General features: G+C 33.2%; 2 protein-coding genes across 3 annotated transcripts; one reads left to right on the plus strand and one right to left on the minus strand.

Annotated features, from left to right (window-relative positions):
* The first annotated feature begins 11773 nt into the window (after window positions 1-11773).
* Window positions 11774-40287, plus strand: LOC147391110 (mitogen-activated protein kinase homolog MMK2). Of its 2 annotated transcripts, XM_086457207.1 has the most exons (6): window positions 11777-12142; window positions 13116-13245; window positions 31155-31292; window positions 32730-33062; window positions 39662-39845; window positions 39968-40287. In XM_086457207.1, exons 1-6 carry the CDS (start codon window positions 11979-11981, stop codon window positions 40138-40140), a joined length of 1122 nt encoding a protein of 373 aa, XP_086313333.1. In that variant the 5' UTR covers window positions 11777-11978; the 3' UTR covers window positions 40141-40287. The 2 variants fall into 2 exon arrangements, with proteins under 2 accessions (XP_086313334.1, XP_086313333.1); XM_086457208.1 differs by lacking the exon at window positions 31155-31292 and having other exon boundaries at window positions 11774-12142.
* A 2752-nt stretch (window positions 40288-43039) lies between these two features.
* LOC147391111 (putative polygalacturonase) lies at window positions 43040-49051 on the minus strand. The gene is made up of 6 exons (XM_086458995.1): window positions 48902-49051; window positions 48446-48778; window positions 46719-46839; window positions 45813-45987; window positions 44929-45005; window positions 43040-43869 (listed from the first exon to the last, which is right to left on the minus strand). The coding sequence occupies exons 1-6, from the start codon at window positions 48938-48940 to the stop codon at window positions 43175-43177; spliced, it is 1440 nt and encodes a 479-aa protein (XP_086315121.1). The 5' UTR covers window positions 48941-49051; the 3' UTR covers window positions 43040-43174.
* Between the last annotated feature and the right edge of the window lie 23038 nt (window positions 49052-72089).

Raw genomic sequence — 72089 nt, forward strand, 5'->3', positions numbered from 1 at the left:
CTTTATTATTGAGTTTGCTATCCTTCCAGCATAAATATGTAAAATGGAAGTGCACATTTTTAAAATCATCACTACACAATGGCACACATGTGCATTCGTATTGCATTTGTATTAGTCAAGGAGAATTTTTCAAAATTTAAGGATCTAACAGTTTTAGTCTAAGGAGAGGTTATCCTTAAGGATCTGGACGTTTCGACAAATTGTCGAATCAGGCTGTAAAATGAGTTGTCATTAGCTTTGGCATTCGGATGTCACACTATCTACCACAATAGATTGCGCATCTAGTTTGCTTCCACCCTCTGCCAAAGAAGGGCATCTGTAGACATCCCATTTTTGCATTTGCCTAATTGGACAATTCGTCACCCGGTTGTTGTGGATTCCTAATGATGAGTATAAAAGAACTTGAAGGTTTGTTAGTACTGCTTGATTCCTTCTGTTTCTATTCTTTTCATCCCCCTACTCGTCACGACTCGACATTGAAGTTTACGCAAGCTTAGCATAACAACATTTTATGCCCGACTTAGTAAGCATGTACGCTTAGGTTCGATACACAGTTCGATAACTTAGAGACCTCGCTACGTTAGGAAAATATGACTTTGAGACTTAGAAATAATCACACAAAGACTGAAAGAAACCTCACGCCAAGATTTGTAAAAATCATAAAATATTAATAAAATGATAAAAATACCCCTCGTAAATTTTAGACCTTTGAAAAATCTCGAAAGTACCTCCATTGCACTCAGAATGTGATTTCGAGTCTAACGGGACCCAAATCGATCAAAACAAATAAATTTGTAAAAATCTATAAAAAAAAATCACAAAAATACCCCTTATAAATTTTAGACCTCCAAAAAATCTCAAAAGTACCTCCATTGCACTCAGAATGTGATCTCAAGTCTAACGGGACCCAAATCGACGAAAATAGAGAAATTTGTAAAATTCTATAAAAAATTATCGAAATGACGAAAATACCCCTCATAAATTTTGGACCTCTAAAAAATCTCAAAAGTACTTCCATTGCACTCAGAATGTGATTTCGAGTTTAACGAAACCCAAATCAATAAAAACAGATAAATTCAAGAAAAATCATCAAGAATCATAAAAATGACCAAAATGCCCCTCAACATCCAACTCTAACATAGAGACCCTAATCCCTAGGAAAATAAAATTCAAATTGAAAATTAAACTAAAATTTAACCAAGATCCAATTAAAATTCAAAATTTAAAGTCAACTTAAAATCATAAATCAAATTAAATTTTGATTAAAATACAAAATAAAAATTAAGTTTAAATTAAAAATCAAGAAATCAATTAAAATACAAAATCAAAATCTAATTGAAAATTAAGTTAAAAATCATTCAACCAATTAAAATTAAAATTAAAACCGATCAACAAACTAAAGATGTAATCAACCAATAAAATCCATTCGATCAAATTGAAAGCAAAATCCAATCAACCGATCAATTAAAATTTAAAATCAATTTAAATTTCAAATTAAAATTCAAATTAATCAACCCGTTCAACATTTAAATTAAAAATCAAATTCAAATAATTAAAACTCAAATTGAAATTCAAAAAGAATCAAATTAAGATAATATTGATCAATGGAACCAGAAAAAAAAGACCAATCAAATTTTGAAACTCAATAGACCAATCAAGTAAAATATAGCGAGGGACGACTGAAGTACGAGTAGCGTGGCTATCCCCCATTCATAAAAAAATAATATAATGATAATAATAATAAAATAAAATAAAAATAAAAAGAATGTGGGCACGTTTTCTTCCCTCTTCTTTTTCTCTAACATTTTCTTCCCCAATGCATTCCTCTAGCCCACTTCGTCTCCAACCGTTCCCACCTCCCTCATAACCACCCATGATCTCTCCCATCTCTCCCTCTCTTATGTTTAGTGGTAGAACCACCATAAAAGAAAAAAAAAGGAGCAACTACTTGGGGGGGACGTTTTGATTAGGAGGCTTTTGGATCCAAAAAAAAAAAAAATAGCAACCAATGCAGCCCTTCTCCATCTCTAAAAACGTCCAAAGACAATAGTTCTTCCCTAACGTTCTGTCATCTCTCCCTCACCTCTCTTGACATCTTCTTCTTCCTTTTTTGAGGCTAAAATTTGACCCCCAACCTTGTTGCAATGCCCTTGCTGTCTAGCTACTATTTCAACTCACTACAACCCACGTTCTAGTCCCCATACCTTTCTTCTTTTGGTTGCACCAATAGTACCCCTCCACATCATCATCTTCATTGCTGCAACAGCTCTCTCAGTTTCATTTTTCTTCTCTACTAGTTGCTGCATCAACGCCTTAGCCCCCTCATTTATCTCTCTGCCTGCATCAGACTTTCTTCTTCCTCTGTTGTTGCCTAATACGTTAGCCAAGTCTTCCTACCAGGCTTCTTTGATTTATTACATGACTCTCTCTGTTTGCTCTCGTTTACTCACATCTCCACAGTCATAGTGCGTACAGGTCTTTGTGTCATATCTGAAGGAGTTGACTTACGTTGCCTTGTTCAATACGTAAGATTATTTTGGCTCTTCTTTTATTTTTTGTTCTTGCTCTCTTATTATTTTTTTATGGCATTTTTTTTAATGTATTGGTAGAATCAATTTTTTTTTAAATATTTCTTTTTTGATATTTTATGTTGTCATATATTGTAGTATATCTATTGCCTTAGAATTTTTTTGTGTGTTTTTATGTTTTCTTTTATATTTATTTGTGCATGCCAATAAAAGTAGAGGAGATTTGCTCCCTTTGCATAGTATTTTTATGTTTTATTGTTTATTTATTTTCGCACATTGATAGGGTTAATTTTTTTTTTAGGTATGTTTCCATGTTTTTGTTTGTTCTTACATATCAATAGCGTAGGAGAATGTGCATATTTTTAATTTTTTTTATGTTTTATTCCTTTTTACGTATCAATAAGAGTAGGAGAATATTCTTTAATGTATTTAAATTAATTCACTGATTTTTGGGTATATGTAGCACTAATGGCAATCTTCAAGTTTCTGAAATATTAGTGGATCGATTCACCCATATTTTATTTTTTATTATTTTTTACTAATAGATTGATTGAATCAATTCACATATATAAAATTGGTGGACCGGCTCATTGGGTATTAATATCTATCAAGTCGATTCGTCAATTTTTGATGTTATTGGGCCAACTCATTAATGTTGATATTAATCAATTCATAAACTTTTTTGTGTACACGAAAAATTAAGAATTGACTTTCCCCAATAAAAAATCAACGAGTTGACTCATTGATTTTTGTGTGCATTGGAAATTTTAAATCAAAATTTTCTAAGAAATGGACACGTGAGTCGACTCATTAATTTTTTTTGTGCATTGAAAATTCCAAATCGAAATTTTTTATGAAATTAGGCATGTGAGTTAACTCACTGATTTTAATACACGTGGCATTTCAAAAATCGAATTTCTTTTTGGTTAAAAAACATGTGAGTCAACTCACTGATTTTAATGCACGTGGCGATTCAAAAAATCAAGATTTCTTTGATTAATAATTTGTAAGTTAACTCACTGATTTTAATACACATGACAATAAAAAAAATCAAGATTTCTTTGATAAAAATTTTTGTGGGTTAATTCACTGATTTTAATACACGTGACAATTCAAAAAATCAAGATTTCTTTGATTAATAATTTGAGGCTTAACTCATTGATTTTAATACAAGAGACAATGCAAAAATCGAAATTTTTTTATTAAAAACATGTGAGTCGACTCATTGATTTTAATGCACGTGACGATTCAAAATCAAATTTCTTTAATAAAAAATGTATGGGTCAACTCACTAATTTAGTGCATGTGAAGATTTAAAAATCGAATTTCTTTGATAAAATATTGTCAATGAGCGAATTCACTAATTTTGTATACGTGGCATTAAAAATCGATTTCATATTATTCAAAATATGACCAAATTGATCCATTAATTTTTTGTGCAATGTAAGCCTTATTAAATCATGGGATTCCTTTATGCAAAATTCGAGAATCCATGTAGTTATTTAAGTCGTAAGATTCGTTTAGTAAACTCGATGATGATTGGACCCTAGTTTGACATTTAGTCTTTGAATGTTGACCGTAGGATATTTTTGGATCGCAATTGAGACTGATCATCTTGATCAGGTGGGTTCGGTGCTTAACACCTTCCAAAACCCATAATCTGAACCCTTATCCATTATGCGTGGACCAACCCAATCCATTTTGGAGTTATCTATGGTTCCTAAACCTAAACTAGGTGGCGACTCCCTATTCTTTAAAAATCCTGATTGGTGTAATCGGACCCCTATTCGTTATTTAACGGATAAAAGTGGCGTCGAGGCGATTTTACCACTTGACTTGACGATCCGTCACCCAGTTGTTTTGGATTCCAAATGATGAGTGCAAAGAACTTGAAAGAGTGTGAGAGGTCTTCTTCCAATTTCCCTTTGTCTTCTAGTTCCACTTTCTTTTTTCTCCTTGCCACGCGACATATAATTACGCACGCTTATGATCGCTACGCCATATACTCAATTTAGTAAGCATGTACGCTTAGGTTCGCTACACATTTCTTTTTTTCAATGAACGTATAATGTAAAGGTGGTCATACATGAGTAAGAATGTATAATAAGAATCACATGCACGCTGATAGGCATAGACGAAGATGACTAGTCAGTGATCACTAACAATCTAAAGTAGTCAAACACCTTGACAAGTCGAGAAGAGACCTACCTATTATGATCACGTTAAATGCCCAACCTGAGCCAGATAAACGGTCAATCAAGTATGGTAAGTTGCAGTGTCTACCTATTATGGTCACGTTAAATGGCCAACCTGAGCTAGATAAACGATCACTCAAGTGTGGTAAGTTGCAGTGTCACAAAATAAAAAACTAACGATACGATTCCACATCAGAAACATTGAAAAATGATATCCCGATTGAGAGCTCTCCAGACATAAAATCCCAACTGTCTAATTCCACTATCCCACTATTGTGTATTATGTATTTGTTGCATTATTTTGAATTGTAAAATGAAAAACATGTTTATTATTTCAAGTTTATCAATTAGAGTTGTATAAAAAGAAAATGTTATAGTATGAGTACTGTTGATTGATGTAATGTGAATTTTAATTGTTTAATTGCTCATCCATGACTATATGTTCTAGTTAATCATAGTTTATCTTGTAAAACTTTGCCTGTATTGAAATGATTGAGAATGCTTACTTATTCATGCTAGAAGAGGTTATTAGTCAGAATTATTTATTTACTTACTGGGTAATTCATGTTACTCACCTTTTTCTTCTATGTTTTTTTAGTTTCAGATTCAATACTTGAAATGATAGATGTAGAGCACACTAGTGAGGATTATCTGGTGGGTCAGATAGACGATCAAAGTCCATTACTTGATGAGAATTGGGGTTATACCTCCTAGCGATGTTAGTTCATCCAAGTTATATTATAGATTTTGGTTGAACGTTAGGATTTTTGTTGAAGAAAGAGATTTCTGTAAATTTCAGTATATTACTTACTACTTCTACACTCTGATTTACCTTATATTAGTAGATATATATAGACTCCCATTGTTTATTTATTTATATATATATATATATATATACATGGTATTATTGATATCGTTTATCAGGTGAAACATGTATTTGAATGCCTTAGAATGCTAACATAAATAGAGGAAATCATGCCAAAATTTCAAGGCGTCACTTAGTGCCTCGAAATCTGACATAGGATTTTATGTTAATGTCTAGGGGGTAACATAAATAAAACTTTAAACTCAATTTAGCAAGTACTTACACTTAGATTCACTATACATTTTGATTACCAAGCGACCTCGTCATGTTAAGAAAATGGGACCTCGAGACTTAGAAATAATCACATTGCGATACAAATAAGTCATCTATCAAAATTTATAAAAATTAACAAAATGACAAAAATATCGCGGGTCCCACACCTTTAAAAAATCTTAAAAATACTTTCATTACTCTCAGAATGTGATTTCGAATCTAACGAGACTAAAATTAGTGAAAACGGAGAAGATTACGAAGAATTACAAACATGACCAAAATATCCCTTGACGTTCGACTTTTACTTTGAAACTCGATTCTTAGGAAAATATGATTGAAAATAAATTTTCGACAATAGTCACGCATATCAATAAAACCTAAAGACCCTGATGCTTAGGAAAATAAAATGACAATTTTCATGCTTGGAATGACACTTTTTCGCTACAAAAAATTATAAATTTCACATGAAATGAAGATTTCCATTATATGGAATGACACCCATCACCACATAAATGATAAATTTTACCTTGTGGAATGACAACCCTCGATTGATAAAATGATGAAATTTAAGTTGCGATCAGAAAATCAAAACTAAATTTCAAAACCAAAATTAAAATTAAAATTTTAAAAATTAATCCTAACCCATAAAAATTGAAGCAATAAATTCAAACTTCGAGAATTTAAAATTAGAAACTAAGTATTGACCTTTATTATCGGATTTTAAACTTTTACTCATTACACCCCAAATTAAAGTACAAAACATGAAGTGGAGGTGGGGTGCTTATTATTTTAAGTTTATTAATTAGAGTTGTATAAAAAGAAAATGTTATAGTATGAGTATTTTTTATTGATGTAATGTGAATTTTAACTAATTAGTTACTTATCCTTAGCTATATGTATCAGTTAATCGTAGTTTATCTTGTAAAACTTTGCATATATTGAAATGATTCAGAATGCTTACTCGTTCATGTTAGGAGAGGTTATTAGTTGGAATTGTTTGTTTATCTACTGAACTCATGTTATTCACACTTTCCTTCTCTGTTTTTTTAGTTTTAGGTTTAGTACTTAACGAGACAGGTGTAAAACATTCTAGTGAGGATTATTTTGTGGGTAAGATAAACGATCAGAATCCATTACCTGGTAAGCATTGGGGTTATACCTCCTACCGACGTTAGTTCGTCCAGATTGTATTATAGATTTTGGTTGAGCGTTAGGATTTTTGTAAGAAAAAAGAGATTTTTGTAAATTCTTATATATTACTTATTTCTTCCGCACTCTGATCTACCTTACGTTAGTATATGTATATAGACTTTCACTGCTTGTTTATTTATGTATATATATACAAGGTATTGTTGATATCGTTTTTAAGTGAAATAGGTATTTGAATGCTTTGGAATACTAACATAAACAAAGGAAACCATGTCGAAATTTTGAGATACCACCTAGTTCCTCGAAATCTAACATGGAATTTTGAATTAGTATTTCGGGGACGTCACAACCAATTCATGTGTATGGCCACACATCATCTTGCTATGAGCATGCATATTGATTTTTGTTCCAATAATGGATCATTCATGGGTTTATGGTCATCGAAATTCATAAGTCTTTAAACACCAAAATAAATTTTTTTTTTTTGAATCTTTTTAAGAAGCAAGGTTCAGATTTTCGTAGAGAACACAATATCCAAAAATTTTCATCAAATTTTACCCCAAGCTAATTCACTGATTTTATTTTGATTAAGTGTTCATTGGCCTTATCGGATTTTAAAAAAAAAAAGCCAATGATAAATTAATTCACCAATTTTTATAACATGTTTGTTGACCAAATTGATTTATTTTTTAAGGAATCAACTAACTGATTTCAAAGTGCTTGGGGTCAATTTAATTTGAAAATATTTTCATAAGCAAGGACGTAGGGCCAACTCATGGATTTTAAGGAGGTTTTGGAGTCAATTTAGTATGAATTTTTTTTATAAGATTGGATTGAATCGACCCATAAACTCACATGAATGATGGTGTTAATCATTTTTAAGGAGGGTGCATATTATCTTGCCATGTTGGATGTAAATTAGGCCTTTTCAAATTATTTCATTTTTCTAAAGTACGAAATTTAAGGAAATTTTGAGTTTTTTTTTTTGTATCGAAAATTGAAGTCATAAGGTGTGATTGGCCGATTTGACATAAAATGATGATAATTGGGCTTGAGTCCCTTGGGCCTTGACTTTGACTTAGACACCTCTCATTTTGACTTTACAACTTTAGCTTGGCCTTAGTCTCTCACCGTTGACCATATGATAGTCTTGAATCGTAGTAGAGACCGATCACCTTGATCGGACATGTTAGATGCTTAACATATTCTGAAACCTGTAACTCGACCCCTTTCCTATTTCTCTTACCCGTGGATTGACATAATTCCATGTTGGAGTTATTTTATGATTCCTAAACCTAAACTAAGCGACGACTCCCAATACCCAGAAAATCTTCCAATTTAAATACTTTTTATTTTATTGTAAAAAGTATCAAGTCACTTTCACTTACATTTCACTATATAAGGGGATGGTGAGTTAGGCCATGTAACATTCATCTTTGTCTTGATTGGTACTTGTGTAGGCATCATAAATGAAGAGATTTGGCGAATATGAGAGCTAGAATTGCATTAGATTTCGACTCGTTATAATTGGGATGTCAGACCGAGCTCACAAATCAACTAGTTCTCTAGATCATACTGATTTGATGTGACACGTAGTTTTAAATCTGATTTACGTTTCTGTCGTTCGGACCAACCTAGTTGGAACTTTCAATCCTTGGGCTCACAAGCCTGTTCGGTTAATACTGTCTCGTTGACTACAAGGCGAATTTAGCTGGGATCACGCCCTCCTTACTAACCGTTTTGAACCTCATTCAGGTATTAAATCTAGTCTTGGTAGATACTCTTTTGACTTATGGTGATTCTCTGATATTGGTAGTTTCAATTCTATATTTTACCTTTAGACCCCACTCAATCTTTGGTGACACGTGCCCTTATCATAAAGTATGGTGAAAATGATCTTCACAAACCTACTCCTTTACCGTTGAAGAAGACTGTATGGATTCCGAATGGTCATACTAGTATTAGTTCACCTTCTACTTGCTAGGTGGAACAATCTCATTAATAGCCTTCATATAAGGACAAAGGAAACATATTATTGGTTCCTACCATAACTTCCATCTTTAAATCCCATGACGTAAATGTTTCATCTAACTGGTTGAAGAGCTGCAAAGCAATGACATGGGTGTGTCATGTCATTATTCGAACATCCCATGCATGCATATGAATCATATATATTATCATCCAAAATTATCCTACGTGGGATACTGGGATACATTCCAATCAAACTATTATAATTTGGATACTAAACTTAGTTTATAAACTTTACAATTGTAATGAAACATATTCTATTGGCACTCATTTTGTTTCAATCACCCTATGATATATTACATTGTTTATATGAAAATAGTTTATCATTATTTCCGAGTTTGGAGATATAATGATTAGATCTGATAAATTTATAAAAATAATATAATTTTTTATTAACTGTATCATGGAACAAACTTAGTTTGCAATTTGTTGGGAAAAAAAAAAAAGATTTTAAGAGCAATGATATTTTTCATGATTTTGAACAAAAACAAATTTTTGTTTTTATGGTCATCTGTAATAAATCATATTTTATTTTATTTTTGATAAATTTGATATCGATTGGATTGGCCAGTTGTTTAATATATCAAAGAGAAATAGAAACATAATATATGGACAATTCACTTATTCATTAAGATGATGATTATGTAGCAAGTTAGAAGTTTATGTGTTTGGGGGGGGGGGGGGGGGGTTCGGGTTAGGTTTGGAACAAATTGCAATTTGATTTGGGATTGAGAAAATGGAGAACGGATCAAATTCTATTCTCAGTTCAAGGCTTGTATGGAGTCAAACCAAAGCCTTAATGACAGTAACCTTTTAGGAATTAACACGTAGATTAATGAACTTTTTTTCTATAGATAGATTAATTATTTATTATGTGAAATTTCAAGTTTCTTATTTATTTATTTTCATTAAAAATATGTTGCTTCTAAGGAGGTTTATAGGATGATGTTGATATCCTATAGAATTGAACAAAATCAAGCTAAATTTGATTCGATTTGATTTGATTTTTTGCATGGGTGGAGCCAGGATTTTCTTTTAATGGGGGCAAATTATTATTTAGGATTTTAGTTAGAAATTAAAGAAAATGATATTTAGGTCATTTTTAATTAGTCCATGAGAGAAGGCTTAATCTCATCTTCAGAAAATGGAAGGGGAAAGGGGAGGGAGGTGAGAGAGTGAGGCATGTTATCAGTTGAAAATACCAAGGTTCTCTCAACGTTCTATGTGTGCAATTACCCCTATTGGCTCCTTACTAGCTCTGGCCTTGGTTTTATGTGTAATTCAGTTCAACTTCTGTTCTTATTTAGTTGAACTTATCTTTATCAGTTTAGTTCTAATTTAGCCTCAAACTGAGCCACAACCGAAGCAAATTGCACCCTCCAATGATGGTGAAACTAGTAGGACTACGTAATTTTGGTGTCTTCCACTCATAATTTTGGTGAGATTTTATTATTATTATTATTATCTTTCTTTAACTTGGAAAGATGATGGAAAAGGATGCATGGGGGCAAACGTTCCATTGGTTGGTACTATCTTTTTTTCACCAGCGCCATGCACTATATTCTCCTGGTTCTGCCTAACTCAGTTTACTTTAACCAAAAAAAAAAAAAAAAAAAAAAAAAAAACATATGCTCAAAAATGTAGAAAGCTGTTATTGGCATCCCAACTTTACTTATTACACCCTAATTTCTTAAATTATTTATCACATCTAAATTAAAGATTAAAACTCTTCAAAAATTACCAAGGTTTGACTCAAGTTATAATCTCAACATTATAAAACATTATATCACACTCCATTCTTTAATTTTAATAGTTGTTTATAATTATTGTAAAACTCATATAAAATCTTAAATCCAAAAAATAGACATAAAAGAGAGAGAGAGAGAGGTGCGCGCTTCACTGTATTGATTAGTCTCCTGGATACAAATTGTGGGTATGCTTTTACCTCACTAGACTTCAATTTCTTGAGCATTGACCATTCTTATGTAGGGAGCTTATATTTTCCACACCATCTATTTTTTCTAACATGCAAATCAATGGTATTATAGAATATAGATAGAACCAAATAAAGAAAAAACATTTATAAAAAGGGATTTTGGATCAAAAAGTAATATGAAGAGAAAGAATGGGATTTAATCAGGAGTTTTATCAAGTTTTTGAAAAATGATGTTGATTTTCAAAAAACTCATGATTAATCATGACATTAAAAAAAAAAAAAAAAAAAAAAAAGCTCACTCATTTTTTAATTTTATAAAATAAGTATTATTTTATCATTTAGCACATGAATGCATATTTTAGATTTTTTGTACTTAAAGTTTTTTAATGCGATGTTTTCCTGATTTTATCGACTTTTGCTAATTTTTACCCAAACTTTCCCTGCTGAATTATTTGTGAACCACCAGACTTTCTCACTATGGTATCAGGGGATGAAAATAGGTTTTTATTATTAAAAAAAATAAATTAATGTGATAATATAAACTTTCTTCATTTAATATCTGGATTTTAGGTATACTTAGAATAAAGGTTTGGCAATTGATATTTGAAGTCCAAGTCAACAATTAAAATCGTCCAAGTCAAGTAGTAGTTAGTGGGCGAGACTCCTTCAATCAACGTTTGAAACAGATAATTCAGCTAGTGAAAAATTGTCAAGATAGAGAGATGTTTAAGAGGGCCGGCCCACAAATAATAAAACTGATTGGTCAGGAGAACATCAATATTGATGTTCATTTAAGCATATTGTACATTTTCTAAATAGTAGGTATAAAATTAAAGAGAGAGAAAAAAAAGTAGTCTGAAATCACACGTTCTGCTTAATTTCACGGATTTTAATAGCATTTCTGTTAAAAAGTTCAAACTTTCAAAGAGAGAGGAAAAGCTTTTCAACCAAATTAAGTGTAGACTCAGCTAAATTTAGCGACAAATACTTCAATCTTTATCTCTCTTTCTCTCTTAAGTTTCACCCAAAATCCGATTCTGAGAGCATTTTATTTGAGGCTAAACATGTCTGGGGAATCGGGTTCAGGTGATGGTAGTAATGTGAAGGGAGTTCTCACTCATGGAGGCCGATACGTTCAGTATAATGTGTACGGAAACCTTTTTGAGGTCTCTACAAAGTACGTTCCTCCGATTCGACCCGTTGGTCGAGGAGCCTATGGCATTGTGTGGTAAGATTTTTTTTATTTTTATGTAAATTTTGGATTTTAGGTGTTATTTTGACTATGACATGCTTATGGGTATCAAGATTTATCTGGTTTGAGCTTTTGGGTTGAATTATTTTGTTTAAATTTCAATTGGGTTGTGGGAGTTTTTGAACTTCGGTAGAGACGTTTTTTTTTTTTTTTAATTTGTTTAGATTTCAATTGGGATATGAGAGTTTCTCAAGTTATAGAGAATTTGTTGCAAAATTCTAGTTTATTGAGTGTTCTTTTTTTTCTTCTTTTGGTTTAGTGAACGGAAGTCGAGAATCAAGGAAACTTGTTTGAGTTGGTTTGCTGGAAAATTGAATGAAGAATTGAAAACTGAGAATTGTGGTTTGATTTTTTTTATTTTTATTTTTTCAGAAATAAGTGCATATGATGCGTTGATTGAGGTTACTTGAGTCTATTCTAATGGAAATGTAGTACGGTTGATAACATTTGTATGAAAATGAGGATCTACAGATTGGGTGTTTTTTTGCTTTATACATTTTAGTTTTTTAATTGGAATTTCTCTCCATTAAATACTTCCCATTTTCTTGGTGGTAAGGAAAGGGAGTTCACAATCAGAGTGGATCTGGTTCTAAGTCTACATTTTTTGCACTAGTAGGATTGATTAACCACTCATATTCAAGGAGAAGTCCAATAGTTTATATTATTAGCGGTTGATGTGTTAATTGATGAAGCTAAAAAGGTAGTAAATCCAAAAAAGTTAGAACTAAAATGGATATCTTAGAAACTCTAAAAAGTATATATTAATATATATTTTCATTCTGTGGATGTATGTTAAACGTTTTCCTGAACAAGGTTTAATAATTCATTTACTTAACGTGATGTTTCATTTGTTTCACATAATTTTACTCCTAAAAAATAATATTTCTGATAATTTCCCCTTCTTTCCTTTCATGAAGTGATAATAAATCTGATTTTTTGTTTCCTCCAGCGCTGCCGTGAATTCTGAGACACATGAACAGGTCGCGATTAAGAAGATTGGTAATGCATTTGACAACCGGATAGATGCCAAAAGGACATTAAGAGAAATTAAGCTTCTTCGTCACATGGATCATGAAAATGTGAGTTTAGTGACCTTAATAGTCCATAAAAATCGTTAAGTTTGAATACCCATTTTATTCTCCTTTTGGGTTTCCATCATTTTTTATTTATGAGTTTGAATGCTGTCCATGTTTACATACAAATGCATTGTTGTGTTTCGTTCTTGATCTCTGCTACATATTTATCTTTCTCATCTCATCCTTGCTACATTGTTGTGGTTGGTACATAGGACACATGTAACTTATCAGACTTATTCTAATTGCTCAAGTGCAATATTTGAATTACACTACATAGTAGGTAAACGAGAACAGATTAAAGTTCTCAGAACCTATGAAATGCTGTATTTGATGAAATGTTCCATCCGAAGCATCCTATGTTAAGAGAACACTTCTTTCCTGTAACAACAGTATTATCTTGTTTAGATGATCTGGTTATGAGTCCAGGGAGAACTATGAAATGAAATGAAGAGTTAACACCTAACATGCTATTTTCTCAATTAACATTTAGTCCATTTTATGTTTCTCTCATGATATTCTTACCGTGAATGTTCCAAATTTCCAAGAGAACGCTTCTTTCTTTCCCTTTGTGAATGTTCCAAATTTCCATAATTTCAAAAAAAAAAAAAAAAAAGAAAAAGTTCCTTTCCCCAAGTACTGTCATTGGAAGATGCTTATACTCCTTTCCTGAGAAATTAGTTATTCATTTTGTTAAATTTTCAATGGAAAGTGAATTTCCATTGAAATTTAGAAGCTGCATTACATAAACTGCATTATTTCAGGAAAATTATGTCAAAATTTCAAAACTGCTGCTGCTGATTTACTTATGTTTGTGATGATCCAAGACTAGATCATATAATTGAGCAAGGTATCAAATTTCTATAATTCCACAAAAATTGCTCCTTTCCTCAAGTACTGATATAGAAAGGTATTTGCATTCATTTTTTCCCCAAGATTTCATGCAAAATTAATTATTTGTGTCATTAAAATATTGAAGAAAAGTGAATTTCCATTGAAGATTTAAAGCTGCAGTGTTTACTTTTGGAACAACTAACCATATTCTTCACTAGACAATGTAGAAGTCACTTGATCACCCGGTATACTCTATGGTTGTGGAGAAGCAATTGGCCCATCATATTCAGAGTCAAAAATTTCATCTAAGATAAACCTGATTAGCCCACGTTGGCTGACCACATAGGTCCCACTGTGTATCAACGTATGATTGAACAAGACACGATGAGAACAATTCCGGAGTCCTTATCACCTCTAACATGGCCTCCCCCAAATCATAAACACCCACGACTATTGCCGACGGATCATCTCTAAAGTCGAGCAAATACCTTAGTTAGAGATTGGATATCATGACCTCCCAAAGTTTGAGCCATAAGGTCTCATACTTGGATGAAAAACCCGATAACAATTTAGCTATCTTATGTTCTTAGTGTGTGACGATCCATCCGGACCACTACATATCTCGAGGAAACTATCAATAAAATATGTGAGATCAAATAAATTAAAAGTAATAAATTAAGGAATCTATAAGAGCATGAGAGTTGTTAACAGTAAGATTGACCAAGTATTGTTGAAAGCTGACAAAAAACTGAGACGAGTGGGAATACGTCATAAAGACAGATGATATAAGGAATTAGGGTTTCAGCAAACGGATATTGCAATTAGATAGATCTCGGAAAGTTATTCAAGATGAATTATTCGCACATCGAAAATCCGACAAGGAATGAGCCCAATCAAGGGTTCTGAAGTTGAATTCTGAGAAATAGTCAACCAAGTAAACCAGATTTGACCAAAGTCAAGATTATGGAAATTAAGTTTCTTCTAACATAGAGTGGGTCCCACCCCTTAATCTAACCAAGGAATCTGATTAGGGTCATGGTTAGTAATTAGCCATGGTTAATTTATCAAAGTCAATCATCATTGACTATGGTTGAGATGAGTTAAGTACCCATGACACCTAAAACCACGCTCTCTTGGGACACATTTCAGCCCCTCTTTCAACCCCATGCCACATGGCATGATGATCCCATGTATAATTAACCCTAGTTAGATAACCATGGTTAGCTCCAAACTCAATTGTATTTAAAAGCTCCTCAAGAGAAATTTTGCTCTCTTTCACTCAAGCCAGGTTTCTAGCAGCCTTGTTCCTCATTTTATTGCATGAAACTCATCCAATTCTTTTCTAAAACTCTGTTAAGTCTTAACCTTCAAAGGTCCTACATAAATTTGAGACATAAGAGCACGAGGAGTGGACGTATATCCGAGGAAGTTCAATAATTTCGAGAGGAATTGGTGGATGGAGGACAAGTTGGCTCAAGCAGAATTCCTTTCCCTATCGAATACTTTCGATAATATTCACTATATAATTGTGGCATATATTCTATATCTCAAAAATATGTGGTATCTTTACGAATAAATTCTCATTGAGTATTTATGATTGTATGATCGTAATCACGAATTTAGGATTTTGCCTGATAGATGTGATTGATTTCTTTAAGAAAATGATTTTTAAACCACAAATTTATGATTTTGCTTGATAGATGTGATTGATTTTTTTAAGAAAAAGATTTTTAAACTCAAGGTGTTCTACCATCATTATATTAGTGAAAATCATAGACAAATAATGTGTAGAATACAATTAAAATAAGCACGAATTAAACTGTGAAAAACAACAAAATTCTGTGCAAGTCAGGATCTGCAAGGTGGGAGTCACGGTGGCACCCCCACCCATCGTAGGAATATTCTGCTATGCCACTCAAGTGACATGTGAGGGTAGAAAATGACATTTTTTGTTGAGTGCTCTATGGGACTTGTATGATCCTCGGATAACGTGAAATTACTTTCCAAACAATTTTTCTTACTCAACTAAGTTTTAAAATCAAATTTCCTTGTTGCTCTTGTGTGGTACTATAATTATGAATGATCGATTTTTACGTTAAAATATGAATAATACTTTGGCGTAAAATCAAATATATTTTAGAAAATACTATTATGTTCTATGTGATAATATAGAAGTGAGTCTAGCTTGATTTGATTGTGTGATATGGAATGTGAGTTCAAATACGGAATTTTGAAGAATATATTTTATCGAAGAACAAAACTCGAACTCAAACTTGAAGATTTAGCATAGTTACAAATTAGGAAGTTAACAGAAAAATGTTAGAATCTAATTAGGAAATAGGTTTAAGGTGGCCTAAACTTTGGAAGATGGTATTAATCTATACGGTAAGGATGAATATGGCTGTGTACGTCAGAACTTATGAGGCGGAATTCCTATGCCAGAATTATTAATGGATGGGTAGTTGGGATCAGTAAGTACCTGGAATCATTGACTTTGGATGAGCAAGTGCCTAGTGTTCGTTTATTTCGGATTAGGAGTACCCAATGTTATTTACTTTTAGTCAGGGAGGGCCCGTGCATTTATGTATGGGTCAGGAGTACCTCGGATGTGTTTTATTTATTTTTGGGTTATAATGAGAAAGGAAAGTGGGTGTATAAGATACTAATACTTTAGATTTCACATGCTAGCCTGATAGGCACGACAAAGACGGCTGGTCCCCATGATCGAGGGAAGCTTATAGTAGTCAAATCGATTGACCCAGGTGAAGAATGGTTCCCATAATTGAGGTATATCCCAGTCAACGACTAACTTGAGCCGGACAAAGGGTGAACCACTTGTGGTCAAGTCGACCGTAGAATCTGGAACTAATGTTGCAATTCCTCAATGATAAACAGGGGATCCTTGACGAAGGCATGAATGTAAATCGTGAAATCTATCGTACTTATCGGTATTCAACATTGTACTTGTTTGCATTATAACGCTAGTGTGCTTAATATGTTTGTCTTCTGTTGATGAGATGTGGATTATAGTTTATATTTTAAGAATACTGAAATCTAGAAACCTAGACATTTGAACCGGGGAATTTGATTTCTAGTTATAGGTTGTAATGATGAAAGCTAGAAAGAAAAGAAATGACATGAATTTCGTGAGGTTTTGAGGAAAAAATTACAATTTATAACATAAGGGTGTTAAATGGCAGGATATGTTGTACTGATGAATTTTATAACCAGTTATAGTATATTGTGTAAATATTAAATAAGTATTCTGATTAATCAACAAGCCACACCATAGTGTGATGAGATTTTCCTACCTAACTATTTGAAAACTATGTTGATATTTAGCCCGTAAGTTATGGTTTTAACATGATTACTCGTTCATTTTACAAACATATTGTGATTCTATTCTACTGGGTAACATACTTGTTACTCACCCATTCTACACTTCATTGTAGCATTTGTGATACCCGATTGAACCCAAATGTGAACAAAACATTGGTCTAGATAGATGCATTAGGGACTTTGAGGGAAAGTGTTTCGAGTCGTTGTCAGATAATGAGACTGTGGTTGTTTATATCTATATGGTATCAGTGGAAGCCCAAGAAAATGGTCCGGTTAATGTAAACTTTAGGATGTGGATTACTATAGAGTATTCGTAGTATACTAGATATGTAAGTTTGTAAGGTTGGGGGTCACTTTTTAGAGATTTGCTTTTGGAGTTTCTGTAAATCTTGAATGTTTCCTTTTGAGTACTTAATGTACATGTACATTTGGAGTTTCATCATGTTTGTTCATAAAATCTTTTAAAGCTGCGTTCTGATAGTTTTGGTATACCTTGTGAGGATTTATCTATTTTAGTTTAGATTTTGATTTAACTCATAATTGGGTTATGCACCGTTGCTATTTCATATTTTATCGGAAAAGGACGTGTTAGGTTGTGTCCCAAGAGGGGGCGTGATAGATTAGTATCAGAGCGTCTATTATTAGATTTGGAATGGGACACATATTAGACGTTAACAATATATTATTAGGATAAGATAAACGATAATGAATGGTTTTTGAGGAAATTACGAATCAATAAGACAAATCTTTTGGCAATCGGTTTATGATTGAATTTTGGAATATTTTTATATTTATAGAATAAATTTTGAAGGCATATGATGAGATTTGATTCAGTATTCCTTGTGATACAGGAAATGGCTAGGACTAAGAAGACAGCCCGAAAGAGTAGTATCCTTAGGATCACCTGGGAAAGAGTCGCAATTATATGAACGTTGTCCCCATCATCATCTTATACCACCACAGAGCCTATGAAGGACTCATTAGATTCACGAAAATATATAGAGAAAATAGACCCCCGTCAATTGTTTCACCCAGCTACGTGTGATCCTAGACTTGACAAGGTAGGTCCAAGTAGATTGGTACCTATAAAAGAATCTAGGAATCTGTGGGACGAGGCAAGCCCAAGTAGACCAGTTGTTAGGGTAGTTTGGGCAGATCCTCGAGGACTGACTTGCTGATAGATAGGGCCAAAATATAGAGAAAGGTTGAGTAACCCTTGGATGCCAATGGATATGATGAGATACCCAAGGGAACAAGAGGTTACTAGTAGACCAAGAGAATTTTGGGTTTTGGAACCGGTGGATGGAGAAAGTTTTGAAGATAATATTAGTTCAGTAGAAGTAAGTAAAGACTCATATGCTGAGAGTCTCGTTGGTGGTTAAAAGATATCAAGGACAAGTAACACTGTGAGGAATGTAAATATGTAAGAAAACGTAAAAGGGTGAAGAGTATCGACAAATGTATAATTAGTTTGCATTTTAGGAGTAGGAACGATATGGGTTGGGAAAAATCTCGAATTATGTTGTATAAGGAATCATACCCAGTATGTTTTTACAAACTCCATTTGAAGAATTTGAAGTATTTTGAGCTTATAAATTTGATTTCATCTTTAAGTTTAATTTGAATTAGGTTAGTTGCAAAATCTAGATATTTATGATACGTGATTTATGCAATAGATATATCAAAACTGCAGCCATAGAAAAATGTAAATCAAACACGTAATCATGTAATCACAAGTAAACCCAATATTTACAATCAAAATGTACAAGTGACCCATAGTGCCATAGTGCATAATAGATCTTTGGATATAACAAGAAATCCAAAAATATTTGGGATATACAAAAGAAAGGACTACCTACCTAAAACCTGTCTACTATAAACCTATAGTCTGAGAGACATGCAAGACTAACTACCATAAACATAAAAAAATCTAACCTAACCTATGCTACCTACAACCACCATGTGTAAAACTACCAAGAACCCCCAGACTCGCTACTGCTGGTAGGGCTAGCAATGTCATCACCTTGACAACTCGTGACATGAACCAAGTTGCAAATATAGTGCGGTATCTTCTACAACCTCGACTCAATGCTAATTGCATGGCTCTAAAAATCTTGGTGGAGTTGTTGTTGTTGCTCTAACATAGTAAGTCACGACTCCAAATAAAACGCTAGAGCTAGAGGAACATCCTATGGACTCGGTTTTGGAGCAAAAGGAGCCTCAGGTGGATCATGAATTGGTGGACCTGCAGGGGCGTCAGGAACCTCTAAATGCATTTTCTTTAGGTTATCGTGGTCCCAAGTCTCCCCCATCATAACAGTCCTATTACCCTTTACTCACCGTGTGACTAAAGCCCAGTCCTTGTTTCTTTGCATCCCCGGTCACAACTGAGATAATATGCTCCATAGCGAGTGTAGGAAGATAGAGATCCACACCCTATGAAACCCGATAGATGATGTCCATCATTCGGGGTGTGAGTTGGGTAGTGTTACTGTTGAATAAGTCTGTTTCTATTAGGTTTTTAGTCTGTGTGTCATTTTCAGTCTTTTCCTCTTCTCAGACTATGTAATCCTTTTAAAGCCTAATTAGGGCTAATTTTTTTTTGATCGGTTAGGGCTAATTAATCGATTCTAACTTCTCTCTCAATTTTAACTTGGTATCGAGCTAGGCTCTCTCTATCTCTATTGCCCCTTACTCCTTTTGCTACAAACTCTATTGCCTTCCTCTTCCTTAAATGAACACTTCACACCTCTCGTTTTCAATACATATCACCTCTACGAGGGTTCCTTTTCGCTGCACACCCTAATCGCATCATGTGATAGGGTCTTGAGGACTGTTTGGAGCCTCTGATCAGGTTAGACTCACAGCAGTGATGCTGTTTGGGGCTGGTGATAACAACAAAGGGCTGGTTTGCTGAAGACTAAGGCCTGCGACACAACAGGTTGTTGTTGTTTGAGCAGGCGACTGTTTTTTTGATCTCCACAGTGGCTTGCGATAACAATTTGACTTCCAAGGAATCTTGCAAGTACAACAGGTTGCTGTTTAGACCTTTGCGACACAACAGGTTGATCTCTACTGTGGATTGCGATCATAGTTGATCTCCAAAGAAGCTTGCGATTACAGCAAGTTGCTGTTCCGATCTTTGAGACACAACAGGTTGCTGGTCTGAAGCCTGCGATCACAGCAGGTAGCTGTTTTTGAACCTTCGATCACAATAGGTTTGTTATATGAGGGTGGCGACAGTCTTTTGAACATCTACGGGGACTTGCAATCACAATAAGGTGTTATTTGGGGCTGTTCTCACAGTAGTGTTACTTCTTGGTTCCCTACGATTGCGGTAATGACTACTCGGATCACCCATAGCCGTGTTTGATCAGCTTTCACACCTCTTATGATTGTGCATTATCACCTTTAGGGTGCTGCGATCATTTTCTCCTTGAGTGCCGTTCCCTTGTCTTATTGGAACTCTCTTCAAACCAAAACACACAGACTAAAAATATAATAGAAATAGACTTATTCAACACTCCCCCTCAAGTTGGTGCATGGATATCAACAATGCCAACTTGGACAAGACACCTTCAAAAGCGGTTTTGCTAACACCTTTAGTAAGAATATCAGCGAGTTGTGTTTCTATTATGTTTTTAGTCTGTGTCCTTTTCAATCTTTTCCTCTTCTCAGACTATGTAATCCTTTTAAAGCCTAATTAAGGCTAATTAATCGATTCTAACTTCTCTCTCAATTTCAACTGTTACCTTGTCTCAGATGGACATTTTTCATGAGAACATGATGCAATACTTAGAAGTGCGGAAACATCTTGGTAGCAGGCAAAGCACTGCCACGTACCAGATTATGGTAGGATTTCTACAAAGGAACTCATTCCATGTAGCCTTCAATACATTGTCTTCGTAGTGGACATCAGGAGGTCTTTAGACGGTATAAGCAACCCCTATGAAATCAGCGAGTGTATGTGCAGTAACGTGGTAAATAGAGCTATTTCGAGTCGTGTAGTTGGTAATGTCAAAGGATGGCTGTACCAAACATATATTGGGAATCGACGCATAGAACGATTGCACTTGACTTTCCCGAACTTCATCCACCCCTTGGAGAATGGGAACCCAACCGACATGGTGAAGAATAGAATCTACTCCAAAGGCATTAATAATAAAAGGATTGTCGCTCCAACACCACCTCATACTTGCCAAGAACTTGTGTTCATTTGACGTAAGCTTTTAGGGCTTGAGCGGTCTTTGACCTTGGTTGTCGAGACTCACATCTTCCTCGTGATTACCCTCATCTTCTTCCGAGGAAGGGATTGGAAGAGAAACTCATGAGGTTGAAGCTCGTGTTGGTTGGCGAGATCGAGTACCCCTACTAAGATTTTCACACTTTGCCATGAGAGGCAAATGTACAAATAAGGATAATAAAAAGATAATAAACCCAATAAACATCATGATGGGAGAATGTGGGAGTTAGAACAAGAGAGGGGACCACAAAGACAAGGAAAGGAAGAGAGAAAATGGAGAGAGGAAAAGTGAGAAAAGAAATCGAATTCGTGCCCTAAGTATTGTTTGTTTGGTGACGTCGCACAACACTTGCGGTGGCACCGTAGTAGTGTAATTTCTGATGGAATTGGACGGTGGTACCAAAGGGTTCCACCGTGGTTATAAAATTTTGCAAAAAAATAGGATCCTTAAATAAAGATAAGGGGATTTCCTTCACATACGTAGAATGAATAGAGAAAAATTTAAAAGAGAATTGAAATTTCGAGGACGAAATTTTCTTTTAGGAGGGGAGAATGCGACGATCCGTCCAAAACACTACGTATCTCAAAGAAATTATCAATAAGATATGTGAGAACAAATAAATTAAGGAATTGACAAGAGCATGAGAGTTGTTAACAGTAAGATTGACCTAGTATCATCGAAAGTTGATGAAAAATCGAGACGAGTGGGAATATGTCATACAGACAGATGATATAAGGAGTTGGGGTTTTGGCAAACAGATATTGCCATTAGATAGATCTCAGAAAGTTATTAATGATAATTTATTCACACGTCGAAAAGCCAACAAGAAATGAGTCCGGTCAGGGTTTCGAAGTTGAATTCTGAGAAATAGTCAACCGAGTCAACCATATTTGACCAAAGTAAAGATTATGGAAATTAAGTTTATTCAAACCTAGAGTGGGTCCCACCCCTCAATCTAACCAAGGAATTTGATTAGGGTCATGGTTAGTAATTAACCATGGTTAATTTATCAAAGTCAATCATCATTGACTATGGTCAAGATGAGTTAAGTACCCATGACACCTAACCCCTCTAGGTGTCTCAAAACCATGCTCTCTTGGGACACATGTCAACCCCTCTTTCAACCCCATGCCACATGGTATGATGATCCCATGTATGATTAACCCTAGTTAATCAAATCATGGTTAAGATAACCATGGTTAGCTCCAAACTCAATTCTATTTAAAAGCCCCTCAAGAGACATTTTGCTCTCTTTCACTCAAGTCAGATTTGCAGCAGCCTTGTTCCTCATTTTATCCCATGAAACTTAATCAATTCTTTTCTAAAACTCTGCTGAGTGTTAATCTTCAAAGGTCCTATATAAATTTGAGACATCTGAAAATTACTTTGATATAGAGCCCATTAGTTATGATTTTTGCATGATTACTCATTCATTCTATAAACATATTGAGATCCTATTCTACTGGGTGACATACGTGTTACTCATCCGTTCTACACCTTAGTGCAGGATTTGTGATACCCGATCCAACCCAAATGTAAACTATCGATTCTTTTCCTTTGTTTTATAAGGAAAATATTCACGTATTTTGCCTGATGTAAGTATTTAGGCATTTTGTGTCACTCTAGAATCAGTTATCTTAAGTGTACTTCACAATTATTAAAGGAATAACATTCTGAAAATAAGGGTAGCACCCTACAAAGTAAGGAGCTTTTTGGTACAACACACAATTACAAGCATAGAGCGAATTTAAGCATGATGTATCAGCTACAGGAACAATAAATCTGCCACATACATCCCTTAAGAGGAAAGGGAAAACCCTAGTTTTGCAAAGAGGAAAATAAAAAATGAGAGGAAAAATAGAATACTTAGGTGCTGATTGATTCAGCTTCTTAAAACTGCTGTCAGCTTCTGCTGTCTGAATCTGCTGTCAGAATCTGAAACGCTGAAAAACTTGTTTGATAGAGCTTTTTAAAATTGCTGTGCTGTTGACTAGAATCTGGTAATTACTGTTTGATACAGCTTCTAAAATCTACTGTAGTAGGGTAAAATAACCAGAATGCCCTTAAGGTTGATAATGCAACCAGAATGCATAAATATTACCAAAATACCCCTATACATATATAATTACACTAAATATATATAAATATAATAAAATTATATAAAAAAATTAAAAAAATAATTATTTTAATTTTAAAATGTTTATAATTCTAAAAAAAATTATAGAAAAATTTATAATTCTATAGAAATTTCGGCAGCATCTCCTCTTAAAAATAGACATATAAAATTTTCCTGATAAACAGAATACCTGCATAATACACAATCCAATATAATGTACGCACAATGCATCAAAAATTACTAAAATACCTCTATAAATATATAATTACACTAAATATAGATAAATATAATAAAATTCTATAAAAATTTCGACAGCATCTCCTCTTGAAATTGAACATATGAAATTTTCCTGATAAACAAAATACCTGCATAATATTCAATCCAAATTTCATATTTTACATAACACATCCACATTACATCGTATATACATAACACATCCACAACCACCACATTAGATTCTGACATCATTTAAACATAATAATCAGAGTTAACATAATAAGTAAAACTGAAATAAATAAAAACATAAAAAATATACATCCAACAAATGCATACAAAATATATTTTTCATTCTTCTTATTTGACTCCGTTACTTTATCTTGAAGAACATTATCATTGATAATGTCAACTTCATCTACCCACAGAAAAGACCCTGCATGTCTCTATAAAGTAAAATAGCACATGAATTAATATCAATGTCACCAAATATAAATACGCACCCAACATTAATATCAATACCATATTACCTGCCAAGATGGACACCTATAAAACATCATCCCATAATTTTCTTTTGTTTTAGCTGTGACTAATGTCATCACTCGACCACATGAACAACATGGTGGATACGTATAATTTGCCATCAATGCTATTCATCATACACAAAGACAATAAATAAATAAGCATAGAATCTTCGAAATATACTTAAAAACAGTATAATATTTATTCCAACATTGTTTAACAGTATTTATAATTACAATACAAAATAAAAAAACAGAATATGAAAATAAATCAATGATTGCCAGTAAAAATGGCATCAGCTATTAAATTCCTATGTATTTTCATTGTTTGTTGACTCTGACGACCTACTAATGGGGGAACTGGATACTCTTGATTAATGATGCCCACTTCTTCTACTCCCGTTGATCCTTCTTCTTCGAATCGAGCAAATTCTTCATTGACGATAGCATGTTTTCTGATAAAATTGTGCAATGTCATGCATGCAATAACAATGTTTCGTTGTTTGTCCAAATTATATGAACGCATCAACTTCAAGATTGGCCATTTTGCTTTCAAAACTCCAAAGGTTCGTTCAACCACGTTCCAAAGTGAAGAATGTAAATGATTGAATAATTCATTTCGACCATTTGCCCGTGATCTCCTATAGTCTTGTAGATGGTGTCGAACACCTCGATAAGGTGCGAGATAACCATCCATGAGTGGGTACCCAACATCTACCAAATAGTATTTACCTATTATCCAAAAAAATATATTAATTTCTAAGATTGAATATAAATAGATATAATTGAAAAACTTTTAAATACAGACCTGGTGGAGGATATGGAAAATTTAAACTGGGAGTATTCAATGTCTCAAGGAAGACACGTGAATCATTAGCTGACCCAATCAATCACCACATGAGTGAACAACATGTCAAACGAAGATGTTGCCATTACATTTTGTGTGAGTCCCTTATGTCCTCGATATCGTATTTGTTCAGCTATTGGTACAAATGCACTAACATGCGTCCCGTCTATCGCTTCAATACAATCCTACATATTTTTAAGGTATATTAATATATAAACATTAATGACACAAGTATTTTTCAAATAATATATATATATGTATTACCTTAAAATATGGCAAAAAACGAGGATTGTTACGGATGTGCGAAGAGATTTCATTGAGGTCGGGAGGTACAATTAAGGACATTGATAAGTTCACCATAGCCAACAGAACTTTGTTGAAATACTGACTAACCAATTGAACTGAGTGATCAAAACTATTTGCAACTAATCTTTGTCCTCGATTATGTCCTACTATCAATAAAAACATCGCTAGTTGTTCTTGAATAGTAATATAACGTTCCATCTTTAGTAGATCTCGATCTTCCAAAAGACTACACAGATTTAGAAATACGTGTCGTTCCATTCTAAATAACGAATGACACGTCGCATAATTATCATCCAGTGTTTCCCGCACAAAATCAATCCCCTTTAACTAACTATTATTATGTGGCTCCCTATATAAGAAATTCTCGCAATAAAATGAAGAACCTAGGACGCCCCTGTAGTGACCATACTTAAAACACTTGAGTCGACAGTATTAGTGGAATCATCATTTGAATCGATGGTATCAGCCGTATCAGCTAAATCGATAGTATTCGTGGTATCAACATCTGAATCCATGACCTGCTTATGAATCCATATTAGTGGTATATATCTATCTAATAACAAATAAAATATCCATCTAATAGAAAATATTAATCACAATATCCATCTAGCAGAAAATATTAATTACAATATCCATCTAACAGAAAATATAATAAGCACAATATCCATCCAACAGCCAAAAATAACCAATGTATATTACACTCTATAAGTGCATCATAAAACCCACAAAAAATATTGTAGTAATATATAAAACATGTCTAAATGCCTTTTCCAGCCATAAAATCAGACATCTCGCCCTCCAACCACTCACGACGAACATCTGCTGATCGTAATGCACAAAAAACCTCTCTGAATTGTTTGTTCTTTATAAACATCTTCAATGCATAACGATAGAGATCACTATTGGTGGGTACATCTGGTAGCTGGTCTAAGAGCTCGATCGACTCTTGAATACTGTCTTTCTTAAGTAGAGTGGGATTGATTGAAGCAGATATCTGACTGTGGACTGCATCTGCGAGCTTCTCCAATGACTGGTCAATTCGCATAGCAGTAGTCATCTTCTGCCTACGACTTTGAGGTGGTAGAGTATCTCGACTTCTACGTCGAACGTGGGCTGTGGGTGAGGGTACAATAGGAGTAGCATTATCCTCAAACTCATCAGCATCATCAGGAGTCAAGTTTACAAGTGTCTGAGACTCTGGATGCTGGGTCGGCATGACATCATCTAGATCATCCTCATCAAGATTCTCATCCTGAGGTACTGATGCAGATGGCATTGTACCAGATGCAAGTGACCACATCCGGCTACCAGTGGCATATGTGCCTCCAAAAATGAAATCCAATTGTTTCGCAAACTTCAGAGGTTGCTTTTGAAATATTGCATCTTTTGGATGATGCTATAAAAAATAAAAAACCCTATTTTACATAAAGAGATAAAAATCTTAAAATAAATAAAATGACAAATTAACAAGAAATGTACCTCTAACCACCCATCCCACCACTCATCACTTGCATCTAATATGCCATTATCAACATCATAAGAAACGTCAGTATTCGTGCAAATCTTATTCCAACGTCTCCAAATGCCTTTTTGTCTATCCCACTTGTTCTTCATTTGCCCTCTATCGTAATAAACATTAGTTCTTTTATTAAACTCCTTAACTAAGAAATCATAACCGGTCTTGTCAAGCACTTTATGCGGTCTCCTCCCCTTCTTAACTAATTCATAGTAGATCTCGACCCAAACTTCATGTTGTTTGGGTGTCCAATCTGCTTTTGCATTCTTTGAATTGTTATCTTCCATTTGCCAATGGTAATAACAAGAGACGACAGTAGAACAGAATATTAAATGGTCTATTTCAATTAATCATGTAAATTATTTGATTACTTACACGATCTCAACCTACAATTTTTGCACAGTGTATAATCAAAGAGAGAAACCAGGAGGCAATGTCAGGTTATCATATAGATAGCCGGAAGAATGCACAGTTCTCAGTCCCACGGTGAGGGAGCCCTGTGTTCTCAATCTTTGACTGTACAAAATACAGTAAATTATCTAACGATAGAATTTATGCCATAATGCATGAATATCGCACCATATGCAAGAGTCAACCATTAACAGTTGGATTGGATATTTCTAAAGGAGTATACTAGTACAATAGAAAGAAAAAAAACTGTTAGAGAGGTAAAAATACTTCAGGTTGCAAGGAGGATCTACCAACCCTATTGCCATGTAATGTGCATTGGCAAAACCTATCACATACTTTATAAACCACCACCAACACCCCCCTCGGTTGCGAATTAAATCACAAAATGCAATCAAACTCTAACCAGAATAACAGTAAATGTGTCACAACCATGAATCAATAGAATCTAGATACGCATTTTTAACCCAACTTATCTCAGTTTTAAAAATGGAATATTACGTCTGAATATTGGGGACATAGACAAGTGGCAACACTGTACATACTGATTCTGTATTAACACGTGCTTTCTATGTTATCATATTATTAATAGGCACTGTGGCAGTGATGTTCTAATTTTTTCCCTGTTTTTTTGTGTGTATTTTCCAATTATGGAAGAACTTTGATGCAAGATGAATTAGGATTTTGATTTTGGTAGTTTGAAAAGAGCTAAGGGTTTAATTTGTTCAATATCAAGTGGTCTATGATGTTGGAAATTGAAGTTTTAATTAAGGGCTGAAAATTATGATTCTGGATTAGGATTTTAGGTGGGATGGATTTTAATACTATGAGGGTGTGGTTGTAGAAGTTATGGGATTTTTTTTTGGGGGCTTAGTAGAGAGATTGAATGAAGTCACACCACTTAATTTTCCTACTTGTATGAAATCTCACCGCACACAGGGAGAAGTGTCTTAAAGAAGAGCTTGCACACCTACAAATCACTGAAAGAGAAATTTAAACTCTTAAATTCTAACGACAGTAGTCATCTAAAATAGAACGCCACTGTTAAAACTCTAAAATTTGGATATTTAAATAGAACAAATAAATAGAAACCCCAACTATTGGTCTCTAAAATACTAAACTATTATTCTTCTAATATGAGACCTTCATGTAGGTTGCCCAACCAGTATGAACAAACGTTGTGAATGTAAATGAGACATACCAATATGCTGTCTCATGAGCACAACAACCAAATTAGGAACACAATTTCTCTTTCCTTTTAGGGCTGTTATTGCGACCCATATTAGGGCTGTTGAGTGTTGACTAATTTTAGAACGCAAAATATGGGCCATAATAGATAATCTAATGGGGCATATTATAAACACTGTTCAACCAGTACAAAAAAATCTATGATTTCACTCAAATCATAATAGATACAAGAAGATCAAAAAAAAAAACAAACGAACACAGCATTAAAACACAATATGGCAAATAAATCAGTACTTAAACACAACAATGATATTAGAATCTCATATTCATCTTGACAATAATTTCTAACAAATAAAATTTCTATTAATTTATTTTTTAATAAAAATCTACCAAGAAATTAGAACCCTAACAGAAAAATTTCTGTTAATCCAACCTTTAATACGCAATTTCATCAAGAATCATTCACACAAATTTAAATCGATATACATGCTCTTTTGGTGCAAAAATCTATAGAAATTATTTCTATTTTTGTTATTTTAATAAAACTCTACCAACAAATTAGAACCCTAACAGAAAATTTTCTGTTTTTTATGCAATTTCGACAAGAATTATTCACAAAAATTGAAATCAATTAGAGAGAGAGAGAGCTCACAGAGATTGGAAAAAGGGGTTCCGATCGGAAAAAGGGGTAAACGGAGGGATTGATTTCGATCTGACTTCGAGTCATCGTCGTCAATGCCGTCAATAGCAAACGGGGTCGTCAATGCCGTCGATCTTCGTCGCTGTCTTGATCGGGGTTGAGTTCAACGATGAAGGGTGTCGATCGATATGGGTTTTTGCATTTCAAATGGGTTTACCGCCATCGTCGTTGATGGGTTTCGCTTGAACGAAGTTAGCATCGTCGTCGATATGTTAGATCAGTGCTGGTGGTGGTCGTCGTCGATGAGTTCAGTCGGCTGCTGCTGTCGAAATCGATGGGTGAAAAAAACCCTTTCGATGAACGAAATTATTATCGCGGACAGACGATGGAATTTCTAATAATGTCGAAGGGTATAGTAGTCATTTCACTTGACTGCGTTTAAACGCGGTTGCGCGAAGCGTCTCTCGTCCGCTTTTCAAAACAGCGGTTAAAATTCGTAAATTGCGTTAAAAATTTCAAAACGCAGCATTTAAAAGCGTTATTAAACACGCAAAATATCGTCAAACGCCGTTTTTTAACGCAAACGCTGGAAAATCCGCGTTTTGAAGCGCAATCAATCGCCCCCTTAGTGTTATTGGTCTGATAATATGTAATAAACTAGAGTTTCATTAGAAGGTGCCACCTCAGCGTCGTGGTGAAGTCTGTGTGTGGTAATACCACAGGCCCAATGAGAACAATTGAGGATGAAGTTAGTTCCGGATGAATTGATCTCCGCTGAGCATTCTATTAATATCCAATGATTACATGCATTCGGTTATCATAACCGTATAACCACTCTAACTACAACATCAATATGATTTGGTGTATCTTGATACACCCTAATAAATTACTCCATAACTACTACCACTCTAATACCCGGGTTCAAAATCTTGTTTTTAGGCTTAAATCTATAAAATAAGTTATCATTTTATTTTATTTGAGGGAATAAATGAGGAAGAGGAAGGAGAATTAGCTCGAAAAAGAAAGAGTGGGGAAGAACAAATGAGTAAATGGGGAAATGATTGAAGGGCCTAGATATGGGAAAAAGAGGTTAAGGAATGATGGAAGGTTTATTTTGCAATTTACTTGGGGAAAAAGAGACTTCATGAAAAAGTTAGAATTCGAAGGATGTACAGTGATTTCTAGAAAATCAGGTGGATATAAACTAACTTTTGATATATAACTTTTGTAGGAATAGAGTTACAGAAGTAAAAGAGCACGGGCTTTGGATGAAAGTAGGAGAAGCTTTGAGCCTATATTAATACTACATAGAGTTCTAGTAGTGCTGGGAGAAATTAGGTTTATCTGGTGATAAGTTCAAGTTTTTTAAAGAATTTCCGATCCTTGAATTTTTGGAAAAAGCAACAACTTTATTGTTAATAAAGTGCATGAATTTTTTTTGTTTATTTTTTTTTTGCAATAGTCAGATACTGGTGATGCTGCATTTTGAACATGGATCCTCTAGCAAAGTTTGGCATCATCCATTGACATTTCTTTTGACAGTGGGATCTTTTAAATTCTTCATTAGCATTACATCCATATTAAGGAAACTATTTGTTAAACAGTACTTAGCTGACCTTGATGTTTTGATCATGATTGGTTAACAGTACTTCTCTTGCTGGTTAAGTAGACATTCTGAAAAGGTTCTTGCTTTCTACTTTTCTACTAGTATGGCCTGACTGCACAATTGTTTCCATACCACAGGTTATTGCCATCAAAGATATAATACGACCTCCGAAGAGGGAGAATTTCAATGATGTGTACATTGTGTATGAGTTAATGGACACTGATCTTCATCAGATAATACGCTCAACCCAACCTTTGACAGATGACCATTGTCAGGTTTGGCAATCATATTTTCTATTATATGTCACTAATGTAATAGAAAGTAATCTCAATGGTCATGGGAAAGGTTTAGAAAAAATTGAGGCTTTGTTGAGGCAAGGCAATTTTGTTATGTCTCAATAGTTTTTAAACGCTCCAAAGTTTACAAGAATAATATAAAATTTCTACAAAATAAGATCATCATATAAACAAGAGAAATAAATAAAATAAGTATAATAGCTTCTTTTCTTATGATTTACCCTGGTGAGTGATACCCCCAAGCAAAATACGTGATAGCAATGTTTCATTAACATTCATCTCTTCAATAATCATAAATCTAATACTAAATTATAAGCTATATGTTTAAATAACAAGTCAAATGTAAGTATTACGTTATATAACTAACAAGAAGTGCTAACAAGTAAGAAGTAATAATTAATTATTTTCAAACTTCTTATTGTTCCAAAATTCACCTCATTTCTACTCAATAATTAACAATATAACAAGTAATAACAATATCATATATTTATCAATGAAAATCTTCTCATCTGTCCTCATTGTTGTCACAACTCACAATTAGGGTCACCCAAGGAGTCCCCATTCTATCTATCTTGTCATCTTCAGTATCCTTCATTATATCCATACCCACCTATTTCTTTTGTGTGTTTCCTTATCTAATTAAAGTAAACTGAAAATGCTAAACAACTTATGGGAATATATGCATTTGCAAAATGCACTAAAATTTCCATAAAAAGGAATGCACTAAAATTGATAACTTGTATAATCTAACTCGCACCTCATGTCGTCAAGCCCTAGTTGATTTGCAATTGAGCAATCTTTGGCTCTTCTTTTTCTCATTCCGCAAATTTTTTTTTTCTTTCTTTCCTATTTGTATTTCTCTAGTTTTCAACCTGCCCTTCTTCTGTCTTCAGTTGTGTATGCTTTTTTTAATTTAAAGTTGTTGCTTTACAGCCTACACAGTATGTTGGCTTTTTTCATTTGAGATAGAAAATGCAGATGGTTGGAAGTATGTAACTATGGTCACGATTCAACTTTATTTTGATTTTGATGAGTTCAGAATTTTGATATCGATACTGAATTGTTTAACGTAATTTCATGAAATATCATCATTTTTTCTTCTCCTATTAGATTTTTCTATGAGTTTCTCTTTTATTAAATTATTTTGCGAGTAGGATTGCTTTGAGAGTTTTTAAAATAGTTATATCTCGCACATGACTCCACAAGGATAAAGTTGGGTGGCATCTCAAGTCACCCTTATTTGTTTGTGGATCTTTCTTTTATCCTTCAAAATAATTCCTGAAATAGCAACTCATCTTTCTCCAAAGAGAAGTATATTATCATTTACCATTGAATACGGAAAGGAGAAGGATGGCATTACATGTTGTGAATGTTCGAAATACATGAGATTGATTTTTCAAAATACAACCTTTGCAGTACTTCTTGTATCAGTTGTTGCGAGGGTTGAGGTATGTGCACTCAGCAAGTGTCTTGCATCGTGATCTTAAGCCCAGTAATTTACTCCTAAATGCGAATTGTGACCTTAAGATTGGAGACTTTGGACTAGCAAGGACAACATCTGAAACAGATTTCATGACAGAGTATGTTGTCACTCGTTGGTATCGGGCACCAGAGTTGCTCCTTAATTGTTCAGAGTACACTGCTGCCATTGATGTTTGGTCAGTTGGTTGCATACTTGGTGAAATAATGACAAGAGAACCTCTGTTCCCAGGGAAAGACTACGTTCATCAGCTGAGGCTTATCACGGAGGTATGATTTTGGAATTTCTTTGTGTTGATCTCCTATATATCGTTGCTTTATTAGTTTTTAAACATCCAAAATATCTGTTCATTGTTTTTTTTTTTGTCAAAATACCTTGATTTTGGTAGAAAAACCACCATTCATTTCAAGAGAGCTTTGATGAATAGTGTATTTCCATTAAAAATTTAAAAAGCAGTATACAAATTGCATTATTTCCTTTTAACTTGTATTGAAATTCAGGAAAATTGAACTTCTAATCCCTTAGAAATTGATCTCTACCTTATTGTTTCTTCGTAATTTGATTCCTTCATGCATTTTGAGGTATAAGTAAATCTTGTCACATAAACTAAAACTTTCAAATTCTTGTTTTTTCGATTGGTAGAATGAATCACAACCAAATTTGTGTTTTCTTCTATTTTAGATTTGATTAAATGTAAAAATGGAATTGTGCTGTTTTTAATTGTTTTTTTTTTATTTATAGAAATAGAATATGGAAGTGTAAATATTACAGGTCTACAGATCTATGATTCATTTACAAATGATTTGTACACAAAACCAATGTTTTGTGCGGTGAACAAATTTTTGACATATTCAATCTCAATGCACGTGAATGAATTAGATGTTCTCTTTATATAATTATTCATAAGCTTGAATTAGATGTTCTCTTTATATAATTATTCATAAGCTTGGGGGTCCAACTCAACCAATTGGCAAATAGTGGAATGGCCCAAGAGCCTATAAGGAGAGAGACGGGCAATGAGTGTCCAATTTGGGACTAAACTCAACTCGCCCACGCATGTGTGGGCCAGACTGGGCTAAAGCACGAGGAGATATGAACTAGGTGACGTAGAGGAGAGAACGGCCCACTCTGATACCATGATAAGTTTAGGGGTCCAACTCAAAACCAATTGGAAATGAGTGTAGAGGCCCAAGAGCTTATAAGGAGAGAGACAAGGCAATAAGTGTCCAATGTGGGACTAAACAATTTTTTTTTATATCTATACTAGGCCTGAGTAACCTTTTATATTTTCTAATTTTTCAAAAAAGTATCTAGAACTGTGTAAATTTTGTAATCAATATAAATGCTTTGTAGAATATAGGGCTTGTTAATTATACATGTTCAATATAAATTTTGTAATCAATATTAATTGTGATTGAATAATTATCTATTTATCATATTATTTTTTGTTTTTAATAAATAACTGAAGATAAATTTAAATTAGAGTGCATTAAATGCATGTATATGTGATGCATTATAAGCATGTTAGCACAATTGTATAATCTTTTATAAAAAGAAATCGATAAAGATACATGAACTTAGTAGTTAAGGTCAGTGCATTACTCTAAATGCCTGAACAGAAGATTAGACATGGATAGCCTATTGAAAGACCATAATAAAAAACAACATAGAAGAGTTGGAAAGGAGAAGTGGTTGATCCAATCAAAGGGGTTGTGGAGTTCTATAAGGAATTGTATGTGGAAGAGTATGTTGGCAGGCCCCTATTGCTTTACCTTCCTTATGATAGGATAAACATGGAGCAACAATCGTGGCTCGAAAGACCTTTTGAGGAGGATGATATTCTCAAACTATTAGTATTCCAGGTAGGGATAAATCTCCAAGTCCTTATGGGTTTTCTATAGCTTTTGTTTTCAGAAAAAAACAAAAGGTTTTGTTGGGAAACTCCAAAGAATGATTTCATGTTAGTACTGAATAATTTTCAAGATAGTGCGTATCTTTATTATTGTTCAAATAATACTTTGTTGCTTTGATTTATAAGAAGCTTGATGTTGATTGTTCAAATAATAGTTTGATTGGTGCCATGTACAAGATCATTTCCAAAACTTGAATATTGAGGATGAAAGATGAGATCATGAATTTAATGTTCAGCAATTTCAGGATCATGACTAGAAAGAATGGAGGATTAAGGTTTGACAAGCTTAGGATCTTGTATTTTACTCTTCTGGAGTGGACCATGAGTCTCTGGAGGAGAATGATCCAATCTAAGTATGGGTAGGAGAGTTGGGTGGTAAGATCTTGATATGGGTGTACTGTTTTGAAAGGGGAAGTTAAGTTGATCTTCAAGTTTTAGAAGATGGCTGCTTTTTGTAGAAGTCTGAGTTTATTGAGAATTCTTGGATGAATGTTACATGAACCCTGATAGGATATTTATAGTTATTACATGAACTAAGATAAGGAAACTTGCCTAACATAAATATTCTAATTTATTAGAACTTCCTAATGTAGAATATCCTAATTGATATTGCTACATATATTACTCTCCAGCACTACCTTCTTTTTGATATGCGATACATTGATATGATACATTATATCTCATGTATCATAATATGATGCATCCAATTCTCTAACATCCTCCTACAATTGCATGGTCCTTTGAAGAAGGAATATACAATTGGCTTCAATCAATAATTTCTCTCGATCTCATTAAGTGGCACGGTATTAAATCGCCAAAAATCTAATTCGACTTCTTGGTGGTCACCGCCTGTCTGTAAAATCCATCACTGTCGCATTCCGTTTTTTTTTTTGTTTTGAATCTATCGGAGTTGGTGGCTTACAATACTAGGTCTATCATGACCTCTCCCAAGAGCAAAGAAATTATGATTGTGCGATTTAAAATAAAGAACACTCGTTGGAGAATTTTTTTTTATAAAGAAAAAAAATGAGATCGTAAGAGATGAATGTATAGACGTGGGAAATTTGTAGAGATATAGAAAGGGGTGTGTCACACCCCAAAAACTCAACTCGAATCCCCATGATTCCCAAGTTGAATCTAGAAGCATGATATATAACTCATATCATGATAATCAATAGATAGACGTAAATCATAAATAAATAACTAAATGTCATACCTGATCATTGCCCAACTAAATAGATTTGTATTCTCAAACATCAGTACACTTGACATATACATAAAACAGCAACGACATGATACCGTGTTCGTAGCTACATAAGAAAATGACAGCAAAAGACTCAAACTTAACTCTAGTTCAAAACTCATCAGTAATACCCATCCTCCACTCCTGGAAGCTTGGACTGATCATTTATAAAGTCATGACAATGAGCTTCTTCAGAAGGATCACCTAAACAAAGTGCGCCTGAAATTTGTGATGTCGTAGGGGTGAGTAATAGGGGAGTTACCCAGTAAGGGAATCTTACAATTCTAAATAATAGCACTCTATTTGCAGTTTAAACATTCTAGGAATTCGTAAATCATGCATGTTTGATATTCAACACATAATTGAAAATAATTGAACACCAATGTTATTAAATCTAGTAGGAAATTGAAACACAATTAAAATCTGAAGAAATAATTGTTCATAATATAACATCAAATAATAGAGTACTATAATAGAGAGTTGAGGGCCACGACTAATGTGAACATCTCAGTCAAAATACGATTATTTCAATACTTCACCAATGTGGAATCTCACCATTAGTTCCTGATTCTATGGCCAGTCTCTGCCATAATTTGGGTAACTGTTTTCGAACTCAGGTTGGCCGTTGACTAAGGCCTTAAGAAACGGGCCAAATCAACTAGGTCATTCTTTCTTGACTACTCTAGACAATTAATGATCATTAACTAGTCATCTTCATCTATGCCAATCTGGCATGCATGTGATCTTCGATAATCTCTATTAATCATACAATTATCTACATCTTGTTCTTTATTAAAGATAGAAAAGAAATTCTCGGATTCCTGTTATGATGTTGTGTTCTTATGCATCTCATAATATATAAAAACTCAAACAACGCAACTATTATCCTAGAATAACACATTGTTATAGAAATGTCACAACATGTTATTCTTTATAGGTTTCACAATCTCTTTAATAAATCATTAAAATACTACATATAAGTATTTGTTTTTCTTTTCAAAATGTATTGAAAGTAAAACATCCACGTGTTTTAAATACCTAGTCTACTCTTAAATGTACAGTCTCATCTCTCTTTTCTTTTTTCTTTCTTTTATGTTTTACACTACCATTAATCGAAGCATTTCTCTCATTCATGTCTTGCACGGTCTATGATGGAAGCATCACCTCATCTTTTCTCTCTTTCGTATCTTATATGGCATACGCCGAAGCATCTCACCAACTGAGTATTTTAAAAACATGATAATCAATTGAGAACTCGTTCTCATATTTTATTTTAATAAATTACTTTTCTTATCCAACTTTTTAATTAGAAACATTTCTTGGAAATCCATCACCAAAACAATTAAAGTAAATTGTCCACTAGTTTAACTTATTCAAAATCAGGCATGTCTATAAAATACGAACAAAATATATGAATTGTATGTAAAAACAACTTATATAGTTGCTGTATTTTCTTTTTTGATAAGTACAAAATACGTATAAAGTTTTCAATCTAGTATATATAATGTAAATATTATACAAAAACAACAACTTTCATAGTTGCTGTATTTTATTTTTAACATGTATAAATACGTATAAAGTAACTACAAGCATGTAATAAATTCTTTTTAAACAAACTAGTAACTATTAATATGTTTTAAACTCATAAAAACAGTAATATAAATATCTATAAAATGTGTACATGTTGTTGAGAATAATTACAAACCAATTTTTGTTTTAAAACTACTAAATTAGAAATATAAAACAAATTATGTTTTAAACTACAAAATTTAGAAATTCTTTTCTTAGAATATTCCTAAGGCTATAAAAAAAAATTGAAAGGGCCTACTTCCTTATTTCTCTTTCTTTTCCTTTTCTTCTTTCCTTTCTCTTCCTTCTTTCTTTTCTCTTCCTTTTTCCTTCTTCCTTTTCTCTTATTTTTCCTTCTTACTTTTTTTTTCTTTTTGGTGTAGAATATGAAACAACCAATAAAAAAAATCAGCTAACACAATATTAAATATTTTCAAATAATATCTATATATTTTAAATATCTAGATATTATTAAAAAAAATTCTAATTCTTTTAGAATTTCCTAGAAAGTTGGACTTTGGTCAATTTGACTTAGTCAAAATTGTTTGACCATGTTGACTTGACTTGAGTCAACAATGGTTGACTTGGTTTTTTTTTCTTTCTTTTGGGACATTACAAGGTGTGATATGTTTAGTGGAGCTTGAGCTCTGATACCATGTAGAAATCTGAGTTTATTGAGAATTCTTGGATGAATATTACATGAACTCTGATAGGATATTTATAGTTATTACTTCAACCAAAATAAGGAAACTAGCCTAACATAAATATTCTAATTTATTAGAACTTCCTAATGTAGAATATCCTAATTGATATTGTTGCATATATTATTCTCCAACATTGCCTTCCTTTTGAGATGAGATACATTGATATGATACAATGTATCTCATGTTAGAGAATTGGGTGCATCATATTATGATACATGAGATGCATTGTATCATATCAATGTATCTCAACTCAAAAGGAAGGTAGTGTTGGAGAATAATATATGTAGCAATATTAATTAGGATATTCTACATTAGGAAGTTCTAATAAATTAGAATATTTATGTTAGGCTAGTTTCCTTATCTTGGTTGATGTAATAACTATAAATATCCTATCAGGGTTCATGTAATATTCATCCAAGAATTCTCAATAAACTCAGATTTCTACACTTTCAAAGTGGGACGAAGAGACAGGGTATGATTTTGGAATGATCATTGATGTGGTATCTTCACTCTTAAAGAGCAATTTTTTAAACTCTATTCTATTTCTTTCAAAGTGAACTTTCCAACATAGAATTTCTTAGTTCACTTAGGAAGAGAGATCCTGTGGGACTTAGATTGTAGGAGTAATAGAGATCGAATTGATTGCTTGTCTCATTTACAACTTATCCTCTACCTTTATTCCCCGCCTCTCATAAAGAAGAATGTGGGGTTTTGGAAGTAATGAAATGGCTGAATTTGATTGTAAGGAACATATTATTATCTCTATCATTGGGTTGTTAATTTTTTGGTAGAAGCAATTTGAGGAGGTCAAAGGAGTGTTTTTTGAAAAATTTGTTTCTGAATAGGGAATTGTTTGTAAGGAGGAGAGTAATGTTGTGGTTTGTTTAAGTTGCTATTTGTTTTTTCCTTGATATCTATAAGGTAAGTTTTCTTGACCTCCTCTTTTTTGATAATATAAGATTTCTTAGATTTTCATTAAAAAAATGTTTGGATTTTACAAGGTGGATGCTCATCAAGTTTCGATTTATATGGGATACGTTAAAGGGTATCTCAATTTTGCTTTTATATACTTTTTTTAAAGTTATGATGATTTTCATGTATAGTTATAGTTGATTTTAAGATATTCTTAGTTTCCTTAATTCCATTGAAACGGTGAATTGTTTAAAGGGTTGCCAAAATACCATTTTCAAAAAAATACAAGAAAAAGGGGAAAAATGGTGTAATTTATCTTTTTGAATGCTTTTCCATCTTTGATTTTGGTAGAATTGGCCTATGTTCTCAAATGATGTATAGTACCCCTATGCTTGCAAATATTACTGATTAGGTATAAAGGAAAAACTTAAAAATGATGGAAGAAAAGTATTATTAAAAGGAAAAGTTTTGTCCATCACCATTAGGTCAACTACAGTGTGACTAAATTTCACTTTTCTTATTAAAAAGCTACTCGGTTCACCCGACAATTCTAGCCTTGGGTTCCTCCGAAGTGATAATGCGAGGAGATATGTTAGACAACTTCCGCAGTACCCAAAGCAACAACTCTCCGCTAGATTCTCCAATATGTCTCCTGGGGCTGTCGATCTGCTAGAGAAAATGCTTGTGTTTGACCCGAACAAGCGGATTACAGGTACAACTACATAAATTTTTTTTTAACTTATACATGTAGAAGCCATGTCTTTGAATTTAGTTTCTCGTTGGAATCCATTTCATATATTGTGCTTGATTTTTCTTTTTGGACTGTTTCTGCAGTTGATGAGGCACTTTGCCACCCATACTTGAAATCACTTCATGATCTCAATGATGAGCCCATTTGCCCAAGGCCTTTCAGTTTTGATTTTGAACAACCATCATTCACCGAAGAGAACATCAAGGAGTTAATCTGGAGGGAATCTGTGAAGTTCAATCCTGACCCAACTCATTAGAAAAAAATATATGTTAGTATGTTATGTATATCGTAGATAAGATATTGGGGGAAAATCAACTCCCTAAAATACAATGTGTTGTCCATCATAATTCCCTAATACAAGATACAAATGTCACTCTTCTGAGCAATGAAGTTTGAAGCAACACTATTGTGTGAGAATCAAAACTACCACAAAATCTAGACCTCAAGTCCATGTGGGTGTAGGACATTATTTTAACTGTAGACCTCCTTTTAGGAGCTTAATTTGGGTCTTTTGACCATATTCGTGCAGGTCTTGTTTTCCACTGATACCAGGTTGTTTGCTGTTGAACTCTAGAGCATAGATTTCTGTAAAGTTGCATGGTTCCTTACTTTTGGACTCGCTCACTTCTCAAATAAAATGTGTGATTTTGAAGATTTTATTTCAATTATTGGATAGATCTTGCAATTTTCTTTTTGGTGGCTTGTCTTGAAACCTAGAGCTATGTACACTACTATGTGAGTCTATAAAATCTAAATTTTATTGAAAATTCTTAAATAATCGTTACATGAACCCTATATTTATAACTATTACATCAACCAAGATATAGAAACTATCCTAATATAAAGATACTAATTATTATTAAATTTTTTAAAATATGAAGTCCTAAATATATTATTCTCCATCACAACTTTCCTTTTGTGATGAGATACATTGATAATAATTCAATGTATCTCAATTATCATAATACAATCCATCTTATTTTCTAACATAGTCAATTTTTTTTTACTAATATAGCTATCAATTAAATTTTAAGCTGCATGATTAAATACTTTCTTTAGCAGAACTCTTTTTGTTTTTTCATGTGGGTAATCAATAGGGGCTCTGTTGACCTTGTCTTGACTTTAAACAAAAGAATTTACTGTGGCATCATGTATGATGATTTTAGGATTAAAACATCTTGCTAAGACACTAATTAGTCTCAATGGGATTCAAATTCAAAAGTTGCATCCTAGTGGAACGATAGAGGATTGTAAGAGGAAGTTATTCACTTTGTTTATAGTTTGAAATTGGTCCAAAATTGTCTCATTTAATCTAGCAGTCAGTTCCTTATAGCTTGACATGAAATATTCATTTGTGAATTAATGCAATAATGCAGTATTTTTTTACTTGATCTTTTTTTATATTGGGTATTGAGGGAAAATCTATGCTAATTTTCTTGAATACATATGAGGGAAAAATATATTTCCTCAGTTACAAAAATATCACAAGAGCCAACCAACTGGGATCACAGGCAAACCAACTCCCAATTAAATAGTCATCAATGGAGGGAATATGAGAATAAGCGATGGGAATGATGAGAAACATAGACTCAAATTATTTTTTTTTTCAAATTTTGTAGCAACTTTGCTCGGGTATTATACTTCTTTAGCAGACTTGGGCCCAATTCCAATAATTTTCCTGTTTTTTCTTTGTCTAATTTAGGTTTTTTTTTTTTTTTTTTAAATTTGTGTTCCCTTAGGTCCAAGCATGGCTTGCCTTTTCATTGCTTCAATTAGAAGGGAGTCTTCAGAATACTCTCTTGAATGTATTGTTTAAGGTTCCCCAGCTCTATTAGGACTTCTCTTTCTCTTTCTCTTTCTCTTTCTCTTTATCTTTCACTAAGGGCTAAGGCCAATTGAATTAAGGTTTTGCTTGGGCTCATGGTCTAATCTCATTAGTGGTACGTTAAAAGAGATTTGTTTCTTATTTGGACTTTTCAGATCATTCATCATTCTAAGGGTGTTCATCTCGCCTATGGATCACCTATTTGTTTGCAATTTTCGACTTTTCTATGTGTTATGTCACCAAATCTTGTAGACTTTCTGGCCTTCACTTCACTAGTGACTTATAAATTTGGGATTCTAGTGGGAGGGCATTTCAAAAGGCTACGAGCGGTGTACTTATCCAATTTCTCTTACATTTCCCTTCAGTAGTTTCTCATTTCTTTGATCTGGGACTATAAAGTGCTTTGTTTCACTTCTTTGGCTTGCCAAGAAGTATTCCTTGATCTATGTAATCTCAGTTGGGCTAGATGCGGCATGTTTGAGGTGAATTGTTTTTGCAAGTTTCCACGGACAATGCCAATGAAGTGATTTGTCCTTCAATCCGAAACCTCAAGATCTTCCTCGCTATCAAGTCAGCCCTTTATTTCTTTTTGGGCATCGATATGGTACCTACGAAAGAAGCTCTGATGCTTAAGTTAAATTTTCAAGTAATATTTTAACCCGGATCACATTAGGATTTACGTAAAATTAATCCCCTTTTATTTAGGAAGTTTCCTCATGTGTTCCTTTTCGCTGCAAATGCATTCATAATGTTCTCTTTGATTTCTAGATTTCGGTATCTGTCATCTTCTTAAGAATCTTGCCATGCCAAAATGTCACTCTCGACCAATGCCCTACTTTCCTTGTCCCATATATTCTGAAGTGTGGGCTTATTGATGTCTAGAACTCGACCTCATATGGTCATTATCCTCAGATGTATGCCTCGGGATTTAAAATTTTTGACTGCATTCAATATTCCTGGTGTGGATCTCTATTCTCACTTGATTTGATGACTCTCCTCAAAAATCTCTGTGCATTCTCCACATGTTGGATTAGGTCCAATGAATTCTTCAAATCCTTTCTTTGGCCCAATTATAGATTCGAAGATTTAGTTTGCATGAATCGTTATTGGTTTAATACTAATAATGGCAGTTGTTTCCATGGTTTCAAAACTCGTTTTGACATCTCTTAGGTACATAATATTTCACTTACAACTGTAGATTATAATTCTTGAATCAGGTTTTAAAAAATATAGCAAAAACGATATTATTAGGGATTCTAGAAATCAGTTTATGTAATTTAAGTCTAAGAATCCAAAATCAGAATCTGGAACTCAAAGCATCCATCACGTGTTTTGATCCTAAAATACTTAGACCTTTATATAAGTAAATATATTCCATTTCCAACAACCTTGAAATCTAGTAATTATTACATATAAAAAGCACACAAAATCAAAGATATTAAGGAAATAGAATACTTACTCTTTCTTACAGTTTTGATCTAAAAGAACAGGTCTGAAGTTCAACATTATCAATTGGAAGGCTCTGAGTAGGAAATGGACAGGTCGTGACCTGCTCAGGCAACAACTCACAAGGTCGAGGGCTCACACCATTCGTAATGCCCGATACATCAGTGCAAGTCCATGGAACCTTTTTCGCCTTTGGTGCCAACCCAATGGTCACATTAGAGATACATATTCCCGTAAACGGATCACCTGCTATTCCTTCCAATCGTGCGGCCATGGATACATTTTCAGCGACAATATCACTATAACTGATCCCTTGTATCACTGGAAGTGCTTTAGGGTCATAGTGATTATCAGCATGAGATCCATAATTTCCCGTCATCCAAAAGGCCCACTTCATGGTTTGCATTGTCATCCTTCGAACAAATATGTCCTTAACAAAACCTCCTCGTCCGATAGCAGTCTTCACCCTTACTCCTGATTCGGAATGGATGGCAACGATGTCTTCGGCTCTGACGTCTTGAATCCCACCTGACATCTCACTGCCTAGTGCAATGACGGCACTGTCGGGAGAAATGCAGGTCAGCCTTCTGATGATTAGGTGTTGGGTTGGCATCCCAAAAGCGATTCCATATTCGTCCCAACCACTTTTTATTGCTACACAATCGTCGCCCGAGACTATGTAACAGTCCTCTATAAGTACATTTGTGCAGGAGTCTGATAAGAAATAATGAGTTAGGAGATGATGAGATTGAGTTTAATTAATGCAGATACATCAAAGCCATGATCCCAGTGAAGGTATTCAAGTAAGGATGGCAATGGATTGGATTTGAAATAGATCCAATTAGTTCGATTGGATCTTTATCAGATATCAATATTTGGATCCAATTCCTTTTTAATCGCACTTGCATGGCAATTGGGTTGAAGATATATTATGTATTTAAATGAACTTATATGATGTAATTTATGCATATATATATATATATTTTATAATATATTATTGGATTGGGTCTCTATCTAATTGGACCATGTTTAATAATTGATCCAATAATAAATTCAAATTGGATCCTTATCTTACTAAGACATTTTTAGATTACAAATAAAATATGATCTATATACAAACACAATTTCCTGACTAACTTTGTAAGGGAAAAAGACCTTATTAAGGCTAATCAACCATCAAAACCAAACCTCGAGATTTGTTATAGAACTCGAGATCTTATTTTAATGGTGGATGGGTCTTTAATAAGACCTTTTTTTTTTTCTCCTGCTAGGATAGTCCTACTCATTTATATATTTGTTACTATGTAAGCGAGATTAGTGGTCAGTTAGTTAATGAAGGTGGGTTTGAACCTAAGGTTGTACAATCAACACTCATAGACTTTAAACAACTTAGCAAGCTGACACTTTCCATGTGTGTGTTAGTGCAAACACAGGGACGATCGCGTGGGAGAGTGGATCCCCATGAAATCTTGGATTTTGGCATTCTTTAATGTATATGTATGTAAGCATTGCATATTTAAGTAAAATATGTAATATAAACTCTATATTTTCTCACATGTAATCTCGGATTGAGGAGTGTGATATGGTTAGTCCAACATTATAAGAACTTGGATTTGTCTAAACCCCTCGATCCAGACATTAAGTTATTATATATATATTTATAAGAATTGATCAGAGTACGGGTTTATCTCAACCCTTCAATATTAAATTTCTACTAATCAATTTTTTATTTGATCTAGGAATTAGAATTAGATTGTGAGGATGTAAACAAACCTGGATTGATCCCGTCAGTGTTTGGAGAAATCGGAACAATCGGAGCAAAGATGGTGAGCCCTTTTATGATTACATTGCTGCATATTTTTTTTTATCAGAATGAAACTATCGAACAAAATTGTAAATGAAATCTTTTAGGTATCTCACAAAGACACAATTGATCATTCAGTCTTATATTGGTGAAACTTTGCTTGATTTTGATAAATTTTAATAGGGTGATTTAGGCATAGGCTTCCCACATTTTGGTAAATAATATTTGAGATGCCCTGTGTTTCCAAACTGTGACCTTGATATATTTTAGAATACAAATAAAAATGACTTAAATGCTCTCACCTTCAATCTTTAGTCAAAATCCATTTAATTTTCATCTCGAAATCTATAATCTTCAACATTGCGAGCAAGATAGGATTTTTGAAAAGTAAAAAGGTAGTAGACTTCACAAGTAAAAGAATCTAAGGCTGTGTTTGAATTGAGAGAAAGTGGAGAGAAGACAAACTCATTAAAAGAAGAGAAACTCAATTTCTATTTATCATGTTTGGATTGACGGAGAGAATTTGGCATAATTTTGAAAATTTGAAATTTTAAAATATCTTAAAAGAGTTTTAGAGGCAGAGTTGGCATTATAAAATATTTTAAAAGGATTTCTCTCCATTTTGCCCTTCTCCTCACCAAATTTTGAATAGAAAGAAAACTAATCTTTTTTTTTTTTTTTTTCTCTCCAATTCTTTCCTCTTCTCTCCCCCACTTAACAATCCAATCAAGAGAAATAAAGTGAAACTCATTTATTTTTTCTTCACTTCTCTCCCTCTCTCTTAATTCAAACACAGCGTAAAAGGGGTTGACGACAACATTGAAAACAATTGGACGAGGAGACAGAAAGGAACCTGCTATAGACAGGATGAACGTTCCATGATGGAGAGTTGAGTAATGTAAGATCAGAGATCTGGACCTTATCCGAGTACATGATCTCAATCAGGTAGGGCCTGGTGTTCTTAAGCTTTCCTTTGTGGAATTTTTGCCACCAAAATGCCCCTTGACCGTCGATTGTGCCGTTGTCCCCTGAAATACAATGTCCACAACATCCTTTATTAAATATTTGGTAAATCTTACTTTTCTCCTCTTGGTTTAGCATAATTCTATGTTAATCCCGTAATCTCATCATGACAAATTTTGCAGTTACATCCCCTGTAGTTATCTAACATTTTCACTTAAACTCTTTATAAAAAAATATTTTATCCCTTTTTAAGATGGCATTCCTTCTTAACTAACCCACTACTCCAAAAGATCCATCTTTTGGAGAAGAGGAGAACTATGAATATAAGAACTTGACTAGGGTATCACACACCTGAACTTGGAGGATAATATACACTCAACAGTCTCTTTCTCTCTCACTCAGAAGGGTGTAAAGAATCGAACCACTGACTTATACAGACTTAACACTCTGATACCATGTAACATCCCCAATGCTGACCCCTCTCCATGGTCATAAAATTTTTCAAAACTTACTTCATTTAATTCTCTAAATATTTTTGAAAAAAAAAAAAAAATTCTCCCACTGATTAAAATGGGCAAATAGAGAAATTAGTTGGTGATTATGATTAATGGTAGAATATGATAATATATTTTACTTGTACAAATTTTTTTCTGAATTTATCCAAATTGAACCCACCAAATCCAAACTTTGTTACTATGATAGGTGATGTAAGTGCAATTGCACATAAAATTAGAGAGTGTTTAAGTGTAATTTATCCATACTAGTAACAAATTGAAGTAAGACTAGGCTTATGTACCTGTAATTATAACGTCTGTGAGATTTGTTCCAAAGATGAGGCTGATGTACCTTCCACCTGCAGCATCCCTTCCTCTACCGTATGATGGCAAGGGTTTAATTAAAGGCCATCCAATATCATCCTAACACAATAAAAAAAAAATTCTATTAAATCAGTTGTTTTAATTAAAACCAGACCAAACTGGTGGTTCCACCGTCCTCGTCGGGAGTGGGTTAGTCTTTTGGTGTCATCGGATCTGGTTTTGGATGCACAGATTGATCCCAGGGACCCTTATGAAAGGTGAAATCATTTTTAACATAACATAACATAACATAGTAAGGCTAGTCAGATTCATGTCCTGAAAAAAAAAGGTGGCAAAATTTCTACTTTGGTAGGTTTGGGATTGGGGAGTCTAGTGCTCAGTCTGAACCAAACCCAAACTCAAAATATTTGGATGAGTTTCGATTTTTCCCCCAAATCTAAAAAATGTCCAAATTTTCTGTTCTGACAACACAAATGTACACCCCTTTGAGGTTGTGACGGTATTTTTACTTTGGGGTAATTATAAAAGTTCCCATGAATTAATCAAATGTACACCCCTATGAGGTTGTGAGGGTATTTTTACTTTGAGGTAATTATAAATGTTCCTATGAATTAATAAGAACAATCCACACCATAGTTAAACTATTATATTATATGAGTTAAAAGTTTTATAATAAATTAATTTTTAGTGAGGATGATCTTTATGATGAGAGCATTAACATCACTAAACATTAGTTAATTCCGAAACTTCTAATCACACTAAAACAAATTTAAGAATTTTAAATTATTCATTTTTATAAAAATTAATTTTGATGGAGATTAAAAGTTTTGGAATTAGCTTATTTATTATTATTATTATTAAATTATTTTTGTAATGATGATCTTTAGATGACAAATATCATCCTCACTAAAACTCAGTTGGTATGGATTTCCGTTATTTTGTTGGTGAGTGATTTTATAATTACCCTTTACTTGGGGCTACGGAACGCATCTATTGGTGGGTCCAACCATACACGTGCTTCAAAATTCATGATGCAATAGAGTTGTAACGGAATCGCAGTTAAATTTCCTAGAGATTTGTTTGAAAAAGAGTCTTTTGTCAGTAGTTATAGCTGAAAAATGTAAGAAAAAAAGGCGATAGAGCCTGTAGGATGGCGTTCCGGATGAGTGAATGTTGTAACGGCTGAAAAAAAAAAGCGAAACTGAAATTACCACTAACGTTTTCAAACTAATGACATGCCACTTTTGAACTGAGTTTTCTATTACAGACAGACTAATAAGAAAATGACCTAAATGCCATCCTCTTGAAATAATACCTAAAATCCTTTCTTTTTCTCCCTCAAAATTAGTCACCTTTTAACCCTCATCTTTTAATCTTTAAACTCTTTTTTAAGGTAGTGGTGGAAGATGAGTGTAGTAGCCCAATGTTTAGAAAAATAATATTTGACATAGCCCCTTAATGTTTAAAACTGATGGCATAACCCTTGAATTCAGGCTTCAACGACTAAATGTCATTTTCCTTAACCATTAATGGCCAAGATCTCAATCTTTTTTTCCCTCTAAGATCAATTATCTTCATCGTTTGATCTTTCCCTTCAAACCTCAAAAAAGAAAGACAGGACTTTTGGGGAAAAATCAATTAGTATTATTAGGCTTTAACAGAAATAAGGGTCAAAGGGACATGTCATCAGTTTGGAAATACAGACCTGAGTGGCTAGAAGAACAGCATCTTTGTGAAGATAGAGAGTGAAATGGCTGGTGAGATTGAAGCTTCCAGTCAACCATCTTCCGGGAGGAACAAAGAGTTGAGATCCACCGTCTGATGCAAGCTGGCCAAGATGATCAATGGCTTCTTGAAAAGCTTTAGTATTTAACGTTTTACCATCACCAACCCCTCCAAAATCCGCTACTGACGCTGTGTGAGCTCTACAGCTAATAGCACTATATTCGAAGGACTCCATAATATTGACTTTTCTCGACTCTGCTCCATTTAAGCTCAGTAGTCCCAGTAGTACAAAAACAGTAACCATCTCCTTTACCTGTAAGAGAGACAAGAAAAGAAGCCATCAAAATCTCATATATAAATATAAAAAATCTAAGAAATGGTCTTCAAATAAGAGTGAGTTTTGAGAGAAAAAAAAAAAAAAGGAAAGAAGGTTTACTTGGGTTTTTATGGAATTTCTTTTGCAACAAAACTCCATTGTGGGTTGTTTTGTTTTGGGAGAGAAATGGAGTATATTTATAGTGGGGGATGAGTGGTATTAAGGCTAATTATGAAGTGCGCTTGAGAGGAATAAAGCTTTTAATGAAGATGACAAGGACGTAAACTTACAGCGAATTTCGTACCAACTGCTCATTAGTTAATCTTGTGAGTAACTAATTTAAGGTGCTAAAGAGGTACACCAATTGATGGTCTACCAGCAGTGGGCCTTAAAGAGTATTAGGATAATGCATTATAATAAGGTGTATTATTTATTATATATCAAATCACATTCTTATGAACTTTTTATATAAACTCTATTAAGATTGATCTTATCTTATCTAATCAAATCTTCCTAAAAATAATCTCTATCATAATCTTCATAAGAATATGATTTTGTGTATCGCAGTATACCTTATTAAAATGAATCATTTTAATATAAATCCCCATATGATATTATGAACACGAGTAGTACGAAAAATGACCCAATCACTTAACATGTGACACAGATCTCAATATTATATATATTGATTCCAAGATTAGGGGAAAGATCGTGGTAGGAGTGCAACATAAGTAAACAACTAATTAGGATTTAGTGGCATTAAACCTATATACAAGAAAATGATGTGCTATTTGAATCTAATTTAAAAATGACTGCGGATCTAATTTAAACATCAAAAGAAACTTTTACGAGTACCACACCAATGGTCGAAGGAGAACAAAACAATTTTGACTACACATGATTATGTTGAAGACTACAATTAATCAATTAATAATAGCAAAAGTGGAAAGAATATTTATTTTTCTTTTTTCTAATTTTAAAAATATTAGTAATTGTTAAAGAAACTATGGTTGAACATTTCTCATTTTTTATTTTGAATTCATTGTTTCAATTTGGAACTGAGTTCAATCAAAATCCAAATTGTTGTCTATAACAATTTAAAAGCTTTGAGTACATTCACACTACAACTTGGGTGGGATGGCCTGAGTTCAACATGGACTCAACTTGATTGATGGGTGAGGTTGAGCCGAGTTCTGTAAAACATGAGTTAAGCTTGTGTTAGAATAACTCAATCCGACCTTAATCCAAGTTGAGGGTTTGTGCAACCCAGCTAAACTCGACCCCGAGGTTACATAATAAAAAATATTTAACTATATATTTAAATTATTTTTATTTCTTATTTAAAATATAAAATTCATTTGCCAATCAAAACAAAATTAGACTTGTTCAACAAGCCCAATCCGTCTAACCTTCCCAAAACTACCTACTTAGGCTAAGCCTAGCTCGACCTGAATTTAGAAACTCAAGCTCAGTTGAATTTGGGTTATTCAAAGCCTAGGTTCAATGCTTAGGTTAAGGGATCTACTACTTGAGTTGAGCCTAGGTGTACGTTCTAACCTGCCCACATTTCGACACTGAAGAGATCTTTCATTACCATACTTTCTATTCAAGAATATAAGGATTTACCTCCTAATTACAAGATTTGGAAAATAAAAATAAAAAAATTTAGGGAATGAATTAATTCTTTTCATAAATAAGAATTTTGTTAAAATTTTCTTTTGAAAAATAAAGAAAATCTTAATTCCAAATTCAAGACATGTTAAGATCAAACAAATCCTATTATGACATTCAATTCCATCTAAAGTCATGTCTTCTATTAATTCTTAATAAAGAAATTTAAATGGCTGAATTCAAATTCTTCATTTTGATTGTTTCATCTTAGTGTACCCATCAACTTGAAAAAGTGGTCCCACACCTATCATTCATTACTCAATCGTTTTCTATGCTCATAAAATGGTTAAGGGAATCGAAATTTTAAATTGATTTGAAGTTAAATCAAGCAGTTAGGATTGTCAACTAGATTTGATGATCATCAGTTGGATTATCGAGGAATTCATCATAACCAATCAATGGTAGAGATTATTTACATATACACTCCTTACGTGTACATTAGTTACACAATAGATAGTCCATAATAAAAACTAGAAAATAAATAGGGTCTTGCCTTTTTTGCAGTTTTGGAGGAGTTGGAATGTAGTTGGTAGGCCCCACATTTTCTCCTACTTTTTAAGTGTGCGTATATGCCATCCCGTGATCGTCATTACCACAACCCGTGCTCGACTCTTCACGGGTGAATGTTAGTGGGACCCACAAAATTCTCACGAGAGCTATTTTTGACATTAAATAAGAATAGGGATCAAGTCAGGTGTCCCCTTCCTAACCAAGGTGAGGTGGCACCTCCATTATATGCCACGTGCTACTTTTTTTCGATCCATTAATCCTATGGGTATATGGTCCATCCCTGGATCAACCCACCAACAACTTGTGTCAATTGGATATAATCTCTTGAAAAAGAATTTAAATCCAACGATTAAAAATCATACTTAAAATAACACTATTATAAAGGGATTCACATCATCAATCAAACTGATTTTTTGTGTGTCAATTTACCAAGGGATGGACCACATATCCCTAGAAAATTGAAGTTTGTCGAGTTGTCCCAACTCATTGACTCGTGGGGCAACTTAGTTCAATTATATAAAAATAGGGAATTTTAGGTATGCCCTTGCTAAATTGGTGATATTAGTTTACCTGTAAAAAATGCAAAAAATTAGATTTACCACCCTTGACTGAAATTCAAAGTCCTTTTCAATTGTTGGATTAAGGGTGGAATTTTGATTTTATTCACATATTGATTTATTAATTTAAGGTTTTAAAGGATATTTTAAATGAAATCAAAATTTTACTGTTAATTCATCAATTAAAATGGAAGTTGACTCTTGGTCAAGGGATAAATTGAGTATTTTGTAGGGGGTAAACATAATAATTATTCTATAGGATAAAACCCTGATTAAATCTTGGCCTTAAATGTGGCATGATCTGAGAATGGTTGGAAGAGTTGAGAACAGTTGTAAGGTTAGACAGGACAATGATTCCAGCATAGCTCAACCTCATGGTACTTACGATGCTTAGTAGCTCAGCTCGGTATAGCGTAGCTAAGTCAAAATGATTACTTATCCTCTTACGGAATTGGAAGAGTAGAGTAGACTAGATACTTGGACCAAGCTCTACTATTTCTTAAGTTGAAATTAAGAGAGTATCCCACGAATCTAAGAGTGATTTACCATATCAATCTCATTTTTTCTTGAATGGATAACTTCCTATGTTGAGAGAACTTTTTGTTAACTAACACTAAGATCTAGGAAAAGATCATCTTAAAATCTCCTAAAAGAAGAAAATGGAGGGCTAGACTAATAACAAATTTTAAAAAGTGGTTGAATTGGCTAGCCATTATTTCATACAATTTTCATTCTAACTTGAGTGTTTGGGCGTGTTTGGCAAGTACCATACCGATGCCGATGCCCCCCACCTTGGTGGAGGAGGAAGGACTCACAAAACTAGAAACAACTATTACATCCTTGGCGTTGTTTCTCACACCCAAAATTCAACATGAATCTCAAGCATTCATTTGGTAGATCTCAAGGCATGATTAATTATCCCATCTCATGATAACATATAATAATAAAAGTTAGATTATGTTTCACCATTATAATGCAACGAAAAATATATAATACCAATAATCTAACAGAATGTGGAGGCTAATAACATTCAAACCATGGTCCATAATCCTCAAATCTCACAATAAAGTCTCATTGACTAAAACAAAAGACATACTACGTAACATTACTTAATATAAATCGTCACACAGTGCCCTAATATAAGTGCCTCAAGCTGAAGCATAAAAATAACTACTAAACTCTAAGTCCATTCAAATTGATGGAGGTGACTGTTCATCCACATACTCAAACTCCGATATCTCCTCATAAATCTCTTCCTCAAAGATTGGCTCCTCTAAAGTTGTATGATTTGAAAATGTGAATGGTATGGTAAATAACGAAAGTTACTCAATATGAAGTCTACCATTCTAATAACTAGTCACAACATGCAACATATAAATATATTGAAATTTAAATCATGCAGGTTGGATATAATATAAAATTTGAGTAAAGACTAAATGAAATTAAAAATAATAAAATAGATATAGTAGGCAACAGTCTATCGATCATATAATTTAGAAACATAATCATTTATATCATGTCGTCAAAGTAAAAACATTTATCTATTGACATATAATAAAAATATACATAATACAAACATAACGGTGTAACCAATAAGAGTATTGAGGAACAAGCCAATGTAATTGCATCGACTAAGGAAAATCAAAATTCCAATACGTAACATCTGGTGTGGAATCCTACGATTCTTATATGTTTTTGTGGTCAGTCTTGCGTACCATAGTTGCAGGATCATTTATCCAACTCAGATTGGCTATTGACTAAGAACCCAATACTGAGTTAAACTAATGAAAAAGTCAACCATTTGATGACTATAGACTCTTGATAATCACTAACTAGTCTAGGAGATACTGCTCACATCTAAGCCTATCAAGAGATATATGTGAACCTCGACTATCTCTATATTATCAAAGACCATCTTTACACACAGATATTCCTTAAGAAAGAAGAAGAGAAGTTCTTGGATTTTATGAGTTATGCTACTCTCTAAAGTATCCCATATTACTAAAGAGAATAAAACATCAAATATTATCTTAGATTGATCATGTAAACACGTGGACTTTGAAATCTTTGTGAGAGTTTGAGCTCATCTACTTGGATTTTCGAGTCGCCAACATTCAAAGGGTTTGGGTGTTAATGGACATCGCTAAAATGATTTTTAAAATACTTTTGGCTTGTAGTGACTTATTTTCAATAGTAAAATAAAGGCCACCTAGAGAACTACAAGTAAGGAGGTTCGGTTGAGGGACAAGGAAGGTGTTAGGAACCTTGTCCCTCTTATCCATTAATGGTTATCAAAATGATCATAAATGAAGCATTTATAACTATTTTTTGGGTTTTGAGAATAGATGGAGTTATAGAGAAAATTAAGGAAAATTTCTTATAATTCTGCCTTGTAAAATGGATAAAAAAAAAAGAAGATGAACAAGCTATACACCAAAGTATATAATTGCTGGATTGTTTTGTGAATCAAGGACTTCGGTGGGAATCCACTTGGATTCCACCATTTTGATCCTTAGGCTTTATTTCCTACCTATGTACTCTCTTAAGAGTTTTACTTTTTGGTTTAGTCCATATATCATATCCATTAATTGGATATAAACCTTGGGAGAATTAAAACCATTATGCATGAAATTTTGTGCCTACGAGACTATTTTTTGTTTACTTAGTGAATCTAAAGAGACCTCCATCTTTTACCTTTAGCATTTTAGAATTTAAAAAAAGTAATGTGTGAAAAAGTGTATACATAAGAAGTTCTAAGGGAACTTATTACATGGCTTATTAGAGGAAATATTACTTCAAATAGAGGAATTAGTCTATTTCACCCCAACCATGAAAAATAGAAGAAACCTATACTAGTAAGTATAAAAGAAAGCTTGTAAAATAAATAAAATTAAAATAACAAGAACTAGGAATTTAAATGTTCACTAAGAGCTTATTATGGTCTTATAGGGGGAGATTACCTCTTAAGAAGGATTATTCTCTATCCCCACGCTATTAACTAGCTAGGAACTACATTCATGAAATTTAAATAAACATGAAAGTAAAAGCAAGGAAGGTGCTAGAAGGTAGAATTAAAAGGAAATTAGCCTCAAAACATAAATTTAACTATAGCACCCCACCTTGGTGCCTTCTTCCTCTTTTTTCTTATTCTTCTTCTTCAAGTTTGGATTATGGAAATGTGAGAAACAAGTTGGACAAAATTTTAGGAGAGTTGGAAGGCTAGAGAAAAGATTTTGACAGAATTTTAGAGCTCTAGACTTCTTATTTCCTTTTCTTTATCTTAGAAGGGTCTCCTAGTTATAGGATTTTAGGAAACCCTTGGGGATAGTTTTGTTCTAAATTACCAAATCCTAAATATTTTCACAAAAATCTCAATGGAGGACCACAATTACTTATCCTCTCATTGGCCTTGATGGTCTTCTACATCATATTAGATCTAACCAATTACGTTGATCATTGAGTAAGATGGTAAAAGACAATAAATTCTAGAGAGTTCTTGAGGAGGGTCAAAGTTTCCTAGACCTTGAGTTAATTGTAGAAGAATCAAACCAAATGACATGTAAATTAGTCCTTAGTGATGTGACTATCGTTGTTCTTCTATATAAATTAATATATGTAACTTTCCTTGACTTATGGGATAAATAAGGGATCAAACCCAAAAGAAAGGGGGTAGAATTAAGTTAAGAAAATGAAATCGAACCTAACCAATTCTATTAAAACTATTTTTGTGTTTTTCAAAGTCATCAAAAGAAAATAAAAGTTGCTAGAAAGTTAAACTAATGGAAGTGAAATTAAGGCAAAAATTATAAAGGAAAATACCATTGGAAAGGAGTTCACCTAAAGCAAATTATTAAACCAAAATCTAGCTTCTAACCTCTTTGATAACTCAATCATAAGGGTTTAGTGTAAGCTCCTTATATCGGAAGATTTAACAAGATAAAATCAAATTAAAGAACACTAGAGTAGAGTTTTTTCATTTTCTAATATGTGAATCTCTTACTATCAAATATTTAGATTAATCATGCTATATCTTGATCTAATCTAAGAGTGAAACATCTACGTTAAACTTAAAAGTGTAAGAGTTTATCTCTAACCTTAATCCATAGGAGTAGACAAGCCTTGAAGAGAACTCATAAACATTAAAGGAATTAAGAGGTAAACAAACTAAAAACAACAAAATAATCTTACTTTAGGCTTTTCCACTATTTGAGAGGGGAGATTAACCTAAGATTATTGCAAGTGATAGAGAAAGATAAATGGAGATAAACAAACCTTGCTTCATTAGACAAATATAATTATAATATCTTCTCACTTTCTCACTTACAAGAAATTATAGCCATTAATTGAAAACCTAAGTTAAAAATATAAAATGCAAGAAAAAAAACTAAGGACCTTAGGTTAAAGAAAGATAAGCAATGAATCAAGAGGGGACCCTTTCTCAATTAGAAAAGATACTATTTATAGAAATCCTTGATTATGGAAGGATCCATTCTTAGTTGCCTTCACTATTGTGTATGAGATCACATGTGGAGCACACCCGAGAAATTTTATGATTTTCCCATGGAGGTCCATTGCGCCGCGGTTGAGTTGAAAGCTTTGATCTTGAAATTCATCCAAGATGCATGTTTGGTCCTCCAGATTGAAATGCAATGTCTAATTTTTTATTTTGGGGCCCAATTTGATGGTTTGATCTTTGATCTACATCATGAACACATATAATCAGGTTTTTTTGACAAATGCAATTATTTATGTATAATTAACTTAATTAGCATACAAGAATATACAACATGATATTTCAAGGTTTAACATGATTATTAACTTAATATGGAGAAAAAGAGACAAAAACAAGATACACATCTAGTAAAAGTATGGATAAATCAATATTTTGAGAAGTCCATAGAAAATAAAACTGTCACTTTTGTAGACACCTTGATTGTATTTAGTAAATGCAGTAAGCCCTTAAACCGTTAGGTTACTCCTAGTGGAAAAGTTTGACTCGTGAGGGTTTGTAGAGAATAACCCACAAAATTCAAAATAACTTTGAAGTAAAAATGGTCAAAATTAAAATTTATATTGAAAAACACAGGTTAATTATGATTTAATAGTCATTTGGAAGTAACACTTGGTATAGAGTCCCAACTCTTATTTTTCTATGACAAAACTGACTTAAATTGACATTTAAGATATAGTGATTCTAACTTTGAAACTTTAGAAATTCAATTTTCTAGAGTGAGTTTCGACCTTCTAACTAATCAGGATTAAGTGGATCAACTTAGGGTTTAATTCTAAACTTAGCATCCTATCTGGGGTAGTGAGAAGTGTGAATGTACACTTTAATACTTCTAAGGGGTTTTATCTGTGATATTCCAATAAACTCACATTTTTATACTTGATGGCTTTCACCCTATTGAAACTTTAAACTTATAAATTTTGAATATTTGATTTCTTTTTTCTTTCTCATTTTGAGGAATCTTTCTCTTTCCTTACTTTTTTTTATTTTTATTTTTCTTTATACTTCTTTTTTACTCTTATTCAAAGAAAAGTAGGCAACCATTTTCAAGGCACTTAGTCTAATTTAATGGTTATTGTTCAAGATAAATTCAAACCAGTTCTATTTTTCTTCTAATCAGCCATCCAAATGAACAAGGAAGTCAAAGTTCATCAAACCTAATTTTTCCTTATACTCTAGGAAGAAAGAAATTAAAAAGCTTACTTAATTGAACCTAGATTTTTGGTAACTTTATTAGAAGTAACTATAAACAAAAAATAATTTTTTTCTAATTTTTTCCTAAGAGAAACACGAATGAGGACTCTAGATCAAAACTTCCAACCAAATACTGATTTAATATTTTTAACTAAGTGCTTAAAGATACAAGCTAAGTGTAGACACCCCAATTTGAATAGGCCCCTGAAATCTCCTCGATCCCGTCGTCCGCTAAATAACGAATAGGGGTCCGATTACACCAATCGGGGATTTTTAAAGAATAGGGAGTCGCCACCTAGTTTATGTCTAAGAACCATAGATAACTCTAAAATAGATCGGGTTGGTCTACAAATAACGGGCAAGGGGTTAGATTACAAATTTCAAAAGTTGTTAGGCACCGAACCTGTTTGATCAAGATGATCAGTCTCTACTACGATCAAAAAATATCTTACGATCAACATTCAAAGACTAAAGGTTAAAATAGGGTCCAATCATCATCAAATTACATCGGATTTACTAAAAAAATCTTATAACTAAATAATTATATGGATTATCGAATTTTACATGGTGGAATTCCACGATTGATAAGGCTTAAGTGACACCAAAATTTAGTGAATCGATTTAGTTACATTTGGAAGAATGTGAAATCAATTTTTAATGCCACGTACACAAAATTAGTGAATAAGCTCATTGACGACATTTTATCAAAAAAAAATCCGATCTTAAACTTCCTATGTGAGCAAAAAATCGATGAGTTAGCTCGCACATTTTTAATAAAAAATTTAATTTTTTTGAATTGCCACTTGTACTAAAATCAGTAAGTTAACCCACAAATTATTAATCAAAGAAATCTTGATTTTTTTTTGTGAATTACCACGTGTATTAAAAATTAATGAGTTAACCCACACATTTTTAGTTAAAAAATTGGTTTTTTGAATCACCACGTGTATTAAAATCAATGAGTATTCCACACATTTTTAGTAAAAAATTTTGGTTCTTTGAATTGCCACGTGTACTAAAATCCGTGAGTCGACACACATGCCCAATTTCATAGAAAATTTCGATTTTTAATCTCTAATATACACAAAATCAATGAGTTAACTCACAATTTATTAATTAAAGAAATCTTGATTTTTTATGAATCGCCACGTGTATTAAAAATTAGTGAGTTAACCCACACATTTTTAGTCAAAAAATTAGTTTTTTAAATCGCCACGTGTATTAAAATCAATGAGTTAACCCATACATTTTTAGTAAAAAATTTTGATTCTTTGAATTGCCATGTGTATTAAAATCAGTGAGTCGACTCACATGCCTAATTTCATAGAAAATTTCAATTTTTAACTTTCAATATACACAAAATCAGTGAGTTGACTTACATGCCCCTTTCATAGAAAATTTCTAATAATGTATACAAAATCAGTGAGTTTACTCACGTGTCCATTTCATAAAAAACTTCGATTTTTAACCTTTAATGTATACAAAATCAGTGAGTTGACTCATGTGCCTCTTTCATAGAAAATTTCAATTTGAAACTTTCAATGTACACAAAATCAATGAGTTGACTCACGTACCCATTCATAGAAAATTTTTATTTGAAACTTCGAATGTACACAAAATCAGTAAGTTGACTCACGTGCCCATTTAATAGAAAATTTCTATTTTAAACCTCCAATGTACACCAAATCAGTGAGTTGACTCACGTGCCCATTTCATAGAAAATTTCGATTTGAAACTTTCAATATACACAAAATCAGTGAGTTGATTCACATGCCCATTTCATAGAAAATTTTTATTTTAAACCTCTAATATATATAAAATCAGTGAGTTGACTCACATGCCCATTTCATAGAAAACTTTGATTTGAAACTTTCAATGTACACAAAATCAGTGAGTTGACTCACGTGCCTATTTCATAAAAAATTTCTATTTTAAACCTCCAATGTACACAAAATCAGTAAGTTGACTCACGTGCCCATTTCATAGAAAACTTCCATTTTAAACCTCTAATGTACACAAAATCAGTGAGTTGACTCATGTGTCCATTTCATAGAAAACTTCGATTTTAAATTTCAATGTATACAAAATCAGTGAGTCGATCCGATTAAAATCAATGATTCGGCTCTTTAACTTTGCATAAAAATTAACTCGATCGATCTACCAACATTAAAATCAATGAATCGATCCACTAATACTTCGAAAAATAAAATATTGTTATTAGCGCCACGTATACCCCAAAAATCGGTGAATTAATTTGAGTGCATAAAAAATTATGAAATTAAGAATAAATAAATAAAATAAAATAAAAAAAAAAAAAATTACCTTGCTGAATGATTTCAGATGCTTGAATTCCTTCAACAAAAATACAAAATAGCTTATGAGTAATGTCATGATCTTGCGAGTTTGCTATGTGAATCTTCCTTCAAAATCAGAGTTTTTTTGAGGACAGCAAAGAAGACGTTAATGGAGGTGAGGCTATGACTAGTTTTTTTTCGATGGTGAAGAGAGAGGGAGAGAGAACATTAATGGAGAGTTTGGCTGTAACTATTTTTTTAATGGTGAAGAAAGAGAGGAGAGAGAACGTTAATGAAGAGCTGGAGTTACTGTTTTTTTTAATAAGCTTGGGTTGTGCAAATTTTTTTTATGTATGGAAGGTAGTCAAATAAAAAAATCACACTTTTAATGATTGATTCCCCTTTGTTTTTATACTTGTTCTACCATCAAACATGAGAGAGGGAGAGATGAGAGAGTGGGTGATTCGGAGAAAAAGTTGGAAAACTTTTGAAAAGAATATGAGGAAGTTGGAGAAGTTGAGGAGAAGACGAATGCCCACGTTTTTTATCTTTTTTTTTTTCTTTAGAGAATAGGGGGTGGAGATCCCACGCTACTCGTAGTACGACAATCCTTACTTAACTTTCATTTGATTGATTTATTTATCTTAATTAAATTTTATTATTTGAGTTTGAATTTTAATTTTATGTTTAAATTTACATTTTGATTTGATTTTGAATTTCAGTTGTTCGATTAAAATTTAATTTTAATTTGGTTTGATCGATTTAATTTAACTTGATTTTGATTTTATTATTGACTGATCGGTATAATTTCAATTTGATTCATCGATTGAATTTAATTTGTTGATTGCATTTTAATTTTGAATTTCGATTGTTCGATTAAAATTTAATTTTAATTTGGTTTGGTTGATTCAATTTAATTTAATTTTGATTTTATTATTGATTGATCGGTTTAATTTCAATTTGATTCGTCGATTGGATTTAATTTGTTGGTTGCATTTTAATTTTAAATTTCGATTGCTCGATTAAAATTTAATTTTAATTTAGTTTGGTCGGTTCAATTTAATTTAATTTTAATTTTATTATTAATTGGTCGGTTTAATTTTAATTTGATTCATCGATTGGATTTAATTTGTTGGTTGCATTTTAATTGGTTGAGTAATTTTTAATTTGATTTTAAAATTTAACTTTTAATTGGATCTTAATTTTTAATTTGACCTTGATTTTATCATGTTTTCCTAGGAATCAGGTTTCTAAGTCAAAGTTGGACATTAAGGGATATTTCGGTCATTTTGGTGATTTTTCTTAAATTTTCTGTTTTCATCGATTTGGGCCCCGTTAGACTCGAAATCACATTCTGAGTGCAATGGAGGTTGTAGACACCCCATTTTTGCACTCGTCTGATTAATCAACTCGTCAACCCGATTGTAACGGTTCCTAATGATGGATGATTATTCTAATGTTTTATTTTATTACTAGATATGTTTCAGAAATTCGGATGAGGTGTCTCAAACTAACGAAATTATAGAAACCACGTTACGCTAGAAAAATATAACCCAAAAAATATAGAAGTCATCATCTTGTCGACAAAAAGAAGCTTTACGATAAAAATCACTAAAAAATAATCAAAATACCCCTAATCTCAAAACATCCATAGAGCCTACATTACGCTTAGGAAAACCCTTCCAAATACATAAAATAATAAATCGAAATCAAATAAACCATTTCGCCAATTTTCACAAAATTTGACAACATTATGAAAATGCCCCTCATAAAGTTCACGACCATTTCGCATAAAAAAATTTATAAATGATAAAAACCAACATTCCCAGTGAATTCCTTACGAAAAACTGATTTCAAAACATCTTGGAACATTGAAAATCGACTTAAAACGTAAAAAGTCCTCTTTGAGGGCAAAACGATAATTTTACAATTTTAATAATTAAAATTTCGAAATTAATAATTAAAACATTAATTAATGTAAAGTGAAATCTTAATTAAAATCTTAAAGTCAATCAAGTAAGACTAAAGTCAAGATCTTAAAGTCAATCAAGTAAGACTAAAGTCATGAAATTAAAGTCAATATCTTAAAGTCAATCAAGTAAGACTAAAGTCAAGATATTAAAGTCAATCAAGTAAGACTAAAGTCAAAATCTCAAAGTCAATCAAGTAAGACTAAAGTCAAAATCATAAAGTCAATCAAGTGATATTAAAAGTCAAAACCCTAATGGAATTCTAATTAAACATTAATTCTATTTAAAACAATTCTAATTAAACTATAGCTCTATCTAAAATAATTCTAATTAAATTATAACTTTATTTAAAATAATTTGAATTAAACATTAACTCTATTTAAAACAATTCTAATTACATACTAACTCTATCAAAACAAGCACTTAAAAAAATCTATAAATAGGAGTCCCTACAACCTATTTTCGTATTTAAAAATAAATCCTAGAAAAAGTAGGTCAAAAAGCTTCCCTAGCCTCCCATAAACCTTGATGTTGAAGCCCCAACTCCTTACCTAGCATCCATACCCCAACTTTAGCTCAGAAAACACCTAGAAGCTCTTCCAAAAACCCCAGAAATCCATATAAAAATTAAAAAAATTCAAAAGGAGATACTTTGTTTTGAAGATCCGAAACGAATCTGGTGATAGAACAAAGCGAGGAGTGTTGTACGAAGAAATATTCTACCAGATCTGAGGGAATAAGACCGTTGTCTTCGTAAAGGTAAAGATTTAAATTTTTTTTATTGATTAGGTCTTTTTAGCAATGTAGTTCTATTTGGGAATAAGTAGAGACCGACATTGACTGGGCGGGGTTGGTGCCTAACACCTTTCAACCCCGTAACGTGATCCCCAGACCCATATTTTTCTTTCATAGATTAGTAGTATTTGCCTTTTAGAGTCAAAGTTCGGTTCCTAGACCGTAATAACTAGGTGGCGACTCCCAAACATCAAAGGTCAAAAGTGGATCCGCGCACCTTGCGGATCGAGAGCGCTTTCAGTGGCGACTCTATTGGGGACTATTGAAGATCAGACTTGAAAAATCCTAAGTATGGGAGCATTGCAAAGATGATCTAGTTTTTTTTATTATTTAGTTCCATTTATTTTATTTATTTATTTATTTATTTTTGTGGCTTGATTGTGGATGATTTTGGGTATTGTAATTTTGTCCAATTAAGGGTCACTTTTTGATGACCCCTAAATAATGAAAGATTCAAATTGGCATATGAAAATGATGGAATGATGAAGGTTGGGATAGCAATGTTAAAATATTTTTACAAAACATTCTAGTGAGAATTAAGTCTGGGCACCTTTAATAAAATGTAGATCTCATCGAGTAGATTAATTTAGAACTTGAGTTCACTCAATTTCGTTATCGGGAGCCTTGGATATCATCGATACAAGTTCGGATTATATTTTGTAAATTTGGAATTGTTACTGAATGAAGGTTGGGACAATAATGTTAAAACTTTTTTATAGAACATTTTAGTGAGAATTAAGTCTGGGCACCTGTTAATAAAACGTAGATCTCATCGAGTAGATTAATTTAGAGCCTGAATTCACTCAATTTCGTTATCGGGAGCCTTAGATATCATCGATGCAAGTTTGGATTATATTTTCCTAATTTACAGAAAATCCGAATTTATCTAGTGTTAGCACAATTAATGTTCCTGATTTATTTTGTGAGAGCGAGCTCATTTGACATTATGATATTTCTCTTTGATTTTTTTTGGGATGTGTTTTTAGTTTTTTTTTTTATAATTAAAAAAAAAAAAAAATGATTCATCGCTCTTCATCTCAACAATTATCATTCCATCATTAATGTAACATCTATTGGAATCTCGATTTATTTTGGATCACCCAAAAGTGATAATTGATTGGATCTTAAAAATTATAAAAATTATGCCTATTGCAATGTTTGGGTTTGATCAATTATTCTATGCTATGCTCATTAATTAATTTACCATTGATCTTGATCAGATATATAGTTGATGTGCTTATTGGTGATCTTAATGATGTTATTTGATTAGTATTTATTTTGGTTAATATTCATATGGTATCAATGTGTGATGGTAGCCCATGGGCCCATTTGTTTGAAAAGGCCCCGGGTACACTCCACCCTGTTTTGCACACACCACTAGTACGTTTACTACTTTGCATGCTTGCACGTCCCATATAGCCAACGTGGCACTAGTGCGTGGTCCGGTCTCTTCGGAAATACGACGTCATTCATGAAAATCACAACTCCAGTCACGTACCTTAGGGTACATCAAACTGGGGCTTCAGTACCGTATGATTAGGTGACTATGAAAGGTATATCGATGCACCTAGGCTGGAGCGACCTGAGCCTTTGACCTATTGTGAACCACACAATCACATGTCCCGATTGCCAACGTAGTATTAGTATGTGGTCGGTCCCCCTTGTGGGATGCCAAACCATTTATGAAAGCTACAACTCTTGACTTGTACCCATAGGTATATCAAAGATGATCTAAGTACATCAGTTGCACTTCTTGGTCAAAACCATGCTTAAGCGAGATCCTGCTCTCATGTACTACGGTACTAGGAGGATAGACTACGTCTATTCTAGAAAAGAGGTGATTTAAGAGTGCCTTTGCTTAAGCATCGCGCGCCACCTCTGATCTGGGGATTAAACTGGCTGCTTTTGGCTTCAAAGAAGTGAGTTGAAGTTTTAGATTATCACATATACGGTATATCAAACCAAGTCACCACGTACCGTCTGATTGAGTATGCTCGAGATGTATATAAGTATACTTGGGCAAGGGTGGCCAAATAAAAATGCATTGCACGTAGTAAGCTTAGAGTCTAAAAACTTCTCTTGTAGTTCACGATTCGAACTTATCGTAGGTGTTCCCGAGTTGTTTATTGAATAGGACCTTGTGAATGATGAATGTATGTGAATGATGAGATTAGAATGTATGATTGTCCTCAAGGATTAAAGTTTTTTATTTTACCTGATTAAAATGGGTACCTAATGAAGAATCTATTTTTTGTAATAATTCATAATGACCCAATCCATCTCGATCCAACAATCATGATGGGCCGGACCATTTAAATCAAAATGGAAATCAAATTCTTTTCTAAATTCGGGTTTCAACCCATTTTCAAAAAAGAAAAATGGTTTACATAAGAAAAGTATTTTTCCAGGAAAAATATTTTCTAAAAGAAGTGTTCTCTAAAAAAAATGTTTTCCAGAAAAAATATTTTCCATAAGAACAAGATTTTCCAAGAGAAAATACTTTCCAAATAAAAAAATATTTTTCAGAAGAAAATATTTTCCAAAAGATCTATTTTTTTCAAGGAAAAATGATTTACATGGACCTTGAAATTTTTCTAAAATATTATTTTTCTAAAGAAAAAGAAACGATTTTTACAAAAAATCTAATTTTTTTTTTACATGGACCTTGAAAAATTACTAAAATATGTTTTCCTAAAAAGAAAATGATTGCAAAAAATAATCAGATTTGTGAAAGTTTGAAAACATAATTTGTTAATAATTTTTAAGAGTGCAATAGAATTGCATGAATGGATTGTTTAATGGATTAGTGCACAAATTTAATAAAATCTCAGGATTTATTAAAATGTTATCAAGGGGGTAACACTGGAATTCACTCTTGATGGGGTTATCATTGTACCTAAGCTCAATCGTTCGTCGTTTTGTTAGGGTCATTAGTCCAGTCAGTTAGAACGAACATCAACACTAAATGAATTGTCAGAAATGATCTCAAAATTTTTCAAAATTACACAGTTGTTCCCTGAAGATCACCGTGCCTCAATCCTGTCGGTTGTAAGCAATGTCTCAGTCCTAATCAAGCCCATTGTGGGTAGTTATCTTGAGTTTTCATGAGTCATTTAGGTTAGCTCGAGTTCTTTTTTTTTAGCAAGGTCATGACTTTTTAAGATTGAGTCTACTTTTTTCTATGAGTCGAGTTCGTTTGCCAAGTCTAGAACGACGTCTGTCGTCCCATTTGAATAAATGAAAATTTTGAATACCTCGAACGCATTAACGAATTAACTACTAATCTGGTTTTAAGGATAGATTTCTTTCTTGAACAAGAAGATAAGGGTTGGGCTCAACTTTTAATCAAGAAAGCAAAGTCATTGACCTCGAAACAGAAAATAATTCCTAAAGAAATTCAAGTAGAAATCATCTTATCCCCAGAGGAGCATAAAGAGATAATGAATTTACTCAGAAATTTCAAAGGACTTGTTCACGTGGTCTGATGAGGATATGTTAGGTGCAAGCTTGGGTGTTGTCCGACATGGAATAGATAATCGCTCGATGAAATGAAAACACCAACGAGATCAAAGAAGATGTTACAAAACGTTTCAATGTTGTCCTCACTGTAGGTATCATAAGTCAATATAGGGTACCTTTGGGATTGATATCTGATAACAGGTCACACTTCAAAGTCAAGGATTACTTTGTATTCAAAGTTCAAGATCCGGCATCATCTCTCTACCGTCCTCAGATTAATGGAGTGGTTGAAGCAAATAGCTAATAAGAGTCTCAAAATAATCATCGTGAAAATGTGTCGATCGCACCGGGAATGGTTAAAGAAGCTGTCATTTACACTGGGGGCATATTGTACTTCAATACAGTCTTCCACTGGAGTCATTCCCTAGTCTCTAGTGTATGATATGGAGGTAGTCTCACCAGTTGAAATGGAGATCCCGTATATCAAGGACTTGATGGAAAGTCAATTGTTAGAAACAAACTGAGTCCGACATCAGTACAAAGAACTAAACCTGACTGAAGAAAACAACCTAAAAGCTTTGTACCATGTGCATGCTTATCAAAGAAGAGTCGCCTGTACATTTGACAAAAAGATCAAGGCCCGTCACTTACAAGTCGGAGATTTGATACTCAAAGAGAATTGGACACTTATTTTTGACCCCAGAGGGAAGTTCAAACCTAATTGAGGAGATCTGTTAATCATCAAAAAATATTACCTGGAAAAGCTGTCAGACTTCAAGACCATGATGAAATTGAACTATCAGAGTCAACCAACCTTGACCAGATCAGGCGATACTACATTTAAGGAGGCCATCTTTGACCGAATCAATTCTCCTACTACCCATTTCAACATCTCCTTTCTCAATCCTTTGCAACCTTTTTGAAAAAAAAATATTTTTCTTTCTCAGCCTGATCGCTCAACCTAGGGGAGGGAAAATTCGAACTACGTCTTGGTCTGATCCCAAAATTCTGGGGTACGTAGGCAACCTGAGAAGTTACTTCAGGCCTGACCACATCAAAATAAAAAAAAATAGATTTCCCTAAAAAAAAAATTCAAAAAGAAAGAAATTAAAAAAAAAAAGAAATATATTCAAAATGGGGAAGAAAATTCAAAGTAAAATAAAAGAAATGCCACACAAGGGGCATTTGGGTTTTTGAGCATCAAAATTCCTTTCTTTTTATGCCCAGTCCTAAGCCTACCCATAAAAATCCTCCTAAGTACTGTGCGAAAAAGTTAAGGAAGATAGCAAAGCATGATCATACAGTAACTCCAGAAGTTCAAAATGGAAAAAAAAGAAAAATAAAGCCTACCAGGTTGAAAACCCAAAAGGGAAACTTAGGCAAAAATTAGGGCAAGCTTGCAAGGTTGAAAATCTGAATCAGAGAAAAAAAAAAGCAAAAATTGTAAGCTCGCTAGATCGAAAACCTAAAAAGGCAATCTAGGCAAAACTTAGAGCAACCAAAAAAATAAAAGAAAATCTCCGTTGAGTTGAGAAGTTGAAAAGACGGTCCGAGCCAAAACATCAGAAGTCCGAATGATCAAGTTTCAATACCCAGTTTGAACCAAATATAGACTCAGTGGATACATGTATCTCATCTATGATTGATCTGAAGAGTTTCATGTTCCAAAGCGAACCGACGGGGAGAAAGAAAAAATTCTATGATGAATTTCAGAAAGAAATATTTTGTTCCAATTTCTTTGAGCCTGACTCAAAATCTTCAATATAAAAAGTTAAACCTTTATTGCGCTTGTGGTAATTAAGGATTTCAAATTTTCATAACAAGGGCACTTCCTTTTTCTAAAGAGTATAGTTTCCCCCCTTACACTAGGGGCATTCGTTTTCAAATTATGTTCAATTATCCCTAGTACAATGTTCCCTATCAAACTAGGGACATTTTGGTTCTGAAGCCTAGTCAATTTCAACCCCAAAGGATAAGGTTAACTTTGAATTAAAGGTTACCCTCTTGATAGCAATTTTGAAAACTCCTAAGATTCAAATAGAGTTAAAATATTTACGGACCTTCATAAAATCCAATTTTTTATTTTTAAAAAAATCAAATGCGGTGTAAATCCCCCATTTATTCCCAAAAAAATTAGTTCATTACCCTTTCACTCCGAGTAGGTAGAGTAGAACTTCCCAAAAAAATTAGTTCATTACTCTTTCACTCCGAGTAGGTAGAATAGAACTTCTCAAAAAAAATTAGTTCATTACTCTTTCACTCCGAGTAGGTAGAGTAAAACTTTCAAAAAAAATTAGTTCATTACTCTTTAACCTTGGGCAGGGAGAGTAGGACTCCCAAAAAAATTAGTTCATTACTCTTTCACTCCGAGTAGGTAGAGTAGAACTTCTAAAAAAAAATTAGTTCATTACTCTTTCACTCTAGGCAGGTAGAGTAAGATTCCCAAAAAAATTAGTTCATTACTCTTTCACTCCGAATAGGTAGAGTAGAACTTCCTAAAAAAATTAGTTCATTACTCTTTTACCCTGGGCAGGTAGAGTAGAACTCCCAAAAAGCTTAGTTTATTACTCTTTCACTCTAAGTAGGTAGAGTAGAACTTTCCAAAAAAATTAGTTCATTACTCTTTCACCCTGGGCAGGTAGAGTAAGACTCCCAAAAAATTAATTCATTACTCTTTCACTCCGAGTAGGTAGAGTAAAACTTTCCAAAAAAATTAGTTAATTACTCTTTCACCCTGGGCAAGTATAGTAGGACTCCCAAAAAGCTTAGTTTATTACTTATTCACTCTGAGTAGGTAGAGTAGAACTTCCCAAAAACAAAATTAGTTCATTACTCTTTTACCCTGGGGTAGGACTCCCAAAAAGCTTAGTTCATTACTCTTTCACTCCGAGTAGGTAGAGTAGAACTTCCCAAAAACAAAATTAGTTCATTACTCTTTTACCAGGTTGAAAACCCAAAAGAGCAACTTAGGCAAAAATTAAGACAAGCTCGCAAGGTTGAAAATCTGAAAGGACGACCTTGACAACAATCAGAGCAAAGAAAAGAGAAAAAATTGTAAGCTCGCTAGATCGAAAACCTAAAAAGGCGATCTAGGCAAAAGTTAGAGCATGCTTGCTAGATTGAAAACCTAAAAAGGTAATCTAGGCAAAACTTAGAGCAACCAATAAAAGAAAATCTCCGTTGAGTTGAGAAGCTGAAAAGGCAGTCCGAGCCGAAACATCAGAAGTCCGAATGATTAAGTTTCAATACCCAGTTTGAATCAAATATAGACTCAGTAGATACAAGTATATTGTCTATGATTGATCTGAAGAGTTTCATGTCCCTAAGCGAACCGATGGAGAGAAAGAACAAATTCTATGATGAATTTCAGAAAGAAATATTTTGTTCCAATTTCCTTGAGCTTGACTCAAAATCTTCAATATAAAAAGTCAAAATTAAAAGTTAAACCTTTATTGCGCTTGCGGTAATCAAGGATTTCAAATTTTCATAACAAGGGCACTTCCTTTTCTAAAGAATACAGTTTCCCCCCTTGTACTAGGGGCATTCGTTTTCAAATTATGTTCAATTGTCCCCAGTGCAATATTCCCTGTCAAACTGGGGAATTTTGGTTCTGAAACCTGGTCAATTCCAACCCCAAAAGATAAGGTTAACTATGAATTAAAAGGTTACCCTCTTGATAGCAATTTGTTGAAAATTCCTCAGATTCAAAGAGAGTTAAAATGTTTACCGGACCTTCATAAAATCAAATTTTTTGTTTAAAAAAAAAAAATTAAATGCGAGGTTAATCCTCTGTTTGTTTCCTCAAAAATTAGTTCATTACTTTTTCACTCCGAGTAGGTAGAGTAGAACTTCCCAAAAAGTTTAGTTCATTACTCTTTCACTCCGAGTAGGTAGAGTAGAACTTCCTAAAAAAAATTAGTTCATTACTTTTTCACTTCGAGTAGGTAGAGTAGAACTTCCCAAAACAATTAGTTCATTACTCTTTCACCCTGGGCAGGTAGAGTAGGACTCCCAAAATAATTAGTTCATTACTCTTTCACTTCGAGTAGGTAGAGTAGAACTTCCCAAAAAAATTAGTTCATTACTCTTTCACCCTGGGCAGGTAGAGTAGGACTCCCAAAATTATTAGTTCATTACTCTTTCACCCCGAGCAGGTAGAGTAGAACTTAAAAAAAAAAAATTAGTTCATTACTCTTTCACCCTGAGCAGGTAGAGTAGGACTCCCAAAAAAATTAGTTTATTACTCTTTCACTCCGAGTAGGTAGAGTAGAACTTCAAAAAAAATTAGTTCATTACTCTTTCACCCTGGGCAGGTAGAGTAGGATTCCCAAAAAATTAGTTCATTACTCTTTCACTCTGAGTAGGTAGAGTAGAACTTCCCAAAAAAAAAAAAAAATTTAGTTCATTACTCTTTCACTCTGAGTAGGTAGAGTAGAACTTCCCAAAAAAACAAAAAAATTAGTTCATTACTCTTTCACCCTGGGCAGGTAGAGTAGGACTCCCAAAAAATTAGTTTATTACTCTTTCACTCCGAGTAGGTAGAGTAGAACTTTCCAAAAAAATTAGTTCATTACTCTTTCACCCCGAGCAGGTAGATTAGGACTCCTAGAAAAATAAGTTCATTACTCTTTCACCCCGAGTAGGTAAAGTAGGACTCCCAAAGAAAAAAAAAATTTCATTACTTTTTCACCTAGGGTAGGTAGAGTAAGACATTCAAATTTTGCTTAAATTATGTGTACTTTTGCTTAGATTATGCTCAGTTTATGTTTAGTTTTTTCTTTTTCTAAATTTTTACTCAGTTTCACACAATACACACACTCACACTTGCAATTTTTAGTCAGGGAGAATTCTCTAAAATTCAAGGATCTGACACTGTCAGTGAGAGCTCTCGCTCAAGGACCTAACAACTTTTTAGTTCGGGGAGAGCTTTACCCTCAAGGATACGAACGCCTCGACGAATTGCTAAATCAGGCTGCAAAATGAACTGTTACTAGCTTTGGCATTCGGATATCGCACTATCTACCTAAATAGATTTACTATCTAGTTTGCTTCAACCCTCTGCCAAAGAGGGGCATCTATAGACACCCCATTTTTGCATTCGCCTGATTAATCAACTTGTCAACCCGATCACAATGATTCCCAATGATGGATGTTGTTTCCATTGCTTTATTTTGTTATCAGAAATGTTTCAGAAATCCGGATGAGGTATCTCGAACTGATAAAACTGTAGAAACCACGCTACGATAGGAAAATATGACTCCAGAAACATAGAAATCATCATTTTTCAGATAAAAAGAAGCTTCACAATAAAAATCACTAAAAATGACCAAATTACCAAAATACCCCTAACATCAAAACAATCTTAGAGCCTACGTTACACTTAATAAAATCCATTCAAACACATAAAATACAAATTGAAACAAAATAAATCATTTAGTCAATTTTCACAGAATTCGACAAAATTATAAAAATGCCCCTCATAAAGTTCACAATCATTTCACACAAAAAACTTCATAAATGATACAAACCAATATTTTCATTGAATTCCTTACGAAAAATTGATTCTAAAACATCCTGGAACATAAAAAATCGACTTAAAACGCGAGAAGTCCTTTCCGGGGGTAAAATGGTAATTTCACAATTTTCATAATTAAAAATTTCGAAATTAATAAATAAAACATTAAATAATTAAAGTGAAATATTAATAAAATTAATTTAAAATTTTGAACTAAAAAATCGATTAATCAGGATCTCAGGCAAAATTGTTGAGGGTTCGTAAGATATTTCTTTAAGGACCCCTCCATTTGGGGGTCCAAAGAATTAAAAAATATAATAGAGGGGGTTCTCCAAAAATTAAAGTCAATCAAGCAAGACTAAATTCAAGGTATTAAAGTCAATCAAGTAAGACTAAAGTAAAAAATAAAGTCAATTAAGCAAGACTAAAGTCAATATATTAAAAGTCAATCAATTAAGACTAAAGTCAAAATATTAAAGTCAATCAAATATGACCAAAAGTCAAAATCCTAATAGAGTTCTAATTAAATAATAACTCTATTTAAAAGAGTTCTAACTAAAATATAACTCTACCTAAAACAATTCTGATTAAAATACAACTCTACCAAAAATGATTCTAACTAAAATACAATTCTAATTAAAAGAACTCTAATTAAATACTAATTCTATCTAAATTAACCCTTAAAAAATCTATAAATAGGGGTGCTCACACCCTATTTTCGTATCAAATCATAAATCCTAAGAGAAGTAGGTCAAAAAGTCCCCCTTGCCTCCCATAAACCCTAGTTTTGGAGTCCCAACTCCTTACCTAACACCCATACCTCAATTTTAGCT

This window comes from Akebia trifoliata, chromosome 11 (assembly GCF_017979445.1).
Source record: "Akebia trifoliata isolate Shusen 1 chromosome 11, ASM1797944v1, whole genome shotgun sequence".
In the NCBI taxonomy this organism is placed as follows: Eukaryota; Viridiplantae; Streptophyta; class Magnoliopsida; order Ranunculales; family Lardizabalaceae; genus Akebia; species Akebia trifoliata.

Excerpts from the sequence above, each read along its gene's own strand:
- LOC147391110 (XM_086457207.1), top strand. The coding sequence starts at position 11,979 with ATGTCTGGGGAATCGGGTTCAGGTGATGGTAGTAATGTGAAGGGAGTT. Across the intron at positions 13,246-31,154 it reads GTCACATGGATCATGAAAAT|GTTATTGCCATCAAAGATAT; the intron begins GTGAGTTTAGTG and ends TCCATACCACAG. Across the intron at positions 33,063-39,661 it reads AGCTGAGGCTTATCACGGAG|CTACTCGGTTCACCCGACAA; the intron begins GTATGATTTTGG and ends CTTATTAAAAAG.
- LOC147391111 (XM_086458995.1), bottom strand. The coding sequence starts at position 48,940 with ATGGAGTTTTGTTGCAAAAGAAATTCCATAAAAACCCAA. Across the intron at positions 45,006-45,812 it reads GTTCATCCTGTCTATAGCAG|CAATGTAATCATAAAAGGGC; the intron begins GTTCCTTTCTGT and ends AAAAATATGCAG. Across the intron at positions 43,870-44,928 it reads CACTGACGGGATCAATCCAG|ACTCCTGCACAAATGTACTT; the intron begins GTTTGTTTACAT and ends ATTTCTTATCAG.